This window comes from Magnolia sinica, chromosome 9, assembly GCF_029962835.1.
Source record: "Magnolia sinica isolate HGM2019 chromosome 9, MsV1, whole genome shotgun sequence".
NCBI classification, from domain to species: domain Eukaryota; kingdom Viridiplantae; phylum Streptophyta; class Magnoliopsida; order Magnoliales; family Magnoliaceae; genus Magnolia; species Magnolia sinica.
Window position 1 is genome coordinate 31028333 of NC_080581.1, and position 72089 is coordinate 31100421.

General features: G+C 38.2%; 1 protein-coding gene and 1 pseudogene across 8 annotated transcripts; one reads left to right on the forward strand and one right to left on the reverse strand.

The window, feature by feature from the left end:
- Positions 1-4842: 4842 nt before the first annotated feature.
- Positions 4843-10454, forward strand: LOC131256212 (proline-rich receptor-like protein kinase PERK4). 8 transcript variants are annotated; one of them, XM_058257227.1, is made up of 5 exons: positions 7232-7706; positions 7981-8060; positions 8329-8415; positions 8690-8760; positions 9094-9644. In XM_058257227.1, exons 2-5 carry the CDS (start codon positions 8057-8059, stop codon positions 9259-9261), a joined length of 330 nt encoding a protein of 109 aa, XP_058113210.1. In that variant the 5' UTR covers positions 7232-7706; positions 7981-8056; the 3' UTR covers positions 9262-9644. The 8 variants fall into 8 exon arrangements, 3 of the variants coding, with proteins under 3 accessions (XP_058113210.1, XP_058113209.1, XP_058113211.1); XR_009176664.1 differs by lacking the exons at positions 8690-8760; positions 9094-9644 and adding an exon at positions 10230-10454; XR_009176663.1 differs by lacking the exons at positions 8690-8760; positions 9094-9644 and adding an exon at positions 10230-10279 and having other exon boundaries at positions 8329-8419.
- A 22349-nt stretch (positions 10455-32803) lies between these two features.
- Positions 32804-33652, reverse strand: LOC131254934 (vacuolar protein sorting-associated protein 35B-like; annotated as a pseudogene).
- Between the last annotated feature and the right edge of the window lie 38437 nt (positions 33653-72089).

A 72089-nucleotide genomic window follows, 5' to 3' on the forward strand; every position in this document is an offset into this window, starting at 1 on the left:
GATTGAAAGCATGGTTTTTCATTTTTATTTTTATTTTTTATTTTTTTGATTTTATATCAATTAAGTGGAAATTATTATTATTATTATTATTATTTGCTTTAAAACTGATATTTAAATGTTTTATAATATCACATGAAAAATCCCAATATACATCCTTCATATTTTATTAAAAATCAAGATTTTAAGAAATAAGGTTAGAAAAATTTAGATTACTTTTTTTTTTGAGATTTTGATATTTAATTGACCTTTTGAAAAAGAAAATTGAGAAGTTTAAAAAAAAATTATGAATTTGGAAAAAATAGTTGAGAAGCTTAGAAAAACAATTAACAATGTTTAAGAAAAATCGAGATTTTGAAAAAAGAAATTAAGAACTTTGAATAAAGTTGATAATTTTGGAAAAAAATAAAAAAGAATTGGAAAAAAAAATGATATTTTGAAAAAGAAAATTTGAAAGGTTAAAAAATTTGTGAAAATTTTGGCAACTTTGAAAAAAAAAAAATATTTTGAAAAAGAAATTAAGATTTTGTTTTTTGATTAAAAAAATTGAAAAATTCAATAACAAAAGTGAGATTTTGAAAAAAGGAAAAAAAGAATTTGAATATAGAATTGACAAGTTCGAAAAAAAAAAACATTTTGACAAAAGAAAATGGAGAAGTTCAAAAGAACAGAAAATTTAAAAAAAAAAAAAAAGAGAGAGAGAGATTGAAAAATCAAGATTTTGATTTAAAAAAAAAAAACTAGCATTTCGAAAAGGAGAATTGAGAAGTTAGAAGAAAATTGTGATTTTGAAAAGAATAAAATATATTCAATAAAAATTGAGATTTTGAATAAAATTTGTAATTTAAAAAATCACCAAGAGTTTGACCAAAAATTGTCATTTTGGAAAAGAAAATTGAAAAGTTAAAAAATAAATTTGGCATCTTTAAATTTTTGAGAAGTTTGAATAAATTAATAAATTTGAATTTATGATGGATATAGTCCGTCGCAAATTAAGAATATTTTGGTTTATTGCATAGTGCTGCACAAAACCTAGCTTCGAACATTTAGTGACGGCTCTTGGTCCGTCGTAAATTGACTTTTGCCCTAATCTGCAAACTTCTTTTTCTTTATAATATTTGGTGGAAGATTGTGTTTTATTATAGTTTTAAGAAGTGTTTTTAAAGAGAATTTCACTGGAGTAATTGTATTTATTTGTATTTAAGATTATTTTTGTCTTAATTGATTGAAAGCATGGTTTTTCATTTTTATTTTTATTTTTTATTTTTTTGATTTTATATCAATTAAGTGGAAATTATTATTATTATTATTATTATTTGCTTTAAAACTGATATTTAAATGTTTTATAATATCACATGAAAAATCCCAATATACATCCTTCATATTTTATTAAAAATCAAGATTTTAAGAAATAAGGTTAGAAAAATTTAGATTACTTTTTTTTTTGAGATTTTGATATTTAATTGACCTTTTGAAAAAGAAAATTGAGAAGTTTAAAAAAAAATTATGAATTTGGAAAAAATAGTTGAGAAGCTTAGAAAAACAATTAACAATGTTTAAGAAAAATCGAGATTTTGAAAAAAGAAATTAAGAACTTTGAATAAAGTTGATAATTTTGGAAAAAAATAAAAAAGAATTGGAAAAAAAAATGATATTTTGAAAAAGAAAATTTGAAAGGTTAAAAAATTTGTGAAAATTTTGTCAACTTTGAAAAAAAAAATATATTTTGAAAAAGAAATTAAGATTTTGTTTTTTGATTAAAAAAATTGAAAAATTCAATAACAAAAGTGAGATTTTGAAAAAAGGAAAAAAAGAATTTGAATATAGAATTGACAAGTTCGAAAAAAAAAAACATTTTGACAAAAGAAAATGGAGAAGTTCAAAAGAACAGAAAATTTAAAAAAAAAAAAAAAAAGAGAGAGAGAGATTGAAAAATCAAGATTTTGATTTAAAAAAAAAAACTAGCATTTCGAAAAGGAGAATTGAGAAGTTAGAAGAAAATTGTGATTTTGAAAAGAAAAAAATATATTCAATAAAAATTGAGATTTTGAATAAAATTTGTAATTTAAAAAATCACCAAGAGTTTGACCAAAAATTGTCATTTTGGAAAAGAAAATTGAAAAGTTAAAAAATAAATTTGGCATCTTTAAATTTTTGAGAAGTTTGAATAAATTAATAAATTTGAAAAAAAAAAAACGATTTTGGTAAAAAAATTAATATTTTGAAAATATGTTTTTCAGAATTTGTACTATAGAAAAAAATAATTGAAAAGGTTGATAACAAAAATAAGATTTTTTTAAAAAAATTGGAAAAAAATGGACATTTTGATAGAAAATTAACATTTTGAAAAAAAAATTAAGTAAAAAAATTGATAATGATTAAAAAAAAAGGGATTTTAAAACACTAAAATTTGGACAAAAATTGAACATTTTGAAAAAGAAATTAATAAGTTTAAAAATTTTGTGATTTTGAGAAAAAAGTTCAAAGTATGGAAAAAATGACAATGTTCGAGAGAATTTGATATTTTGAAAATTTTTAAGAGCAAAAAAAAAGATTTTAAAAAGAAATTGAAAAGTTAAAAAAATTCCGATTTTGAAAAACAAATTATAATGGTTTTTTTTTTTTTTTAAAAATAACAATATTTGAGAAAATTTGAGATTTTGAAAAGAAATGAGATTAAAGAAAAAAAACTAAAATGTTGAAAAACGGATATTATAGCCCAAGTATAATAGAAGCGTAATTACAAGAATAACCGATAATGATGAGATTGATCAAAGTTTATGATCAGGCTATCCTAGAGTTGATTTGAACGGCCAGATGTGTTTGGAATGTGCTAATTAGGATAAAGAAAAAAAATTAAGCCCAATCTAATATGAAACCAATCTGATATATCCAAAACACTTTTTAAATGGGTATGATTAGTTTGTCTAGATATAAGCAGATTTTAGGAACGAATGAATGGGATTGATATACATAAAATACATCAATTTGGCTCAAACAATTATTTATCATTATTTCTATTAGTATGGTGCTCATTTGATTTGGAGCTTCACAATTTTTGGGATTACTTCCTAAAATAAGATGGTAAAACATATGGATGGTGAGGATTTACAAAAAAAAAAAAAAAAAAAAATCAAGGTGGGCCCTACATGGTTAGGTAACACCCACTAAGGGAGAGTGGATTAGGTGCGGCCCCGACGTCACCCAACACAGTGTGGTCCTAACTGTGGGGCACCTTGATGATGTGTTGTATATCCATTATGTCCCTCTATTTCTCTAGCTTATTTTTGGGCGGGGTATAAAAAATTATGACAATTTAAATCTTAGGTAGACCACACCATTGGAAAGACTGGTAATATAGTGCCTTGCCATTAAAAATTATAAGGAGCTCGTCGTAAAGTTTTATTAGTGTTTATTTGCAATCCAACTTGTTGATAATGTAAAGAAGATCCAGATGAAGGGAAATTACAAAGATCAAATTGATCAAAAACTTGTGGCCTTCAAAAGGTTTTTAATGGTTATTCATCACTGTTTTGATTGGTATGGCCCACCTGAGATTTGAAACTTTTTATGATTTGGAATCACAACTTAAAATATGATGGAAAAACATATAGATGGGGTCAATATATAGAAAATATATCAAGGTAGGCTCTGCACGGTTAGGGTAACACCCATGAATGAGTTGGAAATGGTACTATAAGGTCGACCTCATGGGAACTTCCCATGAGGTTGAGCGGTGTGGGCCTCACCATGATGTGTGTAGAACATCAACACCATGCATTTGATGTGTCACCTTTAGTTTGTGGGAAATCCCAAAAATCACTTGTATACGAAATTCAGGTGGGCCATAACATCTAAAACTATGTGAAAGACATCCCTAAAACATATAAAAACACTTGGTGGGGCCCACATGAGTTTTGTATGTGGCTGAAACATGGTCTGACCCCTCATCCAAGTGGGACACACATAATGAATGGGCTGGATCTATGAACCACATCTTGGTGGGCCTAATAAATGATTATGAATGTTTTAATGGGAGGGTAACCCCTCTCAACTATAGTATGTGGTGTGGCACACCCAAGTCATGGATTGACTTTATTTTTAAGCCTATGGCCCACCATCTGATTGATGGGACAGAACCAAAGTTCAAGTGGACCCCACCATAGAAAAGAGTGGGACAGTGGCACCCACCGTTGAAACCTTCTTATGCCCCATCATGATGTTTATTTGAAATCCAACCTGTTTATAAATTATATAGACATGGAACAAGGAAAACATAAATATTAGCTTGATTGAAAACTTTTATAGCCTAAAGAAGTAGTGGGGGATTGAACATCTACCATTGAAACCCTTTTGGGTGTCAATGAAGTTTTGGATCAATATGATGTTTATTTTCTTCTTTGTCTAGCTCTTTGTGGCCTTACAAACAAATGTCATAGAAAATAAACATTATGTGGGCCCTAAGAATGTTTTAACAGTGAAAATCATTATTCCAGCTGCTATGTCTGGCGTAGTCCAATTGAGCTTTGGTTATGATTTGTTTTTTTGGCTAATGCTCTAAAATGATAAAAATGTATAAACGGTTTGGATATAATAAATACATCATTTTGAGCCATGTAATTTTGATCTCATTTGAACCGGTCGTACAACTCGGAACTCGAGGAGAGTCGGCGCTTGTCTTCGCAATCTCTCTCTCGCCCTAATCCACACACACACACACACACTCTCTCTCTCTCTCTCTCTCTCTCTCTCTCTCTCTCTCTCTCTCTCTCCACCCACGATCTAGACTCTTGCTGAACGCCCTACCCACACACGACCCCTCTCTCTCTCTCTCTCTCTCTCTCTCTCTCTCTCTCTCTCTCTCTCTGAAGCTTGGTTGAAGGCTAGCTCAATCCTTGGATGTGAGGTATTTCTCTCTCAATCTCAATGCCGATTTAGGAATTTGGAGATTTAGAAATTTGTGGATTCCCGATTCGATGTGGACCCTCATTTAGGGATTTGGGGATTTTAGGGGTTACAGGTTTGAATGTGGACCCCAAATTGGTGTTTTTCTAATATTACAAAGGAATTTTGGAATTGGAAATTTCACCTTCTGTCTTTTATTTATTTATTTCTCCTCTTTATTGACATTTACAAACATCTAAATTTGGAATTCATGCATAGGAGCAGTTTGAATCTGATTTTTTGCTTTTCTTGTGTATGGTTGAACGATCAAGCTGCTGATTTTTCTGACATGTTGCATATGCTGGTTATGTTATGCTTAAATCAATGATGCTATAATTTAATAAGAGTTGATGGGGTTTGAACATATGCATCTGTAGGCTTGACATTATTGGAATGGTGATCCGGCCATATTAATAACCTGTGTTACTTACTGTGTCCCCACCTATTGTGTTGTACATGGTGCCCATGATCGATGACATCTTTTCATTTTTGTTGGATGTGTTTCATCTTAGTCACTATAGTTTTTTCTTTCTCCAAAATGAAATATTGAGGGCTATGTTTCATGGATGTGAAGTCTTGAACAAAATTTTGAGTCATAAGCAAACGAATTCGCTTTTTGGCTTTCTGGATAGGTTTAATCCATATATGAGTTCGAAAAACCTCTAATCAGTTGAATTCAGTATGGGATTGGATTGTATGGAAGTGATGTATGTCTCTGGTTTCTTTTTATTTAAGTTTAGGACATGGTGATTATTTAGTTACATTTTGGCATGACAAGGGTGCCTGAGCTAAATTTATACAAGTTTATGTGAGAGAACAACGATATCAAAAGCAGAGTATCTTATATGGATGTGATTTGCTAAATACTATCTATCAGCAAATAAATATAATATGTTTGCATTTACTTCCTGTTGCATTTCTGCTTATGACATTATTGCTTGTTTCGTCGAATGAAATATACATTTCTAAAATGGATCAAAGAACTTGGTGTTTTCACCATTCATCTGCATAAGCATTACATTGTTGATCTGATTCAAGAATAATTTCCATGTATTTCACCTTTGCTTCCTCTTTTTATAATTAAACATACATATAAGCTATAATCTGTATTCTTTTTTGCATCTTATCACTCCTTTACAGACAATACTGGGGGCTAGGCTTGTTTAGAGCCGGATTTTCAAAAGGAATAAGTGGGATATTTTTGCTTGAAAATTGGAAATCCTTAGTAACGTGCTAGATGTGGTTCATCTCCATGAATAAGGATGCGTTTGTGTTCATGTGTTGGCTAAAGAGTTTCGCAAATCATAGATCCCTGATGTCCCTGCTAACATTTTTCGAAGGTTTAGGACATCTCGAGTTGAATGGCATAATGGCATTATTCTATGCACATTAAATTCTTTGAAAGATTGTTTCTACTCAGCTGGAATGCATCTTGTTACTTTTTCGGGTGTGTTCTTGCATAGCTTTTCCTTCAGGGGCAACCGTCGTTTGTATGAGGATATCTACTTGCATAATTTAATAATTTCAACTAATAATTAGGATATTGTGATGCAGGACAATTAACCACTTGCTCTAAAAGCTCGAACTGTTAGAGCATAGCGAATCAATCCCTTTATCTCATAGCCCAGGCGCCACATCTCATGGGTTAGGGCCTCGGCCGAACCCCCCTCGTGGGCCCCAAATCAAATGGGTACTGCCTCACACGAGCCACCCACCTCTCACGGGTGGGGGCTGCCTCACATGAGCCACCTACCTCACATGGGCAGCCCACCCCGAGTGTGTCCTCGCATCCCACAAGCTACCTCACTCGAGCCCGGTGTGAAATGCCCCTGCATTAATCACTCCTGATGAGGAGTCTCGAACATGAGACCTCCCTCATGATGGGTACCGCCCACCCCGAGTGTGCCCCTGCATCCCACAGGCAACCCCACTTTAGCCCGGTGTGAAAATGCCCTTGCATTAATCACTCCTGGTGAGGAGTCTCGAATACAAGACCTCCCACTCTGATACCAATTTGATGTAGGACAATTAATCACTTGCTCTAAAAGCTCGAACTGCTAGAGTATGGCGAATCAATCCCTTTATCTCATAGTCCAAGCCCCACATCTCATGGGTTAGGACCTCGGCCGAATCCCCCCCACTTGGGCCCCAAATCACATGAGTACTGCCTCACACGAGTCACCCACCTCTCACGGGCCTGCCCCACACAAGCCTCCCACCCCAAGTGTGTCCCCGCATCCCACAGGCTACCCCACTTGAGCTCGGTGTGAAATGCCCCTACATTATATTGTTACTGAAAGAAATCAGTTCAGGTGCACCATCTATCCTTGTTATTTCTATATTGAATTTATAGATAAAGTATTCAGCATAAAGAAAAAAGAAATTGGACAAATATGATTGTAGGACTTCATATACTGTCTTCGTGTTTTTTTTTTTCCAGCATCGTAGACTTTATACCACCGCTAAGGAAGCGTATGGATGTTTTGAATCCCTATGTCTGCCAATTTCTGGTGGGATGGATCACTGTACTGGACAGAGTTCTTGATACTGATATTCTTGGTTTTCTTCTAGATTTTCTTGATGGCAATTGTGACATTTAACAAGCTCCTTTAAGCTATATCTTATTTTGCAACTTGAATTTACGTGCTGACTCATAGTGCATCAAATGTTCTGGTTTGTTCAACTTGTTAAGTGATTCCAGCCATGAAATATGCAACAGGCTGATTCCACACTTTCTGAATTTTTCCAGGAGAAAAAACTCTCCAGTAAGACTTCAATTCTCCATCTAAGGCAGTTCTTATATCTTATATAAGAAACTTGACGATTTTTCTTCCTTATAATGTCCCCCCCCCCCCCCCTATGGCTTAATCTAGACAAGAAAATGCTGTTAGATAGTTCTTTTTATGAGCAGAATGGTGGTAGAGATCCATATTTATTTGACCAAGCATTTTAAAAAAGAAAAGATTTCCTTTTAAATCAGTATGGTTCACTTGTCTTGTAATTTTTCTGACTTAAACAGTGCTACTCTGAACTCTGTAGATTATGGTCGCATGGCTGAAATATTGGTACAGAGGGCAGCTTCTTCCGATGAATTTACCTGTCTGTGTGCGGTCACATGGGTAGGGAGATAGGCTTAACATAAAATTCATTAAGCAATTTGTCATGTTATAGTATCTCTATTTCATTTCACTTTCCTAGTATATTGTTCTGCTTTATGTTCTATTTGGAAAGGATGAATGTTTCTTTGTTTGATGGCTAATTATTTGAAATCGACAAAGGATTATAATATGTTTAGCCACATATATGGTGGATGAATTGGGGATTTGCAACCAACGGACAGGAATTCATCCCGTCGGGCACTGATCCTGGTGTAATTCATGATTACAGGAAAGGATCTTCCCACCATGGATTTTCCTACCAGACTCAAGATTGCATTAGGATCGGCTAAAGGACTCGCCTACCTTCACGAAGATTGTAAGTAATTCACATTTCTCTGTGTATGTACGTGCATATGTATCAGAATGTTTCAATATGCCTCAATGGACCATAACCCCACCCTCCACCTTCCTACACATGCACACGTGCAACATTTGTGTGACATCCGAGCCATCCAAATGGTAGGTCCACAGCTCAGCACATAAATCATGACAGGCCACTCAAACATTATCGAACCAGATTGGACGAGTCAGCAATACATGATATTAATTCTCTACTTTCCTTTTATATTTTTCCTCTCTTTACTTGCCAGGCCACCTGAAGATTATACATCGTGATATTCAAACTGCCAACATTCTCTTGGACAACAATTTTGATGCCACGGTGAGTGCACAATTCTCACACATACCCCACTTTGTAAATTCCAGGTGGTGAGTTCAACTAGTTTATTTTTCTTCAGTGCTCTTTCATGCGCATGTATGTGTTTTTTAAAATTATTTTCTATGGGTCATTGATTTCGGCCGAACAAAGAACTCAATATTTCTTCATATTTGACAAAACCTAAGATTCCCTTCCCTTTTAGAAGGAAACAAGATGAATTTGGAGCACCTAAAAAGTCAGCCATTAGCCACTTTGTCGTTTCTGTTTTTTCAAGGAAAAAGCTCACATTATTGAGTGGATCGCTATTCCATTTTAATAGTTCTTTGTTTGTTTTAGGTTGTTGCAGCTTCATCTTCCCATGAATCAATACATTTTTTCTTCTTGTTTTTGGTGGGCAACAACAGCATGGATGGGGAAGGATATATCAGAACTTGGTTATTGCAGTCGGGTACTTTTTTTACTCCATGTTATTGGATGAACACTGAATCCTGTTGGAGGGCTTAAAATGTGATACACACGGTTCTTTTAACAGTTCTTTTAATATTGTTTCAAACCAGATTCTACCAATCTGAACCTTACAAATAAAAAATAAAAAATAAAAATCCTGCTAGTCTTTGGTATTTGCCTTTATTTTCAATCAGATTAGGGAACTCGTTTATTTTCAATTAGATTTAAAGGGAGGATGAGTTACCACCATTTTCTAAATAGTTAAAAACTAACATAGAAGTCTTGGTCCTCGAAAGAAGTTTTAGGAATGAGATAACAACATTAACAGAAATTCGCCATCATAACATTGTGAAGCTTTATGACTTCTGTTCCCATGCTCAGTGCTCATTTCTAGTGTAAGAGTACATGGAAAGGGAAGGCTTAGCAAGCATCCTAAGCAACAACGCAGGACTGGACTCTTAAGGATGAAGGTTATTGAAGGTGTGGCCCATGTTTTATCTTACGTGCACCATGATTACACCCCGTCGATTGTCCATTGAGACCTATCAAGCAACAACATTCTGTTGAATTCAGAAATTGAGGCTTGTGTCTCTTACCTTTAGAACTAATTGTATTATTGCTTAAACCAATTCCTCCAATTGGACTACACTCGCAGGCACTTACGGATACATTGCTCTAGGTTAGTTGCTAAGTACATTCTCCACACTTGAATAGTTTTCTTAATTATTAGTTTTTATTTTTCTTATGCTTTTCTATCTCAATTATTTTCTCATCCTTGGCTGTAACTTTAGAAGTTGTTCTCTTTGCTTTTCAAGAGCTAAATTGTTTGATGATACTCTAGTTTCAGTCTCAAATTGTTTAATACTGTATATTTTTTCAGATCAATGGCAATTCAATATTTATGACTGATAACTTCAAGGAATTTATGGTAAAAAGCCAAGTAAACGACCCAAATCTTGGGATTGCATTTATCACTTTATCAAATGTGTTTATATAAAACTCATGCAATGTCTCTTAATGTTCAGGACTATCATGCTAGCATTCATGATGCAACATCAATGGAAGCACAAGTTATTATCATCTTTACCATTTCTCTTTTGTTTTAATTGTGTTTTGTTTCATTTGTATGTTTGTACAAATGTTGAGAATAAAAGTATCCCTTGGATTTGTATTTTAATTGATGGGATATAATTATGATGGTCATTTGTTTAGTTTTCAGTACAGATGATATTCTTTACATTACCTTATTTCATATATAGCTGACCCAATTTTGGCTATTTACTAAATATATAGTTAAGTTTGTTATTTAGGCCAATTGAGCATCCAAACACCCAAAATGATATTTAGTTTAGTTTCATATTCAGCCAAGTCTTTTGAATTTTATGAATGGGATTCTTATTAAACAATCATGTGAATTTTCTTTTGGATGAATATCAGGTGAGACAAATTAAAAGTATGCAGAGGTTTTAGCGACGGACCAAATCCGTCATATAATTTTTGTGACGAGCAATTGCCATGCAACAGGCCAAATCCATCATTAATTTGGTTTTTTGACGGATCAGGTCTGTCGCAAACTGACGATTTTGGCAATGACCTCCGGTTATTTGATACTTGTTCAGATTGCATGACAAGCTAAATACACAGGCGCTCAAAATTGCACACGTGTCATATATTAACACAAATAAAACTTGATAGATTTTCTTTGACTGTCACTATATCAAATTTACTTTTCTTAACAATTCTAGTCTCTTATTCACAGACTTGGACTCTTGTTCATGGGATTAAGGACTTAGATTTTCTTAACAATCCTATCCTCATATCTAATTATCCACCAATTCAATTGTTAGATAATCCGATAAGCTTGATTTTTAATTCACACTGGTTACATTTACACTGGTTACCATACTTTGGACCGTTTAATTTTAGTAGTTGCATGGTATATGTAAAATAATGTCTGTTAACTTCTAACTCCCTACGGACCATGCATCATACTCTGTTAGAGTATCAAAAGAAGCTGATTTCCCTGCAGCTAGTCCACCGTAATTAGGGGTATCAATGGGCCGGGCTCAAGCCAGAAAAATCAGAGTTTTGATTAAGATTGGCCCAAATACCCGGCCCTGAACAGTTTAAAATCTGGGCCGAGACTTACCCCTGCCCAGCCCATTGCCAGTCCTAACCAATAACCATAATGTATACTTTATATATATTCCATTCCTATATTTCTCACGGATCCAAAAATGCGGCAACTAAAACACTCAAATAGATCATAACACAAGAAAGAGCAGGGTTTGGGAGTCAGCAGTAAAAATTGCAAGGATAGCAGAAGTTTTGGACCAATCTGATTTTATTTATTTAAATTTTTTTTTTTCTCCCTTCGTCCAATTCATGGCGACCTCATGAATGGGTAACAACGCAGGCTGTAGAAAGGTTTTAACAATGAGCATCTTCAGTCTCGTTGTTTCTGCAGTGTGGTCTACTTAAGATTTAGACTTGGGATCATGCCCTAAATTTGGACGAATGAACATATATGAACAGCATAGATATAATGCATTCATCACAATGGTCACCACAAAGCTTAGGGTTGCTAGGCCCCGATTCTCATAGGGTTTGGATACTACAAGGAATGAGAAGTTTCAAGTTGTACCACAAGTTACTGTTCACCCAGAAGATAACTTCTAACCTATTAAATGGCACATCCACTCTTCAAATTGGTTGGGCCCACCATAAGGATCACATTATGTAAAAATAAGTCCCATTTTCTCATCACATGGGCAAGAAAAAGTAGATAATTTCTAGCCATTAGTAAATAGCAAAATAAAAGTGGTCTCCTTGATGGGCATAAGGTAAGTTTTGATCAAGGTGATCCTTATGATGGGGCTAACATATCATATATGTTGGATGTTTCATGAACATGAAATATTAGAAATTATTTTAATCCAACTGGTCGGACTCAAAACCTTCTCCCCTTAAACAGTCTAGGCTCTGCCTGAGGATTGCCTGCAGTGCCTCTCCTATGAATCGAAGCCGCTTGGTTACTACCCCGCTCAGTCCCTTAGCTGGTAAGGGTCACGTGTTCTGAGGGCGACAGTGATGTATGGTTTTCATCCACACCGTTCATCTATTTCTTCATAACAGTTTAGGTACAAGCCCAAAAATGAGGCAGTTCCAATGCTCATGTGGACCACGGTGGGGATTAAACACCTAACTTTGAAAACTTTTGAAGGGCCACAAAAGTATTGGATAAGCTGATATTTGTGTTATCCCTTCATTCGTGTCTATGTGAGCTTATATGAATAGGTTGGATGGCAATTAACCATTACAGTGGGCCTTAGGAAGGTTTCAGTAGGCGTCATTATCATTGCCACTTCCTGCAGTGTACTTGAACCTTGGATCTAATTCATTTTCAGGCTTGTAGAGCCCACCTTTGACGCGAACCATTCATCATGTGATGTGGGTGTCCATTATGTCGGCCCAGCATGGATGTGGGCCACTCATCATTAGGGGTGACCTTTGATGTGGACCATCCTTCATGTGGGCCCCCCTTTGATGTGGGTCATCTATCTTGTGATGCCCATTGGACCGTCCATCATATGGGCTCCACCTTTAATGTGGACTGTCCATTAGTGGGCCCATCCATCATTATGGCCCACCTCAATGTGGGCCATTCATCATGCAGGGCCTAACCTCAATGTGCACTGCCTATCATGCAGAGCCCACCATTGACGTGGACCATCCATCATGTAGGCTCACCTTTGAAGTAGGTTGTCCATTATACAGGTCCGCTTTGGATGTGGTTTATTTGTCGTTAGGGATTGACCTTAATGTGGACCATCCATTATGAGGGTCCACATTAATACATGGTCATCTATCATGTGGGGCCCATCTTTGATGTGGTCTGTCCATCGTGTGGGCCTCACCTTTGACCGGGACAGCGGACCTCCCTTGATAACGACCGTGGTTGAGTGAGAAAAGTATAAAAGTTAAGAAAAGAAGAAAAAGAAACTGAAAATATAACTTTATGATTTAAAATAAGTTAAAAAGTAATTTATTTGGTTGTATCCAAATAGGCCATTAATGGCTGGATTACTAAGCCATGGGTCCACATCCTTTGCAAAAAAATCCCATTACTTGGATGGCCCTAATCATTTAATTTTAGCTGTTGAATTTTGACAACCAAACTGACCAAACTGTACATGTAGTGTGTCACACATGTACACATAGTGCTTCGATCCAAAAATCAAATAGGTCCACCTATTAAATGGCCAATCCGCCTAAGTTTTAGGCTAGGGCACATGTATTAATGGAGTGCCTAATGATTGGCATGAATCTTTCATATGCATATATTCCCTGAGGCCGTCAACAGGTTGGGTTAATTCCATAGTACCTAAACTCCGTTTAATCGGGTCCAGATTTTGTTAAGGTTGGGTCCTTTCAAGTCTTATGTCTAATTATTTAAAACCCGGACTCAAATTCCTATGGTCTAATCAGTTTTAATAGTAAAGTTATATGTATTTAGGGGCCAACTCTCACCGGCTAGATTACTATGTAACTGGCTCCGCATCCTTGCCACATCTCATTAGATTGTAACACGTTTTTACCGTTTTCAGAACATATCATGTTTACTGGGCAGAAATAGTTCAACTCGCATTCAATTAAGAATATGATTAACATTGGGTGGGCTCATCGTGATGTTTATGTGAAATTCACCCCGACCATCGGTTGAGTCCATGTGAGGCCGAAGGTGAAAAAAATCAGCTTCATCCACATTTCAGGTGAACAACACAATTAGAAAGTGTATAAAGCAATACTTACCCCTCTAAATTGTTTCCCTTGGTGTGGTTTGTCTAAATTATGGATGGGACCTGAATTTTGGGTGTTGGGTCTAGATTTTGATTTGGCATCTAATGGATGGAGTGGATTTATATAACCATCATGGTAGGCCGTGAAAAAAAAAAAAAAGATTGACATCTCTTATAGTTTTATTGGTGTGGGATTAATTCACTGGTCAACTTATTTTCTGCCCTTAGCCTAACATGAATCAAGAGTGGGCGTAGCATAAAATTCCATTATTTTATAAATAAGAAATTTTACGAAATACTACCTCAATTATGTATTACTTACATCCGTCCTTCTTCTTTTTTTATTTTTTTTATTTTTTATTTTTTATTAACAAGCTACCCTATTCGGAGGTAAGTTGGGTCTGTCGTGCCTAGAAATCAGACCATTTAAATGGAAACGTCAAGGGAAACAATATCAAGGGCGAGCATTGTCCTCTACCCTGTTGGTCTACTTGAATCATAAAAAATGCTGAATTTTAAGCCCTTTACCTAAAATGGGGTGGATTTCACAGCCCACCCTAACCGCAACTTCCCTTTGTCAGAGCTTTCTGAAAAGGATGCTGAGTGCGTCCTACCTCGCCTGGCTCTAGCCACGAACAGGCAGATGGGGTGATGTATCTGCGTATCCACACTATCCATCCCTTTTCTCATATCATTTAAAGGTACGTGCCCAAAAATGAGTAAGATCCAACCCTCAAGTAGACCACACCACAAATAACTTTTGCATTTAATGCAACCCAATCTTACTATTTAGTGTGGCCCATTTGAACGTTGGATTTGTCTATTTTTTTAAGAAAAGTGACGACATAGATAAACAGATACATCATGGTGACCCATCCTCCTAATTGTGGCTAAAGCCCTCCTAATTGTGGCCAAAGACTGGCGGGGTAGGAGACAATGTGTGTAACAGGAATGTAAAGCGGGGTAGGGGGCAATGTGTGTAACAGGAATCCGGTCTTTCACAAGGGTTTATTCCACACCGCCCCATCCATTTTTTCCGTGGAATTTTAGATGAAATAAAACAGCCAGTTCGTTAACACTTAATTTTTTCACTTAAGGCGGAATTTGGAAAGCGTTGGATGCTTAGTATTGTTAGCTCGGAACATGGACATCTCTCCCTCATTTTATGTCAAAAATTTTCCTCAGCTTAATGGTGAGTCAAGAATGCTCTTCGTGATTTTTTAAAAAATCCAAAATTGGCCTTTGCGACATAGATTTTCTCCTTTACATAATACACAATCCAACTTTTAACATGTGACAGTTATATAGGCCCACCATGATTTATGCATTAGATCCACACTGTCCATCAACTTTTTTATATCATTTTAAAGCATGATTTGAAAAATGATGCACATCCAAAGCTCAAGTCGACCACACCACAGAAAGTAGTGAGACCGGAACGACTACTGTTAAAACCTTCTTGATTTCCCCGGGGTCAACATTGATGTTTACATGCCATCAATACCGTTTCTAACGTCATTACCAGTGACATGAACTCAAACCATAAATAGTAGCCTGGTTGAAAACTTCTGTGGCCCCACGAATATTTCAATTATGGATGTCCAATCCTCACTTTTTTGGCCCATTTGAGTATCGGATCCTGTTAATTTGTTGCCCCATGACCTAAAATGATCTCACAGAATAGATGGATGGGGTAGATTTCACACAAACATCATGGTGGGCCCCACCTAGATTTCCAGCGCTGGACTTCATGCAGAAGGTTTCCCCATGAAATTTGCGTCCCATATGGGGACGCGGTTTGGCCAGTGACGTTGCCGTTAGCAAGGTGGCTAGTGGTCGATGCTATGTGGGCCCACCGTGATGTATGTATTTCACCTACATCGTCCATCCATTTTTCGTATCAGCTAACGTTTTGGTGTTTTCACTTCATACCATTGGGAATGACCTTTTAGACGGTTTGGACAGCATATACACATCAAGTGGAGCTCATAAAGGTTTCAATGGTAGGAATTTCTTTCCCCAATTTTCCATCTTGTGTGACCCACTTGAGTTTTGTATCCACTTCATTGTTAGTCGAACGTCCTAAAATGAGCTCGCAAAACAGATGGACAGAATGGATTTCTCACATACATTGCAGTGGGCCCCACCCAACATTCTTGTACAAGAACTGCCTGCCAAAGGCTTTCGCCGATATCTGCGGAGATTTTTCCCACCGTAAATGTCACATTTCACCCACTGGCTTTTCTGAATGCTCTCAAACTTAAATTTTCAAGACTAAACCATTGCATTTTTCTAGACGAAGATACCCCTGCAATATAAACCCGTTTTTTTTTTAAAAAAAAAAAAAAAAAAATCTTTCTCCTCTCCTATTATGCAAAAATCCATTTTCTGGAATCTTCTTTCCTCTTCATATAACAATACCCCTCTACCTAAAACCCATTTTCTAGAATCTTCTATCTTCTTCATACAATAATACCTAATGCAGTTTTTGTTATTCTTCAATCAATTTTATCTTTAGTCATATAATAAAAGTACAATTACACATCAAATATTGTCTTTCCATTATCGTTAACTTTCATTTGTCTTTCTAAATCAATGCATTCTCTTTTCTTTGATTGGTTTGGAGTTCCACACTACAAGTCGGTAATATTCTAGAGACTCTTTTCTTTTTAGCAATTTAACTAATTTTCAGCAAGTAGGTAACTATTTTTACTGATTAAAAAAAATACTCACTCATATGTGTGGGACATGGAGGTTGTGTATCAGATGGATCCTGATAGTTCTTTGAGAGTTGTGTTGATACGGAAATTCGATTAACCGTCATTGGACCTTCGAGTACCTACACACAAAGACAAGAAAGGAGACCCTGGCTATAATAGGGGGACCCTTCGATGTAAAAGTTAGAATCAAGCAATCTGGGTCCGGTAGTGTGGAGGGTTTACTAGAGCTTACCTTTCACTGTAGATGGGACCTTTATTTATAGGGTAAGAGTCGATTACGTGGAGAGAAACACTCCCTAAATAGTAGGTGCAGATGGCAACCGTTTCTTAAACTTTTAGTGAGATCATCGCCGATGATAAGATCAAGTGGTTGAGCTTTGAAGACACAAGTGGTCGGAGGCCAAGGTTGAGCATCTGAGCTGACCTCTGGAATCAATCCTATGGCTGACAACGATTTTCTTGGACTGGGCACTCTGTAGGCTATGTTGGTTATTTTTCCAATATAACTCAATCTGCTATCGAGTTCTTGGGTTGCAGCCATATATCTGAGCAACAGAGCCAAATTGGCTCCAAGGATGACCATCCTCTTCATCTTATTGTACATTGTAAGGACTTCCTTGTAAGATCCATGCGGCCTCGCGTATGGGATTACGACTCGGATGACCTTCAGAAGACCTTAACAGGAGCTCAACAACAGCTCGGAAATGGATGGGTCCGTGAGAGGGCTCGGAGCTCGTCCCCTTACACAAGAAGCGGAGATACTTCATCTTCTGGCGGACGAGGCCATTGGGCAAGAAAATCTCCTAGTGTTGGATCAATACTACTCTGGCCGTTGAGGAGCTCCTTGGTTATGATCGACGTTAGCCGATGACACGCGCGATGTATACTGATATCCGAGCCGACCTCATCTTTTTGATTAGTTCATTTTTTCCAATAACCGTAACCCCCTTACTTCCAAGCTTACTACGTAAGCTCCGGAAGTAAGTCGGTGTAGTGAGATCAGATCAATAACAATTTGCGCATGGGAGGTCAAGTCAGTTCGTCATTAATGTGGAAAGGGACTGTTGGCATGGAAATCGAGTAAGATCTGCAATGATGGTACGGTGTGCTCAAGGAGGCATGCGCTGGCAAGGTACCTTTTCGGTTCTGACCTATTAGGTGTGGACAGATCGATGTCGGGCACTGGTCAGCCCACGATGGAGCAGTCGATCTTGGCTGCCATCGAATGGGGTGCCCAGGACGCCCCCACCAACACAAATCCTCCAGTGGCTTCAGAGGTGGTGGACTTGGAACCTTCCCCTGCACAGGAGGTCGTTCCTACCACCGAGGCTCAGCCCCCCTCGGCTCAAGCTCAAGAGGGCAGTTCGTCTGGTCAGAAGGCGGACGAAGCCCAGTAGGGCCTAGGGTACTACATGCAGGGTCGAGATCACAGCCTTGATGAAGATGCATCCGGTCATCTTCTTGGCCGAGGTAGCCCTGACTTTTTCTAAGGTAGAGATCTTTCCTTGCATTATACTTGCTTTCACAATTTGATGTTATCTAATGTATTTTTTTGTTTACTCTTCATCTCGCCCCTGTTATCTTATCTACTCAGCGAGTGATGATTTGTGTCAGGGAGGAGAGCGAGGAGACAGATGTAAAGCTTCTCACCAAGATCGCTGAGGTCGATTAGCTTAGATCTTCCTTGGAAAAATCTGGGGAGGATTTGACGGCTCTGAAGATCCAGGTGGAGGTGGAGGAGACCAAGAAGGAGGTAGCTCGGGCGAAGGCTGAGCTGGAGGTGATGCGGCCGCACCTGGATAGGGCAAAGGCTAATGTCACCAGGTTGATGGCCGCACTAGCTGAGGTGATGGTTAGGTCAGTAATGAAGCTAGCTGAAGTTGAGGCATCCATCCCATTGGCTTGAGCAGTAGCGGTGGAGGAATTCAAGGCCTTGAAGGAGCGAGCAGGCGAAAAGGAGCTGCTTTACAACTATTGGTATGATAAATTGAAAGAGACGAGCTTATAGTCCTGGGGGGGGGGGGGAGGTGAATAGGACTATGCCAAATAAAAATTAAAGTACTGGAAGAATAAATAAATCAGAACTTAATCAGAGATCTCAATTGTAATAGTATTGATAAATTGATTCAAACAGTGTTCATAGGACAACTTTACACCAAAAACCAAGGTGTTAGGTAGGACAACCTTATATGAACTAGTAAGGATCAAGATCGCAAACTAAAACAAGTGGGAAAAAGAAAATGTAGCTATCTATTACAAGCATTCACCACATATACATAAAAAATTTATAAACATTCACCATATGTACATAATAAAAATCATTCACCACATAAACATCAGGAATTATAGTAGTTCGGTATATACACCAACTGTTCTTAAACAATCACACCTACTCTACTCCCAATAATCACAACTCACGTGATATTGGCGTTTACTATGAAACAAGGTTTTCTTAGGTTCACCTTAAAACCTATACAAATGTGTTTTCAAATGGGCTATCACAATCACAAACCCCACACACAGATTTTCTGGCTATCTCAGTCAAACCAACATATGAGATTTTCTGGCTATCTCAAATAAACCATAAAAAAAACAAAAATTGAATACTTATCTTCTTCTTAAAGATGATTAAATGATGTAGCTCATATAATCGCTTCGGTTGATGACGAATGTCATGCCCCGAACTCGGAAACCGGGCTCACAAGGTTCCCGATCGCCTTATCTGGCGTCGACAGCCTCCGTAGTATCCCATTCTCGGCTCCTAACACTCATATGCCAGATTCTGATCCTGGGATCCTACAAGAAGGATTTTAAACATATATATATATATATATATTATATATTGCATATAATAAGAAGCATAACCCAAATACAAACAACAACCTCACCACATATCCACTATAATCAAAAGCTTTGAGTACAAGCGGAAGGGAAATATAAGATAGGTATCCAAAACTCCAGAAGCTCTGCCGCACGCTCCTGCCTCAGCATCAACTACGTCCTAATGTCACCTACACGCATCTATCGTGCATAAGCTTATAGAAAGCTTAGAGGGTGGTGTACATGTGTGCGCAATGCAGGTGCCAAGTATACAATACAAGTCCATAAATCATACAGTGTCGAAAATACTGGCAAGTTTAGGAATCATACGATATCAGAGTAAACAGAAATACTGACGAGTCTGTGAGTCATACAATATCAGAATAAGCAAAAATGCTGATGAATCCATGAGTCATACAATATCAGAATAAATAGAACTGCTGACAAGTCCATAAGTCATATAATATCCGAGTATGTAATGCAGATCGTTTATGCAACACGGGGTTGTGGTAAACCAAATGCCATATGCTGGGGATGTAATGCAACATGCGGTGCAAAAGAAATGACCAAGCTAGAATGTGAAGTCGGGATGATAGTACATGGTATCGTAGACTATGGAGTCCATCACAAGGGGTTTCTATCCAAACCAGTCCCATACCTAAATTTGGATAGCCAGACTTAATGTAGTAAACTCCTGATCTCAGGTTGGTTGCTTGCCCCAACGGAAATCCCGACTATTGCAAAGGTATGCATAATGATTTGGTTGCGCACCACCAGCCCGAGTGGATAGTGGATGAATGAATGAATGAGTCAATGCTAAGTATGCAAACCCCTATGCAGTAGCCTGCCAGCACAATAGCCTGCCAACCACTAGTAGCTTGCCCAGGCCCTTAGGCCCCACCCACATCAGCGTCCTCCCACGTGTGCCCGCCTACATTTGCAATAGTGATGGGGTGTCATAATGTCAGTACCGAACATCGCTGGGATTATCATCGGGGTCAAATACACTACTTGCTGACTACCGCTCTCCTAGCCGCACAACCCAGCGAGCGTAAGAAACCTCATTACCCGCCTGTAGATAACCAGCACTAACAAGGCATGATGGTAGCGGACCCATTTACGAGCTGGTCAGACTCAGCCTAGCTATTGCCCCCCTCACTTAGGCGGGTAAGGCCACACCCTCCTAACCGACCATGATACAGTGGGAGATGCGGCCTAATGGTAAAGGCATCGACGCTCATGTTTTCCACTTGGTCTCGGCGTTGGAGCATCTCCTGGTACTAAGAAGGTTCTGGGACTTTCACCTAAGGACAACGTACATGCCCACAGTGCTAGAACCAAGCATTTTTGACGTCCCAATCTAGCCATCCATGATGTGCCTGTGGAGGCTACGACCCTGATGACGCTAGGGTGAATAATAACCATGCCATGCAAATGCAAGATGCATGAATCATACCAATCAACCACGCATCAGTCCTGCGCATATAGCGTGCTCATATGGGATATTCCCGCCTATCAGGGAGTCCCATAAACAATCATCCCAATGACACATGCTATGCTCAATCACTCCTCATAATAAGCATGCGGATAATGTGTATGGGCATGTATCATGAAGTGCACCAAGCATGAATATAATCACATACATCATGGTGGGCCTGTATAAGGCAGCCCATGCCCCGTAATAATGAATGGGTGGTGTGCACATAATCACACACATATGGTGGGCCTCACGCATTATAATTTTGGGCCTCACCCATATAATTGGCCTCACACATATAATGGTCCTCACGCATATGATAGGCCTCGTACATCACAACGGGCCTCGTACCATCACAATGGATCTCATGCAATCATAATGGGCCTCATACCGTCTCACAATGGGCCTCATACAATCACAATGTCCTTACATGGTCACAATGGGACTCATGTAATCACACAATGGGCCTCATACAATCACAATGAGCCTCATATAATCACAATGGGCCACATACAATCACAACAAGCCTCGTGCCATCACAATGGATCTCATGCAATCACAATGGACCTCATACAATCACAATGGAACTCATACAATCACAATGGCCTCACGTGGTATAAGACCCGTGTCCTAATCCGTACCATTTCATTAGCTTCCGCGGTCCTTCTGGTCAAATTTCGGCAACCTTCGCACCGTATTCGGTATTTGCGCACGATCCTAAGCCAGGTCCCGCGCACCGACGTCGGCTCGATCCGAAACTTATGTCTTGGCGATCGCGTCGTCGCCGCGGTTCCAACGCCGTGACTTGCGCGCCGAACCGATACCCAGGCAAGAAGATGCCGATCAGCGTTTATTCCGAAGAAACACCGCGCGTTGCGAATTTCGAGGGAATCTCTACACAATAAGTCCCATCAATCAATATTAAATGCAACCTTATCTCAAGTACAACAACCCATCCCTCTTTCTCCCCAAAGTCAACTCTCTCTCTCTTCACCCATCCCTCCTTTACTCACTTTTCAAACAAACCCATGCCTCATTAACTACACCCATCACTCCATCACCTCATATCACTCCCATCCTCTCATTCTCTCTCTCATTTTTCTCAAATCTCTCCAAGCAACCAAGCCTCTCACGTCCAACACTTCTCTCCCAAACCACAAGTGTGGTCCACCTTCCATCATCCATCTACACCCTCCCATCTCTCATCCCCACCATCAAGAGTCCATCATCCTCCATCAAAGTTGAAGCTGAGGGGCATTGGAGTCTAAGAGACCAAGAAGAAGGAAGATAAGGTGGGTGAATCGCGAAGTTGGTATCAGAGCATAACTCGGGAATAACCAAGAACAACATTACATGTCTGCTATGAATGATTACGTCCTAAGTTTGGATAGCCTAGCGATCTTTTATTGCAGACCCTTAACGTGTGTGCCTTCGCGAGCCTTTAAGTTGATAGGCACCTTCGCTCTTTCCTGTAGGACATGGCGCGTAGGAGAGTGACCCGATCGACTCCCGCACCACCTGAGACTTCAGCTCCACCACCTGCGGCTCCCGCATTACCACCTACGACCCCTGCTCCACCACCAGAGATTCCTACTGCCCATCCTGAGGATGCTGCACCTCCACCAGATACTAGTGCGGATCCGACCGTATCTGTGAGTGCTTCTCGATTCAGCAGATCTTTGCATCTTTGTGTGGCCGCACTCCAGGAGCGAGTAGACACCGGTTGTTTCACCGGCCCGGGCAGAGCAAGAGCGCGCGAGTGCCCTACTTGAGAGTTCCGACAGTTTGACCCTCCGCGTTTCGAGGGCGAGCCAGATCCGAGCCGCTGAGAGGTGGCGCTCCGATGTGGAGAAGATTTTGATACCATGTCATGTACGACCGAGCGGCGAGTTCGGTTGGCGGTGTTTCTTTTTCAGGGCGAGGCCACTAGTGGAACTCGGTTACCCGCGTCGCAGGACCCGACTACGTCTGGACATGGGATGATTTTGTAGACCGATTCGAGGAGCAGTACTTCCCTGACACATTCGACACCAGAGGGCACTAGAGTTCGAGACTTTGGTACAGGGGGACATGACCGTGGCTCAGTAAGCGGCTCGTTTCGTGGTGCTATCGAGGTTTGCGCCTTATATGGTTGATGATGAGAGGCGGAAGGCCCGCCGTTTCGAGAGCGGCTTACGTTACGGTCTTCGAGGCCGTGTGATTGGGCACGAGCTTCCGACCTTTGTGTAGTGCGGAGGGCTCGGATCTACGAGACGGAGTGGCGGCGCGCGGCCGATAGAGATCGGAGGAGGGTCGAGAGGCGAGACCCCTTCCGGCGGCTCGGCGGCGGCGACCACGAGAGGTATAAGAGCCACCCACTGCTAGAGCACCGGCGGCCCTAGCGGCACCTCAGCGCCACCCGGCGGCCGTTTGCAAGGACTTGTTTTGGATGTGGTGGGTCGAGGCATCACTGTCGAGTGCCCTCGCCCTCATCTGCGGCAGTCGAGAGGATCACAGCAGCCTCACCTACATCCGCCGAGAGCACCACGGCGACCTCGGCCACGGCGGCGACCTCGGCGGCCTCGGCCAGGCGGCGACCTCACCGGCGGCGACCACGGCCACCTCGGCCGCCGAGACCCAGCGGCGAGAGCGGCGGTATAGGCCGCCGCGAGCGGCAGCGGCACCGAGGGGACCACGAGAGGGACAGGCACCTCCCGGCCCGGCTCGAGCTAGGTTCTACGCGGCTCGGCGAGACCCGCGATCATCGGAGGAGTCGTCGAGGTATACTTCCCGTCTCTTCATCCATCGCACGAGTATTATTTGATTCGCGCTTCTCACTCATTCATGTCCGAGGGTTTCTGCCGATCGACTGGATTGAGAGTCTACTAGTGAGGGATTGGCCGTATCGACGCCCTTGGGGAGGACCACGGTATTGGGCCGTTCTGTCCATCTTGCCGGTTCTTGTCGGTGATATCTTTTTGCCGGCTGACTTGTTTGCTGCCGATGTCAGATTTTGGCGTTATCTTGGGCATGGATTGGCTTCGAGTACCACGCTATCTTGGGCATTACTGCGAGGACAGTCACGTTCCGCATACCAGGCTTGCCACAGTTTCAATTCATCGCCGAGCCTAGAGGAGAGCCGTTGTCTTGCTTGATGTCTGTGCGGTCGAGGAGCCTATGGCCATTTGTATTGATCGGTTGCCGGTTGTTGTGATTTTCCCGACGTATTCCAAGAGATTCCGGGATTGCCTCCTCGCCGTCATATCGAGTTCCGGATCGATCTTGTGCCGTACCGCACCTATCTCGAAGGCCCCGTTGCCGTATGGCACCGATGGAGTTGCGTGAGCTGCGGTGGCGATTGGACGAGTTGCGTGAGTTGGGATTTATTCGTCCGAGCAATTCGCCTTGGGAGCACCGGTACTCTTCGTTAGGAAGAAGGATGGCTCGTTGAGGCTCTGCGTAGATTACCGCGAGCTCAACCGGTCACGATTAAGAACAAGTACCCGCTCTCAAGGATAGGCGATTTATTTGATCAGTTGAGGGTGCACGGTTCTTTTCGAAGATTGACTGCGTTCCAGTTATCATCAGATTAGTGTCCGAGAGGAGGACATCCGAAGACACATTCGGGATGCGTTATGGTCATTTTGAGTTTCGAGTCATGTCGTTTCAGGTGACCAATGCACCCGCGGTCTTCATGCAGTTGATGAACGAGGTCTTTCGTCCATATCTCGATCAGTTTGTTGTGGTCTTCATTGATGACATTCTGATATATTCGAGGACCCGTGAGGACCATATGCAGCATCTGGAGATCGCCTTGCAGACCCTCCGTGCCCACCAGCTATATGTGAAGCTGGAGAAGTGTGAGTTCTGGCAGGAGAAGGTGAGATTCCTCGGTCACGTGGTGACGAGGGAGGGTGTCGCAGTGGACCCCTCGAAGGTTGAGGCAGTGCGTCAGTGGGGTCAGCCCACGACTGCGTCCGAGATCCGCAGTTTCCTTGGTTTAGCGGGATATTATCGGCGTTTCATTGAGGGCTTCTCCCGTATTGCAGCCCCGTTGACCAGGTTGACTCGGAAGGGCGCAGAGTTTATTTGGAGTGATGCCTGTGAGCGAGCATTTATGGAGCTGAAGGACCGTCTGACGTCCACTCCTGTCCTCACTCTTCCCTCTGGGAGTGATGGATTCGTGGTATTTACCGATGCTTCGCGTATTGGATTGGGTGCTGTCCTGATGCAGCACGGTAGACCTGTAGCATTTGCGTCTCGTCAGCTCAAGGTCCATGAGCTGAACTACCCCACGAGAGTTGGCAGCAGTCGTCTTCGCACTGAAGGTGTGGAGACACTATCTCTATGGGGTTAGGTTCGAGCTCTTCTCTGACCACAAGAGCTTGAAGTACCTATTTTCTCAGTCTGAGCTGAACATGAGACAGAGACGCTGGATGGATCTTTTGAAGGATTATGATTTTGACCTCCAGTACCACCCAGGCAAGGTGAATGTGGTGGCGGATGCCCTTAGCCGTCAGCCACGAGGCCTGGTGGCACATATGATGATTCAGGAGTGGAAGATGCTCGAGGATATAGCAGAGTACGACTTTGATTTTGGTCTGCAGTCTTCTATCGTTCAGTTATCATGCCCATCGATTCAACCCTCTCTTGTCGCAAGGGTGATCGAGGCTCGGGACAGATGAGTCGTTACAGGATTACCGAGTAGATGCGGCATCTGAGAGTCAGACAAGCAGATTGGTTCCGATGGTGGACTTCGCTTTAGAGGCCGATTGTGTGTCCGGAATATTTCTGAGTTGCGCAGAGATCTTATGACCGAGGCGCATCGATCGCGGTTTTCTATCCACCCTGGCTCGACGAAGATGTACCGTGATATGAGGCGCTAGAGGCGAGGATGAAGCGCCAGATTGTCGGTTTGTGGCCGAGTGTGACACATGCCGGCGTGTCAAGGCCGATCATCGAGACCCCCTGGTCTATTGCGGCCATTAGTGTCCGATGTGGAAGTGGGAGCACGTATCCACGATTTTATTATGGGTTTGCCGAGGACTCGGCACGGTCATGACGCTATCGGTTGTCGTAGACCGTCTGGCGAAGTCGGCACATTTTCTTGCGATTCGTGCGACTTGGCCCTTGGACCGGCTTGCGAGGTTGTTCATTGAGGAGATTGTGAGGCGCACGGCGTACCGGTCTCGATCGTTTCGACCGAGACCCGAGGTTCACGTCTCGATTACGGAGGAGCTTTGAGAGCTATGGGCACGATTTGCGATTCGATGCGCATATCATCCATGAGGCCGATGGCCAGACCGAAAGGGTCAACCAGATCCTTGAGGATATGCTTCGGGCCTGCGTGATTGACTTCGGTGGTAGCTGGGATGAGCATCTGCGATTGGCTGAGTTCGCATACAACAACAGCTATCAGGCGACCATTGGCATGGCTCCTTTTGAGGCATTATATGGCAGACCGTGCAGATCTCCGAGTTGTTGGACCGAGGTTGGAGAGCGGCATCTCCTAGGTCCCGAGCTTGTGCAGGAGACATCAGAGGTTATTGATACCATCAGGCAGAGGATGCGCACAGCTCAGAGCAGGCAGAAGAGTGTTGCTGATCGCCGGCGTCGTCCCTTGGAGTTTGATGTAGGGGACCATGTGTATCTCAAGGTCTCGCCCATGAAGGGCATAGTTAGATTTGGAGCTAAGGGCAAGCTTGCCCCGAGATTCATAGGACCTTTCGAGATCACTGAGCGCATTGGCGCTGTGGCCTATCGGCTTGCCTTACCATCTCAGTTGTCTGGCGTCCACAACGTTTTTCATGTCTCTATGTTGAGGAAGTGTGGGTCAGACATAGTTCCTGTTATTGACTGGCAGCCGTTGGAGGTTCGTGAGGACGCTTCTTACATTGAGCAGCCAGTTTGTATCCTTGATCGGAAGGAGCAGGTCCTTCGAACCAAGGTCATCCCCTTGGTGAAGGTTCAGTGGGGTCACCATTCTGTGGATGAGGCATCTTGGGAGCGCGAGGCTGAGATTCGAGAGCGCTATCCTCATCTTTTTGATGATTGATTGTATGTTATATGTTACATGTTGTCTCTGATATCTATTTGACGATGCTTTGCTTCCTCTTCTCTTATGATTTATTTTTCTTGTGTTTATTGTTTAAATTTCGAGGACAAAATTTTTATTTGGTGGGGAGAGCTGTAAGACCCGTGTCCTAATCCGTACCATTTCATTAGCTTCCGCGGTCCTTCTGGTCAAATTCCGGCAACCTTCGCACCGTATTCGGTATTTGCGCACGATCCTAAGCCAGGTCCCGCGCACCGACGTCGGCTCGATCCGAAACTTATGTCTTGGCGATCGCGTCGTCGCCGCGGTTCCAACGCCGTGACTTGCGCGCCGAACCGATACCCAGGCAAGAAGATGCCGATCAGCGTTTATTCCGAAGAAACACCGCGCGTTGCGAATTTCGAGGGAATCTCTACACAATAAGTCCCATCAATCAATATTAAATGCAACCTTATCTCAAGTACAACAACCCATCCCTCTTTCTCCCCAAAGTCAACTCTCTCTCTCTTCACCCATCCCTCCTTTACTCACTTTTCAAACAAACCCATGCCTCATTAACTACACCCATCACTCCATCACCTCATATCACTCCCATCCTCTCATTCTCTCTCTCATTTTTCTCAAATCTCTCCAAGCAACCAAGCCTCTCACGTCCAACACTTCTCTCCCAAACCACAAGTGTGGTCCACCTTCCATCATCCATCTACACCCTCCCATCTCTCATCCCCACCATCAAGAGTCCATCATCCTCCATCAAAGTTGAAGCTGAGGGGCATTGGAGTCTAAGAGACCAAGAAGAAGGAAGATAAGGTGGGTGAATCGCCATTATTTTAAATTTTAGGGCCCACTTGTTGGTGGGACCCATTTGGATGTATGTGATTTATTCAAGAGGGCCCATAGTGGCGGGGTTCCTCTATCTCACCGCATATCTCTCTTTCTATCTCTCTCTCTCTCTTCCTTTGTGATGGTGTGGATCCCACCAATATGTGCTACATCTACCCCGTCCATCTACACTAGACGGTGTGGCCCACTCTATTGCAGGTAATGATCCACACCATCCATTGTTTGGATGGACCCAATGTATTTATATATATATAAATATATGTATATATGTTATATTTTATATAATATATATAATATAATATGTATTATATATATAATATAATGTATATATATTATTTATATATGCATATATGTTGGTGGGCCACATCTACGTGGGACCCACCCCAATGATACATTTGTTTATGCCGTCCAGCGTCCCTGGACGCTGGACGTTGGCAAGTGGCAAGGGTGTGTGCTAATAAAAAAAAAAAAGGGGGGGAAAAGGTAACCTTTGGGGTGGACCATTCACATAGGCCCCACCTTGATTCAAGTATCTAATCAAATCCGTCTATCTTCTTCCTTGGATTAATTTAGACGTTGACCTAAATTTTTGAATCAATCCGGTTCTCAAGCGGGCCATGCCGTAAGAAACAGACGTATCACCATTGAAATCCACTTTGACCCTTCCATCCGCTAACAACACATTTCATATTGGTCTCGTTTCGTCGACCTTGAGTCGTAGAATCCGGTGGCTGGGACGGATCGGACTGAAGTGGACCCTACCATAGAAAATCTGTAAAAAAATTGGATTTTCAAAAAAAAAAAAAAAAAAGAAAAGAAGGGAGGCAGCAGCGCTGACGCTGCTGCTGCTATGCCGTACGGCTGCTGACGGACGGACGAGCTGGGGCTCACGGCCCCAGCTGTGGGCCCCACTTTGATGTGTTTCGTTGATCAACACCGTCCATTTGATGGGTCCCCTCAGCCCACACGTCCACTCCAAAAATTATCCATAAACGGAACTCAGGCGGGCCATACCATCTAAAATCATGTGAAGACATGCCTAAAACATATAAACTCGTTGGTGGGGCCTACCTGAGTTTAGGATGCAAGTGAAACTTGAGTTGGACCCATAAAATTGTGGGACACGCACAATGAATGGGCTGGATTGTGAATCACATCTTGGTGGGCCCCAAAACAAAAATAAAAATAAAAATATAATAATAAATTTTTTTTAAAAAGGCAGCAGCGCTGCTGCTGCTGAGTGACGAGCGGACGGTTTAGCTGGGAGTCACGGCGCCAGCTGTGGGCCCCACCTTGATGCATATCTCCTATCCAAACCGTACATTTGATGGGTCCCCACATTTTATCCGTCCATGCCAAAATTCAGCTGTATATGGAACTCCGGTGGGCCACATCATTTAAAATCATGTGAAGACATGCCTAAAACATATGAAATCGCTTGGTGGGGCCTACCTGAGTTTTGGATGTCACTGAAACTTGGTATGGACCGTCCGTCAGGTGGGACTCACACAATGATTGGGCTGGATTTGTGAAACACATTTCAGTGGGCCCCACATCCGCCCCAAGGTCCAATGACCTTATGACAGGTTGGACGCCGAATATCGCCACGGTGGGCTCCCTGCCTACGTGAACCCATCCACGGGTTAGGATGGAAATAAACATCATCGGTGGGCCTTTGGTCCACACCACCCTATCAACGGGGTGTGTGGAAAATAAACAATACAGTGGGCCCTATCCAGGCCCACGTGACTTTATGAATAGATTGGATGAAAATAAACATTATGTTGGGCCTTAATTTAGGTGAAAAATAAACATTATGTTGGGCCTTAATTTGGGTGAAAAATAAATATTATGTTGGACCTTAAGTTGGGTGGAAAATAAACGTTATATTGGGCCTTAAGCTGGGTAGAAAATGAGCATTTTGGTGGGCCCCACTTAGGTAAGTATTGTAAACCGCACCCTCTATTAGTGTGGGCTCCATCATAATGTATGTGTTTCATCCAACTGTTTAACTGTTTTGAAGATAATTTAAGGCCCATTTTATGAGGCCCATTGGGATGTATGCAGGCCCATGTGACTAGGACCATGTGGATGCATTTGTGGCCCGTCATTGAGGCCTACCTTGATATATGTATACGAGACCCATGCATGAGGCCCATTTGATGTATTAGAGGCCCAATGGGATGTACATGAGGCCCATTTCATGGTTTATGTGTTGACCCTCATAGCGATAGTGCCTTGGGAGCAATGTTGGTTTGATGTCCACATTGAATGGATAATGTTGGTTAAATGTCCGCATTATAACTATCCCTAAGGCCCACTGATAGGCCCAAAATTATGGTAAGTAGGCCGTCTATGCTCATCTCCATTATACCTAGAACCCATCTCTTATTACATGTTTAATATAGATGCATGATTCATGATCATTCGCACCATATGTATGCCTGATGTGAGGAATGACCGATCATAGCATTTACCTGTGGATAGACTGTTTATGAGCTCCCTGATAGGCGGAGTTACCCCATATAAGTGCATGGTACACGCAGGACTGTTGCATGACTGATAGTATGACTCATGCACTTGTATTTGTGTGATTATAGTTACTGTATGCCCTAGCGACATCAGGGCCATAGCCTCCGTAGACACATCGTGGATGGCAGGATTGGATACTGAAAATATTTGGTTCCAGCATACGGGCACCATAGATGTCCCTGGGTGAAAATCCCTAAACCCGATAGTACCAGAGGATGACTCCAACGTTGAGACCGAGTGGATACACGAGCGCGCGAGGGCAGTATACCAGGAGGTCGCGTCTCCCACTGTGTCGTGGTCGGTTGGAAAGGGGTGTGGCCTTACTCACCCGAGGGTAGGGGGCAATACTAGGCTGAGTTTGACCAGCTCGCGAATGGGTCCGCTATCGACGTGCCGGATAGGTATTGGCAGACTATTGGTCAGGCGGATAGTGAGGTTTCTTACGCTTATTTGGACTGTGCGGTGGGAGACGGACAGTGCCATTTGGAGTGTATTGAACCCCGGTGATTATCCAGAATGAGAACTGTACTGATACATGTTGAGGATTGGCATGCTTAAGTTGCATCTTGCATCGCATGGCCGTGTTATGGCCGATAGCATTCATATCTTGCACCGCATAGCCTTGGTACGGCTGATTGCATTCATGTGCTCATCATCATGATTCCGCATCACTCTGACCTTACATTTTGAGCACGTCTATATTGCGCACACACTTACACCACCCTCTAAGCTTTCCATAAGCTTATGCACGATTGATGCGTGCAGGTGACGTCAGGACGCAGTCGCAGCCATAGTCTCGTTGTAGTTGGAGCGTGCAGCCGAGCTTCTGGAGTTCTGTTTCTTTTGTTACATTGTATTTTATTTTCTTTCAGTCGCATTGTACTTAAAAAGTTTTTGATCATAGTGGATTTTGTGGTGGTGTTCTTGTGGTTATTGTTTGTGGGTTATGCTTTTGTTATGCTCATTATGAATCAGACTGATGACTTAAAATCCTCCTTGTAGTATTCCAGGATCGGAACCTGGTGAATGGGTGCCGGGATCCGAAAATGGGGTTCTACGGAGGCTGTCGGCGCCGGATTCGGCGATCGGGAATTTTGTGAGCCCGGTTTTCCGAGTTCGGGGCGTGACACGTGGTCACAATGGGCCTCATGTAATCACACAATAGGCCTCATACAATCACAACAGGCCTTGTACCATCACAATGGATCTCATGTAATCATGATGGGCCTCATACAATCTCACAATGGGCCTCTGCTACCAAAAAAAAGGGCAAAGGATTCAGATCACATTAGTTTTTTACTACGGATATAAACCTTAGCTATGGTTGCTACGATTTTAATCCGTAGCTAAAAAGTTGATACACCATTAATAATTAATAGTGTTGTAAGGGGCTCTATGAGGCCTAAAAAAAACTATATATTCTATTTAAGTTGTCTATATATTTGTAAATATTACTTTAGAGGATGAAAAAAATCAGCTAGATCAAAGGCTCAAGTGGACCACACGGTAGGAAACATTGATATTAAATTACAGTTGTTTCTTATGGTGTGGTCCACTTGGGCCTTCAATATACCTGAAATTTGGTGTCATAAACTAAAATAATTTATTTAAATTATGGATCGGAATGGATTAACGAAATACATCATGGTGGGCCCCACAGAGCCCCTGATCGGACCGTCTACGTTCGCCCGTGAGAAGACCCCCAAATTTGGACGCGCGCTTAAAACAGAGCCGCACCCAAAGAGGGGTATTTCACTCTCTGTCTCTCTGTCTCTGTCTCTCTGTCTCTGTCTCTGTCTCTCTCTCTCTCTCTCTCTCTCTCTCTCTTCTTTCCTTAATCCTCCCTCTCCCTCCCGATTTCTGCTCCATCTCTCTCATTCTCCTCCCTCTCTCTCTCCAATGCATCAGCCGTGAACACCCTCTTCTCTCTCTCTCTCTCTCTCTCTCTCCATTGCAGCAGCCGTGAATCTCCTGCCCGAAGAAACACATGCCGTGAAGCTCCTCTCCATAGGTTTGATATCTTCTTCTATTTGTATCTCTTTTCCTGTCTTTCAGATTTGATATACGCTAACTATTTGATGAAATGGCATGCTATCTGTTTGTTGAAATGACATTCATGGCAGGAGATATTTTTTTTAATAAAACACCCTAGATATGTATAACATTATTGCCACAAATTGTTGAAACTTAATGGTATTTCTACACCCCCTCCAATGTGAAACTGAAAAATTACTCGATGGATGTGGAATTACTAAGACATGTTTCATCGACATGGTTGCATCAGTTAAAATTACTAAAAAAATCCACACAACTTCATCATGTAAATGTCCTGGTGATGATCTGATCAAATTAAGGCCCACTCACATCAGGTGCATCACACCTTGATGGGCTCGTATTTTTCACCCATCGCGCTGCCTTTCTACTTCTGGAACTGAATATAACGCAACGTGCTAGCAAAGAAAGCATCCACAGATGGGTCTGGTGTCATGTTATCGCTTTGCATCTCGGTCGTGATCAGTTCAATCAAGCCTTGGATTACTGAGCCTGTAATCTGAGGATTCACTTTCTCGAAGAAATAAAGGTACTTGTTCAATATTTCTACAAATAGTGTGATCGGCCCACCAGTACCCCGCGTTATGCTGGCCATCTGTTGGGCTGCATTCACGATCCTTAGTGCATGCTTTAAGCAAAGCAGGACCCTTTCTCCATCCTTGATGTCGTCCTGATCATCAACCTAGAAGAGATGTGAACATGCATAAATTGCTCTACAATGATCAGGCTTCTTTAAAAGCTTTGCAGGGTACCCTGTGGCCTTATGTGTAAGTGAATCTCTGTTCTCAACACCAAATATATTCATCCTCTAAAGAGTCCCTATTATTAGATGTATGGTAGTCACCTGAGTTTTTGAATCCGCAATTTCTTCTTCATATAGTATAAAAGCTTGTGTGAAGAACTCCTATGCGACAGGCTCGAGATCATAATCATTAGCAGCCTCAACACACTGCAAGTACAATCTTAGAGCCAGTTCTGGTGATGGAACAAATGACAAGGCCTCAATAGTCTGATTCAAAAATTGAAAAATCTTCTTTCGTGTCACAGGAACCTCTTCCCTAGCAACATCTCCATCCTGTCCTTGCAATCGTCTGACCAACTTAAGAGCTGAAAATATTAGGGGAGGAACAATGAAAAGAAGACGTGTCAAAATGGCATGTATGTCCAACATATGAGCCTAGTGTCAGGTCTGGCACTACATATACATGAACATGCCTTGTACCTAAATCCAGGATGGTCCTTTCATTGGGTGGGCCAATGTTGGGCATAACCTGTTAGTTATTTTCTTTCTTAACTGCTATTTTCTCTGATGAATGTGGCCCACCTGATGAATGGCTTCCATTGACTCACGTGCCACCACACATCTTTATGGCTAAACCAACCTAACGATTGGACCCGATGTAACCCATGAGTTTCATATTGGCATGTCCACTGCTACTCACCATTGTAGTCTCTTAATTAAGATTAACTGTAATCCTGATTTTGGCAAATCCCATGTCCTCAGCTTCGAATTCGCCATGTTAGGGTGGTAGTTCCCTCTACAATTGCAATTTGTTTCGTTTTACTTTTTCCAACAATTTCTGTAATTACATATATGTGGAGGAAAGAATCCCTTCAATCGGTTGGAATCCAACATGGAGGATGTGGTGCTTAGCATATATATTTAGTAAGATATCATACCGACCCTAGAAAAACTTGGGAGTTTTGAAAGTGGACCACTAATGTTGAATTGGGAAAAACTCTTCTCTAAATAAGTAATCTTTGCATGATTTTTGAAAATTCTACGGAGAGTAGTAATTCCAAAATTGATGAATTACTTGCAAGTAATACTAGTAAGTGCAAAGATGGGGTGGTAAGCTTACATTTGCAAGTGGTTTCACACTTGCTGCAGTCGATGAAGCAGCCCTTACTCTTCTTTGCGTACTTGGGCTTTGATCCAAGCACCTTAGAGCAGTAGAAAATCAGGTTGGGTCAGGTACTTCATCATGCATCCTTATCCTTGTGGGGCACCCCTAGTGAATGTCTTGGATGGCATATACACATGATACTAAGCTCCATTGACACTATGATATGTTTTTGAGGTGGGGGCATCCTCCCTCATTGTTCCGTGTTGTGGCTCAGTTGAGTTTTTGTTTGGCCTGCTTTTTTATTTTTATTTTTTGAAAATCAGTTTCTTTGTATTGAAATCCATAAGTGAAACATGAGAAAGTGAATGGACCATGACCAAATATATTTGGGTTTGGAAGATCCTAGCCTCCAATCAAAGTCTAAGAAGATTTGAAGACAATATGGTACATTGTTTGTAGGGCTGAAAAGATGGACCACTGATAGTTACATTATGCCATATTGACATTTTATAAAATGCTTTTTTTTTTTTTTTTGTGGAAACATTGACATCCAAACAACATTAGGAGGTCATTTTGGATTGGGGACATACAGATAATTTTGGCATTTCAATAACCATGCATTGCAAATTGCTGAGAATTATCCTTACAGTGTTTGGTTGGTCCCAACCCTCAATATAGGCAATCCATCAAATGGGTCCATCCTTGATTGCCCTTCTCTATAAAAAAAATCACTTTTGATTAAATGATCTTAACTATCCAATCAATGGCTAAGGAAATTGATGGTTTATATTGTTCATACTACAAATAGTCCATTAATATAAACATTCCACGATGTAGGTCCTGAGCTTGATTGTCAATTCATTTTTCCATATCATCGCGGGTCATTAGCCCAAAAATGAATGGGCGTTCAATAATCATTGTTTCATCTTATGTAATCCACATAAGATTTGGATCTTCCTTTTTTCGGTCTCATGCCCTAACATGATGTAGACAAATGGATGAATGGCATGGATGAAACACATACATCATGTGGTGACCCACACAGCACCGTCAGTAGGCAATCCAGGTCCCTCATGATATGCCCATGAAAAGTTAAAGCTATTCAAAGACTAAACTCCAATGATAGTCATAGATGCCGAGATAGGTAGAGGTGATGTTTACTTAAGAGCCCATATAAGCAAGGACAAAGTTATCCAGTATCCTGACCTTGTTGTAAGTGCATCCCCTTCTACCACTAACTAGTACCTTTATGAGATGTCAATGTATAACTTTGAATTATTTTACATTCATTTGTATTTTATCACAGGAAAAATTAAATGAGCTTTATTCTAGCAATCCTGCTTCTAAGATTACCGACATTGACGATGCCCTTACATAGGTAATAATAAAATTTAAAAATTACAGTGAGATTCATGGTAATTATGAATTTTCTAATTACTTGATTTGCAATATTTTACAGTTGGTTGGTTCTGACAGTAGAGGGCGAATGCGGGATCTAGGTTGCTCATTAACCAAGACAGGACTGAAGATGTCAGCCCCTGCCCATTCAAAGGTAGAGAATTTGATAAAAGAAAGAGAGAGCCTATTGCAGGAGATATCTGATATAAAGAAATCATTGGCCGAGATGAAGGCCTGGATGGAGATGTAGTAACATGCACAATCTACTCAAAACCTCTCATCACCAACAATAGCTAGATCTGCTTAGGCATCGTCGGTATGCAAGTGTAAATTTGCTATTGTATTGAACTTACAATTATTTTTATAAACGATAACAATACTAATGCCATTTTATATGTGTACATGTAGCCAGATATTATATATATCAGTAAGAGATGCGACTTGCTCGGTTGGAGAAATCATGATGTAGTTGCTCGTGGTCAAGTACACGAAGTTAATCCAAATGCAGTTGTCCATTGCGAACCATTGAAGGAGGGAGCTTTTGTTATTATCCTAACTGAGATTATACATCCTAACACTCGTTTGTGGAAAGAAGATGGGTTCGCATCTACACTTGGAGAGGCCGGTCACAGATCATTTGTGTAATGGGGGAAGGAATCTTTGAGATTTTGATAATTTGAACAAATTTAGTACTCTATAATTGAACTTGGTGTGGATGATTTTTTTTAGTTACTTTATATGACGTTTTGCTTGTTTTTTTCCTTAATTTTGAACTAATTTGGTACTTTATAGTTCAACATATTGATAGTCTGCATGTTTTTTTTAGTTACTCTATATGTTGTTTGGTTTGGTTTTTGTAATTTTGAATGAATTTTATGCTCTATATTTAAACATATTAGACTCCATTTGGTTGTCATAAACCAAATGGATCTTAAGCCCCTTTTTAACTCTGCCAATGCAACTCCTTACATTACCGGTCCCAAGCTCGGGTAAAGGAGGGAGAATGGGCATCAAGGTGAGTTGTGTACTTTTCATTCATTTTCTGAGAGGGATTTTTAAAATGTTTGATGGTTAATTTTGAAAAGGCCGAGCTATATGTCCAATGGGGGGGGGGGGGTGAATAGGACTATGCCAAATTTAAAAACTTATAGCGAAATTAAATAATAAGATAGCCAAATGAATTGTAAATAAATAAAGGAAGCAATAACCTCAAATTTCTAGTATTGAGTGGTTGATACAAATGTTGTTCTAAAGACAACATTACACCATAAAAACCAAGGGTTTATGGCAGGACAACCTTACTAGAACAATTTGTGTATCAAAAACTCAAACTGAAGAGGAATAAAAAGGAAATAGCAAGAAAGGAAATCTAAGCTATTACAACATTCCCCACAATGCTGAAATGTAAAGATTACAACATTCTCCACAAATGTAAAAAAGAAAATTACACCATCCACAAGAAGATATAAACATTCAAACCACAAGACAAAGAATTATAGTGGTTCGCTTGTGTGTACACCAACTATTAAACAACAGCAACACAACTACTCCACTCCTCATATCCTCACACAGTGGATATTAGCGTTCACTATGAAAATAGGTTTTTCCAGGTTCACCTAAAAACCTCACAATTGTGTCTTTCAAGTGGGCTTACACAATTCAAAAAACCCTACACTCTAAGTTTTCTGGATCACCTCAGACAAACCAAAATAGAGAGATTTTTCTGACTAAATCTCAATGAAAACCAAAAACAAAGGAATTTACAAAAAATGTAAAATACCTGGATATTCTCTTTGATGCAGCCCGAAAGAACCATGTCGAAGTAGAAGTTTAACCTTGAAGTTCAATGTCCAAACTCACTTATGAAATGGTTCTAAGTTCTAAATTGATTTTAGATTTAAAGTACCTTAGGCTAGCTTGATTTGATTTTGATTCCAAGAAATGTGAACACTTCAATCCCTTTTTTCAAATCAAATTGGAATGCAGAAATTCAAAATTAAATGCAAAGAAAGCTAATAAAAGAGAATATTAAATGAGCACAATATAGCTTAAAGTAATGATTAACTTATCTCTCAGAGTGACATATTGATTTAGCTTGAATTTAATTAAATACTCTAAAATTCATCGTCTATTTATAAGTGAAGAAATCGCGTTCATGACAAGTCTTGAGGTTTCCACGACTGGTCCTAGAATCAATAGATTTTTGAAATTCGGGCGCGATAACTGAAAGACGTTCCACGACTGGTCGTAGGCCATCCACGACTGGTCGAGGGACCTCCACGACTGGTCGTGACTTGTCTAGGACTGGTCGTGTGGAGCCTAATTTAGTCGCTGGAGTTTGAGTCGTAGCTGCAGGACTGGTCGAGAACGAGTCGTGCAATGTTCACACGACCGGACGAGCAGTATCTAGGACTAGTCGTGGCTTAATCAAAAAATTTCAAAAATTTGCAACAACCTTAGAACTGGTCATGGAATTTCTTGGACTAGTCGAGCCAGTGCTAGGACTAGTCAAACAGAGTCCAGGACTAGTTGAGAAACAGTTTATTCACTTATAAAATGAGCAATTGAATTATGTATTCAAAATGACCTACCCTAAGGTCAATCTAAGGTCATCCAAACCTTGTTAGTGAAGAATGAACATTGACTCTTCTTTTTCTTCAGTTGATAGTCACTCTTTGAAGTTTACGAAGCTTGACATCTTATCATGGGATGAAGTTTGAACTTGAGACTTTTAAAGCTTGAAATTAACTACCACTGAAGTTTGAACTGGAGATTTAAAGACTAGGAACGTTTGTCTTGACTTGTAAGAAGCTTTGAAAATCTTGAACACTTAAAGCTTGTGAGCTTGAATTCTTTCTTGATGTTGTACATGAATATGAACAAGTACACTTGCCTTTGAAGTTCTTGAACTAAAGACCCTTGTTTTTGAGAGATGCACAGACTTCATTATGTAGATGAGCTACACAAGACAGATTCCAAGAGAGGTTTTGGCACTACAAAATTTGACAATATAGGAGCTAGAAACCTTAACACTTAGAATCTCCACCTTTGTCAAATTTGTGACAAAACACACTCCACAATAATATAAACAATATATGCACAAAGAATCATGCACCAGTGATAAAAAGAAACCATTTATAACCCAGTTAAAGAATCATGCACCAGTTATCAATCATCATACAAACCACCAACAATACTCCCCCTTACTTTAACTCCCCTTCACCAAAATAGAATCATCCACAATTAATTCATCCATAATCTACAATTCATATATAATCCACATGCCATATACCAATATACCATAATCACCATATATTAAGCATGCCAAAATTCTCCCCCTTTTTGTCACAATATGACAAAGGAAGGAAACAAGTAATGGAAGTGGAAGTAGAAGTAGATAAAGAAGGAAGATTAAGAAGAATATTGAGGAATAAAAGATCAAGACAGACAAAATATCAAACCATAAGCAAGTTATGTTGAACCATAAGGAACCGAGTTGAACCAAGTACAACTAAATTAAATCAAGTTCAAGTACTATCTTAAAAGATAAAATAAATCAAGTATCATTAGAGTTATTACAAACTAAAATAAGAAAATACTAATTAGATCCTGAAGAGGGAGTAGGAATAGATGGATCAATTTGGTGCAAATCCTTGTTAATGCGCCTCATATATTTATGCATATAAGCAAATTGTGAATCCTGGGTTACACGAATTTGAGCTACTTGTTCCTCAAGAGTATGCAACCTCTCAGCAAAATCAGAAGGCTGATAGTTAGGGTTAGCCTCAGAATCTGATTCAATCTCATCAAAGATATCATCCATGTTAATATCATCTGGAGGTAAATTGCCTTCTTCTTCATTCACAGCTTTAGCTCCACCAACACCCTCATTGATTTGTCCATCAGCTAACCTCAAATTTATTTTGTTGATATTGGAGTTGTTGAAAATAAGGTGTTGAATAGGAGCCTCTCCAATAGCCATAGCTACTAACATAGGAGTGGCTGACATAGTCATAAGATATGCAAAAGGGATATCACTGTGTCCAGGAAGGAGATGAAATTGTATAATGGAATGACAGATTAAAGAAGGAAGATAAACAGATGTTACAGAGATGATAAATACAGTATCCGAACTGTGAAAGAGGTGAGTTTGGTTTTGTCACCAGAACGAGGATAAAGATTTGAAATAAATATCCTGTGAAGGACCCTGTATCTGGGTAACAAGTACTTTGAAGTAAGCGCATTCCCATTTTGACTCCATTGCGCATCTATATTACACAATGCTTTAGTAAGCACACGTTTTTCTGATTTAGATGGTTTATCAACTAGAGAGCTAATTAGAATACCTTCATCATTGAAAGGTATGTCCATTAAAGCAGAGATCATATGTCGGTCTATTTCAAGTGGACCTTCTCTAGTTACAATACTAAATGTTAAATTCTCAGGTGAAAAATCAGAAATACATGCAAACATAGCCTGCGCAATAGACTGGTATGCCGGCCCACCCCAATGTAGAATGTTAGCCCAACTTACAAATTGGAGAAGAGGAAGGAGTCCAAATGGAGCAATATATTCAACATGTACAAGTTGCTCAATAATAACATTGCGCAAGCGTAAATCCCGCACATAGGAAGGATCATCTTCGGGTGACCGAAGGTGGCGCCTTGTTAAAGGTGTTGATCTAGAAGTTGAAGGACCATGAGAGTTTTTCTTTCTACCTCTAGCATCCATTTGTAACTAGGAATATAAGAAATTAAGAGGTTGTAAAAGATGTAGAGTGGGTCTTCTCAAAATAAGGTTTTGGAGAAGAAAATCCCAAAAATCTCAAAGAAACAAGAAATAAATCACTCCAAGTATGAAAATGAAGTGATATAGACTTGAATCTACAAGAAAAATGGAATTAATGCACTAACCTTGAAGATCTAGGAAGGTAGGTACGACCGGTCGAGCTTATACTCATTAGAGAAGAAGCACAAATGAGGAAGAAAAGAGTTTTTTTCCCAAATAAAGTACCAGCTCGTGCTACACGACTGGTCGAGGACATGCTCAACTGGTCGTGCCACGACTGGTCGAGTAAGTACTTGACTGGTCGTACACAGCTAAAAATATGCATTTTTCTCATAATTTTAAAATTTAACTAAATAATTTAACAAATATACACATTATGATACATACATGCATGAATAATCAATTCAAATTATATATACCAAGATCAAATTTTAATTTATTAAACCTTCTTTTATCGAGCGATTTAGTGAAAATGTCAGCAAGTTGAGTCTTGGTCAGAATGTATTTCAAAGAAATTATCTTTTCTTCCACTAATTCTCGAATGTAGTGATATCTAATGCCAATGTGCATGGTTCATGAATGCTGGATTGGGTTTTTAGATATATGAATTGCACTGAAATTATCACAATATAAAACCATAGAATCCTGTGCAATTCTGTAATCGCTTAACATTCTTTTCATCCATACAAGCTGAGTACATGCATTTCCAGCTGCAATGTATTCAGCTTCAGCAGTTGAAAGTGATACGGAACTTCGTTTCTTACTTTGCCAAGAAACTAAACAGCTCCCAACATAGAAACAACCACTACTAGTTAATTTTCTATCATCCACATTACCAGCCCAATCAACATCAGTGTAACCAGCTAATTGAACACTAGTATCATGTGGATACTAAAGACCCAGACTAGCTGAACTTGTGACATATCACATAATTCGCTTAACAGTAGTTAAATGTGACTCTTTAGGGTCAGATTCATATCTAGCATAAATCCCTACGCTAAATGCAATATCAGGACGACTCGTAGTTAAATACAACAAACTATCTATCATATTGCGATACAATTTAGGATCCACTTTCTTACCTGTAGAGTCCTTTGAGAGTTTTAAGGTCGTACTTATAGGAGTATCAAATTTTTTTCCCTTCTCAAATCTGAGCTTTTTAACTAAGTTCAGAGCATATTTGATTTGGGAAATAAAGAAACCATCAGGTTGCTGTTTAACTTGCAACCCAAAAAAATAATTCAATTCCCCAACCATGCTCATTTCAAACTTAGATTTCATAAGATCTGCAAACTCAACAGTCATGTTAGTATAGGTAGATCTATAAATATTATCGTTAACATATATTTGCACTATTCGAATGTAATCATTATGTTTCTTTACAAATAATGTCTTATCAACACTTCCCATTATAAAGTTGTGACTTAGCAAAAACTTAGTCAACTTTTCATACTATGCCTTGGGAGCTTGTTTTAAACTGCAGGGAGCCTTTTTTAGGTAATAGACATGATCAATATTCTTAGGGTCTTCAAAACCCATTAGTTGTTCAACATACACTTCTTCATACAAATCACCATTTAAAAAAGCACTCTTTACATCCATTTAAAATATTTTGAACTTTCTAAAGCACACAATGGATATAAATAGTCTGATTGATTTAAGACGAGCTACTGGGGCAAAGGTCTCATCATAATCTATTCCTTCAATTTAAGTATACCCTTGAACAACTAGTCTAGCCTTGTTTCGAATTATATTACCAGGTTTATCAGACTTATTTTTAAAAATCCATTTAGTTCTGATAATGTGTTTATCATTAGGTCTAGGAACTAAGTACCAAACATCATTTCTAACAAATTGATTAAGCTCTTATTGTATCGCAATTATCCAGTTTTCGTCAGTAAGAGCTTCTTTTACATTAGCCAGTTCTATCTGAGATGTAAAACACGCATAATTACACATATCTTCAAGTTGTCAATGAGTGCATAAACCAGTTAGAGGGTTTTCAAGAATTTAGTTAGTTGGATGGTCTTTCACAGCTCTCAGTTTAGAGTTGTTTTGACTTGATGAAGAATTTGATTTATCAATTAGAAGTACTTCATCATTATCTGACTTGAGACATGTGTATTAAAGTGATCATCAATAACTACATTAATTGATTCTTGAATCACACCGGTCCTCTTATTAAGAACCCGATATGCTCGACTATTCAGAGCATATCCTAAAAATATCACTTTATTACTTTTTGTGTCAAAGTTACCCAGATTTTCTCGGTCACATAAAATATAGCACTTGCTGCCAAAAACTCGAAAGTATTTGACAGTAGGCTTTTTATCAAACCACATTTCGTAAGCCGTTTTACCATTTGATTTTCTAGTATAGACATGGTTAATTATATAACATACAGTGTTTACAGATTCGGCCCAAAGATTTTTAGGAAGCTTCATACTATTTAACATTACATTTGCCATTTCTTGAAGTACTCTATTTTTTCTTTCTACTATTCCATTTTTTTGTGGTTTTTGGGTGCAGAGAATTCATGTGATATTCCCTAGTCACTGCAAAGCTTCTCAAAATCGCTATTCTCAAATTTTGATCCATGATCACTATGGATCTTATAGACTTGAGTCTCTTTTTTGGTTTGGATACGTCTAAGTACTCTTTTAACTTCATCGAGAGTTTCTGATTTGTCTCTTAAGAATACTACCCAAGTATATCTGGTAAAGTCATCAACGATTACCAGATATAACTTTTGCCACCTCAACTCTCTGCTCTTGTTGGTCCAATAAGATCCATATGGAGGAGTTCGAGCGGTTTAGATGTGGCATTGGAGTCCACCTTTTTTTCAGAGCTCCTAGTTTGCTTGCCAATCTGGCATTCACCACATATTTTATCTATTTTTTATATTTTGGGTAGACCTTTTACTGACTCTCTTTTGCTCAATCTATATAAGTTGTGGTAGTGTACATTTCCAAGGCATTTATGCCATAACTCAGTCTCATCGGTATGGACCATGTAGCACGATAGATTAGATGAGCTAGAATCACTTAAGATGTAGTAGTTTTCAGAAGTTCTATGACCAGTTAATATTACTGAACTGTTTTTATTTAATATTTCACACCCTAGGTTAGAAAATTTTACACTATGATTTTTATTGCATATTTGAGAAATACTTAATAAATTATGTTTTAAACCTTCTACATATAAGACATTCTCAAAAAAAGGGAGGTTAGAAAGTTGAACCGTACCTTAGCCAATAATCCTGCAGTTGCTACCACCACCAAATCTGACTGAACCATCAGTCATGTCTTTAAGATTGGTGAACAAACATTTGTCACCAGTCATGTGTCAGGAGCATCCACTGTCTAGGTACCACTTCGAATGGCTAGAAGCTTTGAAAGCCATGTGGACAACCAAGCAAGTAACCTTAGGAACCCATTTCATTACAGTTTTAGATTTAGGAGTATAGTTGGTCTTCTTGTTTTTGTAGTTAATATAAGACCGACCCATTGAGTTAGATTTTAAGAGCTCCTTAAGTAATTCAATAATTTTCTTAGCTAAAGGATTACGATTTTGGTTTTTATAATTGATATGGTTGCTTTTAGGTTTTAAGGATTGAAATGTTTTAACATTTTTGGAAAAATTTTGATTTGAACTTTTTCCTTTTGAATTTGAAGACTCTCCTTTCACAAACTTAGGAGGAGTATTCTGATGTTTGGGAGGAATATTTTTGTTATAGCCCAAACTGGATCGGTTGCCACATTTTCTTGATCCAGATAAAAGTTTTTCTAACTTAGGATCACCTTGGGAATACCTCCAAGTATCTTTCAAACTCAAAAGTGAAGAGACTTCAAGTTTTAGTTTTTCATTTTTAGATTTAAGATTTTCAATAAGGGAAGTTTTGAAATCTAAATGGCACTTAGATTTTTCAAAACAATCTGAGATGTGGGATTTTTTTAAAATAAGAGTATCAAAATTTTCTTTAAGTTTCAAAAACTTTTCTTTTTGAAGTTTTAGTTTTACCCCAAATTTACAACTTTCCTTGTATAGGGCATTGTAAGCATCTTGAAGATCTTCTTCATTTTCATGATCACTATTCAGATTTTCCTTACTAGTTAAATCATCATTATTTAAAAAAGTGAACTTAGCTAGAGTCATAAGGGCTTTGACTTCATTGCCCGACTCAGTTTCAGAATCTTCTGATTCAGAAGAAGCTTCAGTGCCAGAAGATTCATCCCAAGTAGACAAAATACCCTTCTTTTTGGGTTTATCCTTTTTAAGACACTTGTTTGCTAAATGCCCATATTCATGGCAGTTGTAACATTGACTATCTTTTAAAGATTTCCAAGTTTTAGATTTAGATCTTTTCTTATCATTAGATTTTTGAAAATCAACCCTCTTTTTTACTTTTGAAAATTTTATAAAATTTTTTAGCTAAAAGGGCCATATCATCTTTAGAATTTTCTAAATCAGAATTTTCTTTAGAAATATATTTAGAAGATTTAAGGGCGATGGATTTACCTTTAGGAGCTTTAAAGTTTAACTCATAGGTTTATAAAGAACCAACTAATTCTTCTACCCTCATATTATGCGTATCACATAGTTCCTGGATCGCGGTCACCTTTGAATTGAACTGTTTAGGTAGTGAGCGTAGTATCTTTGCACACACTTTACTTTTTGGAATTTTATCGCCAAGACCCCACATAGAGTTGACAATGTCATTCAATCTAGTATAAAAGTCCATGAAAGTTTCACTTTCCTCCATACGAATTTTCTCAAATTTCGTCATGAGGATTTGAACTTTAGATTTCTTGACAATTGTTGTTCCCTTATTTGTCATTTCTAAAATATCCCAAGATTACTTTGCAGTATCATAGGATATAATTCTTTCGAATTCATCCGGTGATGGTGCACAAGTGATTGCATTTAGTGCTTTTGCATTGACACTACTCTCACTTTTCTGAAGTGTGGTCTAAGAGAAAAAAGGTGTGACTCTCATAGTTTTGAATCCATCGATACCAGTTACTTTAGTGGTAGGAGGGGTCCAATCAGTCCCCGTGGCTTGCTACCACTACGTGAAAAATGGAAAAAAAGGACAGATTTATAAATGATTCTGAACCGTCTCTAAAATTGCTTGGTTTAAAGACGCTTTAGAGATGGCCGTAAATCGTCTCTAAAATTTTAGATAGCTCCTGACCGTCCTTAATATTGTCTTAAAAATTTGAACGTCCACAAATCATTTAAGACGGTCATTGACCGTCTTATATGGGTCATCTGAGACGGTCATTGGCTGTCTGCATTAGAGACAGTCCTTGACCGTCTTATATGCGGTCATCTAAGATGGTCATTGGCCGTCTGCATTAGAGACGGTCATTGGCCGTCATTTACTTGCAATCTGAGACTGTCAAAGACTGTCTCTATTAGAGACGGTCCTTAGCCGTCTTACAGCCCTGTCAAAGACTGTCTTTATTAGAGACTGTCAAAGACCGTCTCTATTAGAAATGGTCAAGGACCGTCTCTATTAGAGATGGCCTTAGATCGTCTCTATTAGAGACGGTCCTAAACCGTCTTATAGCCTTGTCAAAGACTGTCTGTACTAGAGATTGTCAAGGACCGTCTCTATTACCGTCTCTAATGCTCAATTAAGCTACTCGATAAAATAATGAATTTTGAAAAAAAAATATTTAAGAAACTTAGAAAAATAATTAAAAATGTTTAAGAAAAATTTAAATTTTGAAAAAAAAATTGTTGATAATTTTGAATAAAAAAGATCTAGATTTTGTATTTTGACAAGAAAAATTGAAAAGTTATATATAACAAAAGTGAGATTAAAAAAAAATGATATTTTAAAAAAGAAAATTTAAGAAATTAAAAAAAATTGTGAAAAAATTGACAAATTGTAAAAAAAAAATATATATATTTTAAAAAAGAAAACTAAATTTTGTATTTTGACAAGAAAAATTGAAAAGTTAGATAACAAAAGTGAGATTTCGATAAGAAAATGACATTTTGAAAAAGAAAATTTTAAAAAATAAACAAAATTGTGAAAAAATTATCAAATTGTAAAAAAATATATTTAAAAAAAAAAGAAAACTAGATATAGTATTTTGACAAGAAAAATTGAAAAGTTATATAACAAAAGTGAGATTTTGATTATGTGTTGTATATCCTTGCCGCCCATATGTTTCTCCAACCCATTTTTTGGCCTGGTATAAAAAATTGTGTAGATTTAAATCTTAAGTGGACCACACCACTGGATAGAATGATAATATAGTACCTCGCCATTAAAAATTATAAAGAGCCCATCATAAGGTTTTAGTAATGTTTATTTGCAATCCAACTTGTTGATAATGTAAAGAAGATCTAGATGAAGGTAAACTACAAAGATCAAATTGATCCAAAACTTTTGTGGCCTTCAAAAGGTTTTTAATGGTTATTCATCATATTATTTTGATTGGTATGGCCCACATAAGATTATTTAGTTCTTATGATTTAAAATCACATCCTAAAATATGATGGAAAAATATATGGACGGTGTCGATATACATAAAATATATCAAGGTGGGCCCTACACGGTTAGAGTAACACCCATGAAGGAGTTACCTAAAATAGTGAAATGGTACTATAAGGTCACCTCATGGGAACTTCTCATGAGGTTAATCTGTGTGCGCCCTACCATGATGTGTAGAACATCAACACCATGCATTTGATGTGTCCCCTTTAAGTCTAAAAATCTGTCATATACGAAACTCAGGTAGGCCATAGCATCTAAAACTATGTGAAGACATCCCAAAAACATATAAAAGCATTTGATGGGGTCCACATGAGTTTTGGATGTGTATGAAACTTGGTCTGACTCCTCATCCAAGTGGGACACACATAATGAATGGGTTGGATCTATGAACCACATCTAGGTGGGCCCAATAAATGATTATGAATGTTTTAATGGGAGGGTAACCCTTTCAACTATAGTATGTGGTGTGGCCCACCCAAGTCATGGTTTAACTTTATTTTTAAGCTCGTGGCCCACCATGGAATGGTGCATCTGATTGACGGGGTAGATGCAAAGTTCAAGTGGACTCACCATAGAAAAGAGTGGGATAGTCACACCCACTATTGAAACCTTCTTAGGGCCCGCTGCAATGTTTATTTGAGCTCCAATCTATTTATAAGTTAATACAGACATGGATGCGGTTGAAACTTGGTCTGATATCCCTCATCCAAGTGGGACACACATAATGAGTGGGTTGGATATGTGAATCACATTCAGGCAGGCTCATTATATGATTATGAATATTTTAAGGAAACCCTTCTCTACTACATTTAGGTGAGTTACTCATTACTTTTACTAGAGTAAACTCTGTGGGGTCCACTATTATTTTCTTATTTTATCCATTCCATTCATCCATGTTAACAGATAATTTGAGGTCTAAAGAACAAAAAGGAAGCATATCCAAAGCTCAAGTCGACCACACCATAGGAAATAGCTAGTGTGATTGAACCTCTACCATTTAAAATTTCTTGGAGGCCATAGAAGTTTTGGATCAAGCTGATGTTTGTGTTTTCTATTCATTCATATAATTTTGATATTATGAACAACCTTTAACCATTTTTGGACAATCTGATCAGTCCAGATTGAAAAGTAAATAACTTTAGATGTTTAAATCAAAATTCACTAAAATTGTTGATCAATCTTGTTTGCCCAATATCTCTCTCATATGTAGCATGATCGGGGCGAGTAACTAGTCAATTTGAGGGTAATGATCAGTAAAATAGAGTGAATGGACTAGACATGTAAAATGGGCCAAATATTCTGGTCAAAATTGTGACCCAACTTATTGACCTCGTGAGAACCTGTTATTTATTTATTTTATCCACTCCGTTAATCTATGTTAACGGATAATTTTAGGGCATGATCTGAAAAATGAAGAAAATTAAAATCTCAAGTGGACCATAGCACAAGAAACAATTTGATTGAACATCTACCATTGAAAATTTTTTGGAGGCCAAAGAAGTTTGGATCAAGCTGATGTTTGTGCTTTCTCGTCATCCATGTCTTTGTGATCATATTAACAGGTTGGATGACAAATAAAAATTACTTTAGACCCTAAGAAGGTTTCAACAGTGGAAATCACTATTCCACACTGTTTCCTATGTAATGGTCCAATTGAGCTTTTGATCTACTTCAATTTTGGGATCAACCCCTAAAATTAGCATTAAAAAGGTAATAATTTATATATAATTAAAAGGTAATATCTAAATGATTTAAAATATCTAAATTATATATATATAATTAAAAGGTAACATTTAAATGATTTAAAATATCTAAATTTATATATATATATATATATATATATATATATAAAATTAGGTAATATTTAAATGATTTAAAATATTATATGAAAAAGAATATTGAAAAGTTTAGAAATTTTAACTATGTTTGAGAAAAATTTTGAAAACAAAATGATCTTTTGAAGAAAAAAAATTGAAAATTTGAAATTTTTGAGAAAAAAAATTAAAATATGAGAAATTTTTTGAGATTTTAAAAAAAAAATTTTAAATTTGTATTTTAAATTTTTTTTTGAAATATTTTATAATAAAAATGATATTTTTAAGGTCGTGGCCCACCATAGAATGGTGCATCTGACTGACAGGGTAGATCCAAAGTTCAACTGGACCCACCATAAAAAAGAGTGGGATAGTGACACCCACTATTGAAACCTTCGTAGGGCCCGCCGCGATGTTTATTTGATATCCAACCTATTTATAAGTTAATATAGACATGGAATAAGGTGGGACATAACATAGTTTTGATGTGTCCCCTTTAGCTTATTAGATATCTAAAAAATCATCCGTATACGAAACTCAGGTGGGCCATACCATTTAAAACTATGTGAAGACATCTAAAAAAATATAAAAGCACTTGGTGGGGCCCGCATGAGTTTTGAATGCAGCTGAAACTGGGTCTAACCCCTCATCCAAGTGGAACACACATAATGAGCTTGATTCGAAGCTTCCCCAGCTCCCAAGAAGTTTTTAATGGTGGAAGTGCAAAGCCCAATTTGTAGTCCACTCAAGCCTTGTTCCTGCCTAATGTTTTGTATGATACCTTATAATGATCTGAGAAAAAAGATTAGGTTATAGGGCTCTATAGGGCCTACAAAAATATATGTTTTATATTGAAGCCGTCCATCTATTTTGAAATATTATTATAGGGCTCTATAGGGGCTCTATAGGGCCTACAAAAATATATGTTTTATATCTAAGCCGTCCATCTATTTTGAAATATTATTATAGGTCATGAAACTAAAAATCAGGTATATTGAAGGCTAAAGTGGACCACACGGTAGGAAACATGGAGATTAAATCACATGTGCTTCCTATGGTGTGGTCCTTTTGGGCCTTCAATCTACTTTATTTTTGGTATCATGTACTAAAATTATTTATTAAAATTAATGGATGGAATAGATAAACAAAATACATCATGGTGGGTCCCATAAAGCTTTGGATAGGACATCCATGTCTGTCTTACCCCATCCACGGCCAAAATTGGGAAACGGATTGGCTACTCTCTCAGCCACCAGCCCCGTGGCTAGTGGTCGGTGCTCTGTGGGCCCCACCATGATGTATGTGTTTCATCCATTCTGTTCATCCATTTTTAAAGATTATTTTATCACTTGATCCTAAAAATGAGATGGATATAAATCTAAGGTGGACCACACCATATGCAAATAATAGTGATTGGATATCCACCATTAAAATCCTCCTAAGGCCCACTGTACTGTTTATTTGACTTCCAACATGTTGATTAGGTCATACAAGCCCAGATGAAGGGAAAAAAATAAAAATCAGCTTGATCCAAAACTTTTATGGCCCCCAAAATATTTTTAATGGTTGATGCTCATTCAACATTGTTTCTTGTAATGTGGTCCACTTGAGATTGGGATATACCCCATTTTTGGTCTCATACCATAAAATGATCTGTAAAAAGAGATGGACGGCATGGATGCAACACATACATCATGGTGGGTCCCACAGAGCACCGACCTCGTACATTTCCTAAAATTGGGCGCACGCTTAAAATAGAGCCGCGCCCAAAAATGCCTCCATTTCTCTCTCTCTCTCTCTCTCTCTCTCACCATTCCCTAACCCTGTCTCTCTCCCAATCTTGCTCCAACTCTCTCATCTTCCTCCCTCTCTCTATTCGTTCCCCAATCTCTCTCTCTGTTCCCCAATCCATCCCTCCCTCTTCGTCTCTTGCGGTCCGTTGTCGAATGCCCTACCCACGCACGCCCTCTCTCTCTCTCTCTGAAGCTCGGTTGAAGGTCATTCATGACAGTGAGGTATCTCTCTCTCTCTCTCAATCTCTCTCAATCTCAATATCGATTTAGGGATTTAGGGATTTAGGGATTTGGGGATTTGGGAATTTAGGGATTTAGGGATTTAGGGATTTGGGGATTTAGGGATTTAGGGATTTAGGGTTTAAGGTGGGCCCTACTGAGTTTACTCAGTACAATAAGGGCCTATTTGGCCAGGCAGATTGGATGGGATTGGATAGTATTAGAGTGGATTGCACGAATTTCAAGGTAATGCTAGTTGCGTTAGTGGATTGGTGCAAGATCTATGGGATTGTTATATCTTATCTGTTTGGCACGCTCTCTCTCTCTCTCTCCCTGCCATGGTAGTGCTGTTGGTTATTAAACTTGTCATAAGCTGTTACGATTAGGCTTTGATTTTGTTTTAGAGACTTGGTTTTGCTCAGATCAGATTATGCTTTTTTAAAATCTTTTTAAAGTCAAGATAGGAGAGTTTTCAACATCATCAGTGTTTTTTTTTTCTCTCTCTCTGCTTGTTTGTTTGTTGATGAAGGTGACATTTTGATTGGTGGGCTGTGAGATTCGAATTGTACGGTGCAAAGATGGTGTAAGGTAGTGAGATCATGGTATCTTCCTTTATCTGATTAACAAATGGTTCCTGAATGTTTGAGGTATTATAGAATGCTCAAGCTAAGTTCCTAAATGTTTGAGGCCTCATTATACAATGCTCAAGCTAAGTTCCTGAATGTTTGAGGCCTCATTATACAATGCTCAAGCTGAGTTTGTATAGTATGTTCAGGTGAGTCAGTTTATACAAGTTGCGTCCATGGTTCAGTAATCCAAACATTTCATAGATGGGCCACATATGGAAGGATCCTGAGATTGGAAGATCCTAGCTATAGAATATTTGGCCTTTTTCAGGTTTAATGTAAACAATTGCTGAGTTTTCTTTCTCAAGCGACTATTTGTCAGATTAGCCCCATCTGTACAAACTGAAAAGCAGAAATGGCTGAGCATTGTATGAAAGGCCAAATGGCTTAGATATATATAATTTTTAGCATTTATATAGTAGAATCAACAAAAACTAATGTATATGCTCGAAATTGATGGAGCAAACCCGGATGTGCGTCGGAGCTATCCGGATGTTCTCTTATTTTTATATATCTTCAAAAAAGATGTATAAATAACATTATTATTCCAAGTTGTCACGAAAAAAAAAAATCCTTAACTGCCACAAATATGGATCTAAATCTCTACCTTTCTTTGCTTTTCTTATGCTAATCTCTTTCTTATGTGATATATCCTATTAAAAATACCTAAAGGCATGGATCTCCCAAAATAGAAGACTACTAATGACTTGCACATGACTAATTGCAGCATATCTTGTCAAAAAGCTTTTGTCACCAAGCATTTAGTGGTAGGTAGTATAGATTATTTAATATAGGCTTGACGACCAATGGTTTAACTGAGGATATGCTCCTTGATAGATTGGAATGGCATGAACGGGATTCATGTAGCTGACCCCAGTTTGTTGGGATAAGGTTTAGATTATGAAGATGACTATGATGATAGATTATGTTGGAGATTTTGTTTGAGTTTCAGTACATTTGAGGATGGAAAAGTTTCAAGTTCTTTTATCGGTAGTTCCACATATTGTATATCAGTTGGGTTAGTTTAAAAAGACATGGTGATAACCCTCCTGCCTCTGAGTTGATAGTTTTGGAATTCAAAAGAGTTGTATGCATTTGGGTTCTAGTTAAAATTGCCAAGGCCACAATACAATTATCAGTCACCTTTGTTTCATGAACTAAGTCTCCAACATGCCTTACAGGTGTCAACTCGTAGATACATCTTGATTTTTAAGTTGGTATTGCAAAGGGTGAGCTAATGCAATACTGCGGGTTCCAAATACCTTAAGTAAAGATCTCTCTCTCTCTCTCTCTCTCTCTCTCTCTCTCTCTCTTTTAACCTCATTTGGGTTCCTGATAAAATTACAATGGTCAGGCTAAAATGGTCAATCCACCTTATTCTTATGAACCAATCTCCTACACGGCAGAGTGAGATTCTACTGCTTTTCTTACCAATCTTTTTTTTTCATGTCCGCTCTTTTATGTGTATCTTTCACCTGTCTCAATTTTCTTGGATAGATGATGAATGTATTTGTGAATGTAAATGAAAATAAAGAATTTATAATATATAACCTATTCTCAAATCCTAAAACCTATAACCTAAACCTAAACCTTAACCTAAACCTAAACTTATAACCTAATGCTATAACCTATAACTTAAACCTAAACCTAAAACCCAAATGTAAACCCAATCTCGAATCCGAACCTGATTTCCTAAACCTAAACCTTAATGTATTCTCAAATCCCTAAACCTAAACCTACACCTAATCTCAACTCCCTAACCTAAAACCTAAACTCAATTCCCTAAACCTTAACCTATAACCTAACCTAAACCTGAACCTATAACCTACACTTATAACCTAAACCTAAACATATAACTTAAACCTATAACCTTAACCTAAACATAAAACCTAAACCTATTCTTATAACTTAAACCTATACTTATAACCTAAACATATTCTCAAATCCCAAAACCTGTAACCTAAACCTTAACCCGAACCCGAACCTGATTTCCTAAACCTAAACCTACACCTATTCTCAATTCCCTAAACCTTAACCTATAACCTACACTTATAACCTAAACCTATAACCTTAACCCAAACTTAAAACCTAACCTAAACCTTAACCTATAACCTATAACCTAAACCTAAACCTAAACCTTAACCTTTAACCTAAACTTATAACCTTTACCTAAACTTATAACCTTAACCTAAACCTATTCTCAAATCCCAACTATAAATGATTTAAGATGACGTTCAGTGATACTTTGTTAAATATGAAATTTATGACCTTTAGTAACTTAGTTAATTAAAAAGAACTACATAGTGGCTTGATCCTAATCTGAATTTTTGGGAACGTAGGTAGCCGTTCGTAATGTACTAGAATATCGGTGTAGCCACAAATCTTTTTTCTCCTTTGAATTGTAACAAACTGTATCAGTTGCATTTTTCTCTGTCATACAGGTTGTGGCTATCAAAGATATAATATCACCTCCTTATAGGGAAACATTTAATGATGTGTACATGTAAATTCATTTTTTCTTATACCTTATATTGTTTCCTAGTTATATTTGTATTGGTTTCAGAGTATAGGTAGCAATAGAAAGTGCTGGTTGATTGTGGCTTATAAACAAAGAGATGAGTAACCAACAATACGAATATGAGAGGCCTTCCTCAGGTATCCAGATGCTTTTAAATATAATTATGTTGTTTTTAAATGTACTAGCTTGAAATTGATGGAGAAGACTCGGATGTGCGTCGGAGCTATCTGGATGTTGAGTGGGGGTCTCTGGAAGGTGGGAACGGCTGTTATGACCAGGATGAAGCTGTCCATTTCCTATGGACATCATTGGAGTGGCCTGGCTATTTGGACAGGCCATATTTATGTATTTACTCGAAATTGATGGAGTAGACCCGGATATGTGTCGGAGCTATCCGGATGTTGAGTGCGGGTCCTTGGAAGATGGGAACCGCTGTTATGACCATGATGAAGCTGTCCATTTCCTATAGATAGCATTGGAAGGGCCAGGCTAATTGGAGCAGGCCGTGTTTATATCTGTATTTGCAGGGACCATACCCTTAACCTATAACCTAAACCTATTCTTAAATCCCAAAACCTATAACTACAACCTAAACCTATAACCTAAACTCAATTCCCTAAACTTTAACCTACAACCTAACCTAAACCTATACTTATAACCTAAACCTATTCTCAAATTCCAAAACCTATAACCTAAACCTTAACCTAAACTTATAACCTATAACCTATAACATGAACCTATAACCTATTCTTACATCCCAAAACCTATAACTGTAACCTAAGCCTAAACCTATAACCTTAACCTAAACCTAAACCTATAACCTTAACCTTAACATATAACCTTAACCTAAACCTAAACCTATAACCTATAACCTAAACCTAAACCTAAAACCTAATATATTCTTAAATCCCTAAACCTAAACCCACACCTAATCCTAATCTCAACTCCTAACCTAAACCTAAACCCAAACTTGAAAACCCAAACCTAAACCTGATCCCGAACTAGGATCCAATTTCCTAAACCTAAACCTTAATCTATTCTCAATTCCCTAAACCTGTAGCTTATAACCAAAACCTAAACCTATAACCTATAACCTAAACTTAAAACCTAAATTTATTCTTAAATCCCTAAACCTAAGCCTACACCAAATCCTAATTTCAACTCCCTAACCTAAACCTAAACCTAAACTTGAAAACCCAAACCTAAACCTGATCCCGAACCCGAACCCGATTTTCTAAACAAAAACCTTAACCTATTCTCAATGCCCTAAACCTATAGCTTCTAACCTAAACCAAAACCTAACCCAAAACCAAAACCTATAACCGATAACCCATAACCTAAACTTAAAACCTAAATGTATTCTTAAATCCCTAAACCTAAACCTACACCTAATCCTAATCTCAACTCCCTAACCTAAACCTAAACCTAAACTTGAAAACCTAAACCTAAACCCGATCCCGAACCCGAAACTGATTTCCTAAACCTAAACCTTAACCTATTCCCAATACTCTAAACCTATAGGTTGTAACCTAAACCGAAACCTAACCCTAAACCTAAACCTAAATTGAAACCTATAACCTATAACCTATAACCTAAACCCTAAACCTAAATGTATTCTTAAATCCCTAAACCTAAACCTACAGCTAATCTTAATCTCAACTCCCTAACCTAAACCTAAACCTAAACTTGAAAGCCCAAACCTAAACCCGATCCCGAACCCGAACCCGATTTCCTAAACCTAAACCTTAACCTATTCTCAATTCCCTAAAGCTATAGCTTATAACCTAAACCTAACCCTAAACCTAAACCTAAACCTATAACCTATAACCTATAACCTAAACCTAAAACCTAAGCATATTCCTAAATCCCTACACCTAAACCTGCACCTAATCCTAATCTCAACTCCCTAACCTAATCCTTAACCTGATACCGAACCCAAACTCGATTTCCTAAACCTAAACCTTAACCTATTCTCAATTCCCTAAACCTATAGCTTGTACCCTAAACCTAAACCTTAACCTAAACCTAAACCTAAACCTATAACCTAAAATCTAAACTTAAACCTAAAACCTAATGTATTCTCAAATCCCTAAACCTAAACCAACACCTAATCCAAATCTCAACTCCCTAACCTAAACCTAAACCTAAACTTGAAAACCCAAACCTAAACTCGATCCCGAACCCGGATCCGATTTCCTAAACCTAAACCTTAACCTATTCTCAATTCCCTAAACCTATAGCTTATAACCTAAACCTAAACCTAAACCTAAACCTATAACCTATAACCTAAACCTAAAACCTAAATGTATTCTTAAATCCCTAAACCTAAACCTACAACTAATCTTAATCTAAACTCCCTAACCTAAACCTAAACCTAAACTTGAAAACCCAAACCTAAACCCCATCTCGAACCCGAACCCGATTTCCTAAACCTAAACCTTAACCTATTCTCAATGCCCTAAACCTATAGCTTGTAACCTAAACCAAAACCTAACCCTAAACTTAAACCTAAACCTATAACCTATAACCTATAACCTAAACCTAAAACCTAAATATATTCTTAAATCCCTAAACCTAAACCTACACCGAATCCTAATCTCAACTCCCTAACCTAAACCTAAATCTAAACTTGAAAACCCAAACCCAAATCCGATCCCGAACCCGAACCCGATTTCCTAAACCTAAACCTTAACCTATTCTTAATGCTCTAAACCTATAGCTTGTAACCTAAACGGAAACCTAACCCTAAACCAAAACTTAAACCTAAACCTATAACCTATAACCAATAACCTAAACCTAAAACCTAAATGTATTCTTAAATCCCTAAATTTAAACCTACACCTAATCCTAATCTTAACTCGCTAACCTAAACCTAAACCTAAACTTGAAAACCCACACCTAAACCCAATCCCGAACCCGAACCCAATTTCCTAAACCTAAACCTTAACCTAAACTTAAACCTAAACCTAAAACCTATAACCTAAACCTAAACCTAAAATCTAATGTATTCTCAAATCCCTAAACCTAAACCTACACCTAATCCTAATCTCAACTCCCTAACTTAAACCTAAACGTAAACTTGAAAACCCAAACCTAAACCTACACCTAATCCTAATCTCAACTCCCTAACCTAAACCTGATCTCGAACCCGAACCCGATTTCCAAAACCTAAACCTTAACCTATTCTCAATTCCCTAAACCTATAGCTTATAACCTAAACCGAAACCTAAACTTAAACCTATAACCTATAACCTAAACATAAACCTAAACCTAAAACCTAAAAGTATTCTCAAATCCCTAAACTTAAAGCTACACCTAATCCAAATCTCAACTACCTAACCTAAACCTAAACCTAAACTTGAAAACCCACACCCAAACCTGATCCGGAACCCGAACCCGATTTCCTAAACCTAAACCTTAACCTATTCTCAATTCCCTAAACCTATAGCTTATAACCTAAACCTAAACCTATAACCTAAAACCTAAACCTAAAACCTAAATGTATTCTTAAATCCCTAAACCTACACCTAATCCTAATCTCAATTCCCTAACCTAAACCTAAACCTAAACTTGAAAACCCAAACCTAAACCCGATCCCGAACCCGAACCCGATTTCCTAAACCTAAACCTTAACCTATTCTCAATGCCCTAAACATATAGCTTGTAACCTAAACCAAAACCAAAACCAAAACCTAAACCTAAACCTATAACCTATAACCTATAACCGAAACATAAAACCTAAATTTATTCTTAAATCCCTAAACCTAAACCTACACCTAATCCTAATCTCAACTCCCTAACCTAAACCTAAATCTAAACTTGAAAACCTAAACCTGATCCTAAACCCGAACCCTATTTCCTAAACCAAAACCTTAACCTATTCTCAATGCTCTAAACCTATAGCTTGTAACCTAAACCCAAACCTAACCCTAAACCAAAACCTAAACCTAAACCTATAACCTATAACCTATAACCTAAACCTAAAACCTAAATGTATTCTTAAATCCCTAAACATAAACCTACTCCTAATCCTAATCTCAACTCCCTAACCTAAACCTAAACCTAAACTTGAAAACCCAAACCTAAACCCGATCCCGAACCCGAACCAGATTTTCGAAACCTAAACCTTAACCTATTCTCAATTCCCTAAACCTATAGCTTGTAACCTAAACCTAAACCTAAACCTATAACCTATAACCTAAACCTAAACCTAAAACCTAATGTATTCACAAATCCCTAAACCTAAACCTACACCTAATCCTAATCTCAACTCCCTAACCTAAACCTAAATGTAAACTTGAAAACCCAAACCTAAACCTACACCTAATCCTAATCTCAACTCCCTAACCTAAATTTGATCCCGAACCCAAACCCGAATTCCAAAACCTAAACCTTAACCTATTCTCAATTCCCTAAACCTATATCTTGTAACCTAAACTGAAACCTAAACCTAAACCTAAACCTATAACCTTTAACCTAAACCTAAACCTAATCCTAAAACCTAAATGTATTCTCAAATCCCTAAACTTATACCTACACCAAATCCTAATCTCAAATCCCTAACCTAAACCTAAATCTAAACTTGAAAACCCAAACCTAAACCCGATCCCGAACCCGAACCCGATTTCCTAAACCTAAACCTTAACCTATTCTCAATTCCCTAAACCTATAGCTTATAACCTAAACCTAACCCTAAACCTAAACCTAAACCTATAACCTATAACCTATAACCTAAACCTAAAACCTAAATGTATTCTTAAATCACTAAACCTAAACCTACACCTAATCCTAATCTGAACTCCCAAACCTAAACCTAAACCCAATCGCGAACCCGAAACCGATTTCCTAAACCTAAACCTTAACCTATTCTCAATTCCCTAAACCTATAGCTTGTAACCTAAACATAAACCTTAACCTAAACCTAAACCTAAACCTACAACCTAGAACCTATAACCTATAACCTGAACCTAAACCTAAAACCTAATGTATTCTCAAATCCCAAAACCAAAACCTACACGTAATCCTAATCTCAACTCCCTAACCTAAACCTAAACCTAAAGTTGAAAATCTAAACCTAAACCCAATCCTGAACCCGAACCCGAATTCCTAAACCTAAACCTTAACCTATTCTCAATTCCCTAAACCTATAGCTTATAACCTAAACCTAAACCTAAACCAAAACCTTAACCTAAACCTATAACCTTTAACTTAAACCTAAACTTAAAACCTAAATTGTATTCTCAAATTCATAAACCTAAACCTACACCTAATCCTAATCTCAATTCCCTAACCAAAACCCAAACTTGAACACCCAAACGTAAACCCGATCCCGAACCCGAACCCGGTTTCCTAAACCTAAACCTCAACCTATTCTCAATTCCCTAAACCGATAGCTTGTAACTTAAACCTAAACCTTAACCTAAACCTAATCCTAACCCTATAACCTATAACCTAAACCTAAACCTAAAACCTAATGTATTCTGAAATCCCTAAACCTAAACCTACACCTAATCCTAAACTCAACTCCCTAACCTAAACCTAAACCTAAAGTTGAAAACCCAAACCTAAACCCGATCCCGAACCCGAATCCGATTTCCTAAACCTAAACCTTAACCTATTCTCAATTCCCTAAACCTATAGCTTATAACCTAAACCTTAACCTATAACCTTTAACCTAAACATAAACCTAAAACTAAAATTATATTCTCAAACCATAAACCTAAACCTACACCTAATCCTAATCTCAACACCCAAAGCTAAACCTAAACTTGAAAACCAAAACCTAAACCTGATCTCGAACCTGAACCCGATTTCCTAAACCAAAACCTTAACCTGTTCTCAATTCCCTAAACCTATATCATATAACATAAACCTAAACATATAACCTATAACCTAAACCTAAACCTAAAACCTAATGTATTCTCAAATCCCTAAACCTAAACCTACACCTAATCCTAATTTAAACTCCCCAACCGAAACCTAAACCTAAACTTGAAAACCCAAACCTAAATCCGATCCCGAACTCAAACCCGATTTCCTAAACCTAAATCTTAACCTATTCTCAATTCCCTAAACCTATAGCTTATAACCTAAACCTAAACCTAAACCTTAACCTAAACCTAAACCTAACCCAATAACCTTTAACGTAAACCTAATCAAAAATCTAAATGAATTCCCAAATCCCTAAACCTAAAAATACACCTAAACCTAATCTCAACTCCCTAACCTAAACTTAAACCTAAACTTGAAAACCAAACCTAAACCCGATCCCGAACCCAAACCCAATTTCCTAAACCTAAACATTAACCTATTCTCAATTCTATAAACTTATAGCTTGTAACCTAAACCCAAACCTAAACCTAAACCATAACCTAAACCAAAACCTATAACCTATACCTTAACCTAAACCTAAAACCTAAGTGTATTCTCAAATCCCTAAACCTAAACCTACGCCTAATCCTAATCTCAACTCGCTAACCTGAACCTAAACCTAAACTTGAAAACCCAAACCTAAACCTGATCCTGAACCCGAACCCGATTTCCTAAACCTAAACCTTAACCTATTCTCAATTCCCTAAACCTATAGCCTGTAACCTAAACCGAAACCTAACCCTAAGCCTATAACCTATAACCTAAACCTAAACCTAAACCTAAAACCTAAATGTATTCTCAAATCCCTAAACCTAAACCTACACCTAATCCTAATGTCAATTCCTAACCTCAACCTAAACCTAAACTTGAAAACCCAAACCTAAACCCGATATCGAACCCGAACCCGATTTCCTAAACCTAAACCTTAACCTATTCTCAATTCCCTAAACCTATAGCATATAACCTAAACCTAACCTTAAACCTAAACCTAAACCTATAACCTATAACATATAACCTAAACCTAAAAGTTAAATGTTTTCTTAAATCCCTAAACCTAAACCTACACCTAATCCTAATCTCAACTCCCTGACCTAATCCAAAACCCGATCCCGAACCTGAACCCGTTTTCCTAAACCTAAACCTTAACCTATTCTCAATTCCCTAAACCTATAGCTTGTAACCTAAACCTAAACCTTAACGTAAACCTGAACATAAACATATAACCTATAACCTAAACGTAAACCTAAACCTAAAAACTAATGTATTCTCAAATCCCTAAACCTAAACATACACATAATCCAAATCTCAATTCCCTAACCTAAACCTAAACCGAAACTTGAAAGCCCAAACCTGAACCCAATCCCGACCCCGAACCCGATTTCCTAAACCTAAACCTTAACCTATTCTCAATTCCCTAAACCTATAGCTTATAACCTAAACCTAAACCTAAACCTAAACCTGTAACCTATAACCAAAACCTAAAACTAAAACCTAAATGTATTCTCAAATCTCTAAACGTAAACCGACACCTAATCCTAAACTCAACTCCCTAACCTAAACCTAAACCTAAACTTGAAAACCCTGACCTAAACCTGATCTTGAACCTGAACCCGATTTCCTAAACCTAAACTTTAACCTATTCTCAATTCCCTAAACCTATAGCTTGTAACCTAAACCGAAACCTTAACCTAAACCTATAACCTATAACCAAAACCTAAACCTAAACCTAAAACTTAAATGTATTCTAAAATCCCAAAACCTAAACCTACACCTAATCCTAATCTTAACTCCCTAACCTAAACCTAAACCTGAACCTAAACTTGAAAACTCAAACCTAAGCCCGATCCCGAACCCGAACTTGATTTCCTAAACCTAAACTTTAACTTATTCTCAATTCCCAAAACCTATAGCTTATAACCTAAACCTAACCCTAAACTTAAATCTAAACCAATAACCTATAACATATAACCTAAACCTAAAACCTAAATGTATTCTTAAATCCCTAAACCTAAACCTACACCTAATCCTAATCTCAACTCCCTAACCTAAACCTAAACCCGATCCCGAACCCGAACCCGATTTCCTAAACCTAAACCTTAACCTATTCTCAATTCCCTAAACCTATAGCTTGTAATCTAAACCTAAACCTTAACCTAAACCTAAACCTAAACCCATAACCTATAATCTAAACCTAAACCTAAAACTTAATGTATTCTCAAATCTCTAAACCTAAACCTATACCTAATCCTAATCTCAACTCCCTAACCAAAACCTAAACCTAAACTTGAAAACTCAAACCTAAACCCAATCACGAACCCGAACCCAATTTCCTAAACATAAACCTTAACCTATTCTCAATTCCCTAAACCCATAGCTTATAACCTAAACCTAAACCGAAACCTCAACCTAAACCTAAACCTGTAACCTATAACCTAAACCTAAACCTAAAACCTAAATGTATTCTCAAATCCCTAAACCTAAACCTACACCTAATCCTTATCTCAACTCCCTAACCTAAACCTAAACATAAACTTGAAAACCAAAACCTAAACCCGATCCTGAACCCGAACGCGATTTCCTAAACCTAAACCTTAACCTATTCTCAATTCCCTAAACCTATTGCGTATAACTTAAACCGAAACCTAAACCTATACCTTAACCTAAACCTAAACCTAAACCTATAACCTATAATCTAAACATAAACCTAAAACCTAAAGGTATTCTTAAATCCCTAAACCTAAACCTACACCTCATCCTAATCTCAACTCCCTAACCTAAACCGAAACCTAAACTTGAAAACTCAAACCTAAACCCGATCCCGAACCCGAACCCAATTTCCTAAACCTAAACCTTAATGTATTCTCAAATCCCTAAACCTAAACCTACACCTTATCCTAATCTCTACTCCCTAACCTAAACCAAAACCTAAACTTGAAAACCCAAACCTAAACCCGATCCCGAACCCGAACCCGATTTCCTAAACGCAAATCTTAGCCTATTCTCAATTCCCTAAACCTATTGCTTATAACCTAAACTGAAACCTAAACCTATAACTTAACCTAAACCTAAACCTATAACCTATAACCTAAACCTAAACCTAAAACCTAAATGTATTCACAAATCCCTAAACCTAAACCTACACCTAATCCTAATCTCAACTCAACAACCTAAACCTAAACCTAAACTTGAAAACCAAAACCTAAACCCGATCCCGAACCCAAACCCAATCTCCTAAACCTAAACCTTAAGCTATTCTCAATTTCCTAAACCTATAGCTTATAACCTAAACCTAAGCTTAAACCTAAACTTTAACCTAAACCTAAACCTAAACCTAAACCTAAACCTAAGCCTGTAACCTATAACCTAAACCTAAACCTAAAACCTAAATGTATTCTTAAATCCCTAAACCTAAACCTACACCTAATCCTAATCTCAACTCCCTAACCTAAACATAAACCTAAACTTGAAAACCAAAACCTAAACCCCATCCCGAACCCGAACCCGATTTTCTAAACCTAAACCTTAACATATTCTCAATTCCCTAAACCAATTGCTTATAACCTAAATCGAAACCTAAACATATACCTAAACCTAAACCTAAACCTACCTATAACCTAAACCTAAACCTAAAACCTAAATATATTCTCAAATCCCTAAACCTAAACCTACACCTTATCCTAATCTCAACTCCTTAACCTAAACCTAAACCTAAACTTGAAAACTCAAACCTAAACCCGATCCCGAACCCGAACCCGATTTCCTAAACCAAAACCTTAATGTATTCTCAAATCCCTAAACCTAAACCTACACCTAATCCTAATCTCAACTCCCTAACCTAAACCTAAACCTAAACTTGAAAACCCAAACCTAAACCCGATCCCGAACTCGTAGCCGATTTCCTAAAGCTAAATCTTAACTTATTCCCAATTCTCTAAACCTATAGCTTATAACCTAAACCTAAACCTAAACCAATAACCTATAACCTAAACCTAAACCTAAAACCTAAATGTATTCTCAAATCACTAAACATAAACCTACACCTAATCCTAATCTCAACTCCCTAACCTAAGCCTACACTTGAAAACCCAATCCTAAACCCGATCTCAAACCTGAACCTGATTTCCTAATCCTAAACCTTAACCTATTCTCAATTCCCTAAACCTATAGCCTATAATCTAAACCTGAACCTAAACCTAAACTTAAACCTATATAACATATAACTTAAACCTAAACCTAAAACCTAATGTATTCTCAAATCCCTAAACCTAAACCTACACCTAATCTGAATCTCAACTCCCTAACCTAAACCTAAACCTACACTTGAAAACCCAAACCTAAACCCGATCTCGAACCCGAACCCGATTTCCTAAACCTAAACCTTAACCTATTCTCAATTCCCTAAATTTATAGTTTATAACCTAAACCTAAACCTTAACCTAAACCAATAACCTATAACCTATAACCTAAACCTAAACCTAAAACTTAAATGTATTCTCGAATCCCTGAACCTAAACCTACACCTAATCCTAATCTCAACTCCCTAACCTAAACCTAAACCTAAACTTGAAAACTCAAACCTAAACCCGATCTCGAACCCGAATCCGATTTCCTAAACCTAAACATTAACCTATTCTCAATTCCCTAAATCTATAGCTTATAACCTAAACCTAAACCTAAACCTATTACCTATAACCTAAACCTAAACCTAAAACCTAAATGTATTCTCAAATCCCTAAGCCTAAACCTACACCTAATCCTAATCTTAACTCCCTAAACTAAACCTAAACCTAAACTTGAAAGCCTAAACCTAAACCTGATCCCGAACCCGAACCCGATTTCCTAAACCTAAACATTAACCTATTCTCAATTCCCTAAACCTTAACCTATAACCTAACCTAAACTAAACCTATTACTTGCACTTATAACCTAAACCTATAACCTAAACCTAAACCTACAATCGAAATGTATTCTCAAATCCTTAAACCTAAACCTACACCTATTCCTAATCTCAACTCCCTAACCTAAACTTAAACCTAAACTTAAACTATAAAACCCAAACCTAAACCTGATCCCGAACCTGGACCTGATTTCATAAACCTAAACCTTAACCTTAACTTATTCTCAATTCCCTAAAGCTATAACCTATATACTATAACCTATAACTAAAACCTAAACCTTAACCTAAACCTATAACCTAAACCTAAACCTTAACCTAAACCTAAACCAAAACCTATAACCTAAACCTTAACCTATAACCTATAACCTATAACCTAAACTTATAACCTATAACCTAAAACCTAATCCTAAACCTAAACCTAAACTGTAACCTAAAACCTAAAACCTAAACCTAAACCTAAAACCTAAATGTATTCTCAAATCCTTAAACCTAGACATACAGCTAATCCGAATCTCAGCTCCCTAACCTAAACCTAAACCTAAACTTGAAAATCCAAACCTAAACCCGATCCCGAACCTAAACCCAATTCCTGTAATAATGTAGCCCAATCACATGGCAAGAAAGAAGAATGTATCCCTTTTAACACATGCCCCTTTTTACAAAGCTTTAATTTTTTTTGTTGCTTCTATTAACTTGAATTGTTGCCCAATCATATGGCAATAAACAAGAATGTATCCCTTTTAACACATGCCCCTTTTTACAGAGCTTTAATTTTTATTGTTGTTTCTATTAACTTGAATTGAAACACTTTTTTGCATTATTTGCTTGCATTAGTTTTATTTTAATGATCAATTTTATTTTAAAAAAGTGCTCACTTTTTTGGAAGAAGTTTATGCAATTCTTCATGATTCTGAATTATAATGTTTTGTTGGTTTAATAATTTTTTTTTCAGATGAAAGATACAAAAAGAAAATTGTTGCTGATTTTTTTCCTTTTTTTATTTATGATGTTAAACTTGTATGTATTTATGCGCGGATGAATGTAATGTGGATAAGATTGTTTGTGTTTGGATGGATGTAGTTTATGTTTGGATGAATGTAGTTTATGTTGGATTTACGTAGTTTGGGTTTAGATGGATATGAATGTGAATATGATGAAATATATTATATAACAGGTGTATATCAGGAAGAATACGATGACATATATTGTAACAGGTGTATATTGATCCTCTCAAATTTGAAAATGTGCGTTGAAAGCTCATAAGGGACGGTCTATGACAGTCCTTTTTAAGGACGGTCTGTGGCCGTCCTTTGAAGGCTCATAAGAGACGGTCCACGACAGTCCTTTTTAAGGACGGTCGATGACCATCCTTTTAAAGGACGGTCGATGACCATCCTTTTAAAGTACGATCCATAACCGTCCTTTGAAGGGCCATAAGAGACGGTCCATGACAGTCCTTTTTAAGGACGGTCCATGGCCATCCTTTGAAGGCTCATTAGAGATGGTCTATGACAGTCCTTTTTAAGGACGGTTAATGGCCGTCCTTTGAAGGCTGATAAGAAACAGTCCATGACAGTCCTTTTTAAGGACGGTCAACGACCGTCCTTTTTTTGTCAATAAGAATGACGGTTTTCGACCGTCCTTTAAGTAATACGACACGTCAAAATATGACAGCCCATGCGACGGTCCATGACTGTCCTTTTTGGTCATTTGAGACGGTTTTAGACCGTCCTTTTTTCATAGTTTTGGCGTAGTGTACACACTCTCGTCCATGGATTTTAAGAAAATTCTCATCTTGGCTTTCCAAGAAGCATAATTGGAGCCATCAAATGGTGGAGGCCTAGCGACTGATAGGCCATCAAAATTTAAAATCTTACAACGCTCAGATCGATTAACTCAGGAAATTAATCCAAAAGAAATAACAATTAAAATGAGCTGTTAGGCTTTGATACCACTTGAAGGGGGGGTGAATAAGACTGCCAATTTAAAAAATAACAGTGGAATTAAACAATAAGATAACCAAATGAATTGTAAATAAATAAAGGAAGTAACAACCTTAAAATTCTAGTATTGAGAGGTTGATACAAATGTTGTTCTAAGGACAACCTTACACCATAAAAACCAAGGGTTTATGGCAGGACAACCTTATTAGAATGATTTGTGTATCAAAAACACAAACTGAAGAGGAATAAAAAGGAAATAGCAAGAAAGGAAATCTAAGCTATTACAAAATTCCTCACAATGCTGAAATGTAAAGATTACAACATTCTCCACAAATGTAAAAAGGGAAATTACAACCATCCACAAAAAGATATAAACATTCAAACCACAAGACACAAAGAATTATAGTTGTTCGCTTGTGTGTACACCAACTGTTAAACAACAGCCACACAACTACTCCACTCCTAATATCCTCACACAGTGGATAGTAGTGTTCACTATGAAAATAGGTTTTTCTAGGTTCACCTAAAAACCTCACAATTGTGTCTTTTAAGGAGTCTTACACAATTCAAAAAATCCCACACTCTGAGTTTTCTGGATCACCTCAGACGAACCAAAATAGAGAGATTTTGTTGGCTCAATCTCAATAAAAACCAAAAACAAAGGAATTTACAAAAACTGTAAAATACCTGGATATTCTCTTTGATGCAGCCTGGAAGAACCATGTCGGAGTAGAAGTTCAATGTTGAAGTTCAATATCCAAACTCACTTATGAAATGGTTCTAAGTTCTAAATTGATTTTAGATTTAAAGTACCTTTGGCTAGCTTGATTTGATTTTGATTCCAAGAAATGGGAATACTTCAATCCCTTTTTTCAAATCAAATTGGAATGCAGAAATTCAAAATCAAATGCAAAGAAAGCTAATAAAAGAAAATATTAAATGAGCACAATATAGATTAAAATAATGACTAACTTATCTCTCAAAGTGACATATTTATTTAGCTTGAATTTAATTAAATACTCTGAAATTTGTCGTCTATTTATAAGTGAAGAAATCGCGTTCACGACTGGTCCTGAGGTTTCCAGGAATGGTCCTGGAACCAACGGATTTTTAAAATTTGGGCGTGATAACTGAAAGACGTTCCACGACTGGTCGTAGGCCATCCATGACTGGTCGAGGGACCTCCACGACTGGTCGTGACCTATTCACGGCTAGTCGTGTGGAGCCTGATTTAGTTGCTGGAGTTTGAGTCGTAACTGTAGGACTGGTCGAGAACGAGTCGTGAACTGTTCACACGACCGGTCGAGCAGTCTCTACGACTGGTCGTGGCTTAATCAAAAAATTTTAAAAATTTGCAACAACCTTAGGACTGGTCATGAAATTTCTTGGACTGGTTGAGCCAGTGCCAGGACTAGTCGAACAGAGTCCAGGACTAGTCGAGAAACAGTCTATTCACTTATAAAATGAGCAATTGAATTATGTATTCAAAATGACCTACCCTAAGGTCAATCTAAGGTCATCCAAACCTTGTTAGTGAAGAATGAACATTGACTCTTCTTTTTCTTCAGTTGGTAGTCACTCTTTGAAGTTTACGAAGCTTGATATCTTGTCATAGGATGAAGCTTGAACTTGAGACTTCTGAAGCTTGAAATTGACTATCACTGAAGTTTGAACTCGAGATTCAAAGACTAGGAACACTTGTCTTGACTTGTAAGAAGCTTTGAAAATCTTGAACACTTGAAGCTTGAGAGCTTGAATTCTTTCTTGATGTTGTACAAGAACATGAACAAGTACACTTGCCTTTGAAGTTCTTGAACTAAAGACCTTTGTTCTTGAGAGATGCACAGACTTCATTATGTAGATGAGCTACACAAGACATAGATTCCAAGAGAGGTTTTGACACTACAAAATTTGATAATATAGGAGCTAGAAACCTTAGCACTTACAAATTTCAATAGTTTTCTCGCTTCTTCTACTATCATTTGAGGACCTCAAAGGCCCAACTGACTTGAGATTTTTATATGCAGGCTGATGTATTTTTATCCCCACAGATAAATGTTGCCACTATAAGGTTCAATATTGAAATGGTAAAGTTTTTAACTATTTATTTTATCTTTCTTTTTTCATGTTCTTCATAAATAATTTGATGTCTTAGATTTGTACATATGTCATCTCATGAGTCTTACTTTTTGTAACTTTCTTACCCCTATAGTGATTATCAGAAGCAGTGGGCCATCATTGAAAGATTGCCCTTGTAGTGAGTCCAATCAATGTATAGATAATATATGGTTTTAGTTCATGGTAAATGGTACCTTTTATTGTGGATCACCCCTGGACCAAAGACCTGGTACCTTTTGTTGTTGTAAGTTCCTAATTGGTTTGTTTCTGTATTTGTGTCGGAGTTATCCGGACCGGGGGTCCCTAGAAGGTGGTAACCGTTGTTATGACCATGATGAAGATGTCCATTTTCTATGGACAACAATATAGGTGGCCTGGCCATTTGGACAGGCCCGTGTTTATGTATTGTCTCAAAATTGATGAAGTAGATCCGGATATGCATCGGAGCTATCCGAATGTTAAGCGGGGGTCCCTGGAAGGTGGGAACTGCTGTTATGACCATGATGAAGCTGTCCATTTCTTATGGACCACAATATGGGTGGCCTGGCCATTTGGACGAGCATGTGTTTATGTATTATCTCGAAATTGATGAAGTAGATCTGGATGTGCGTCAGAGCTATCAGGATGTTGAGCGGGGGTCCCTGGAAGGTGGGAACTGCTGATATTTATTTTTTTCCTTCATCACTATTTGTGTGATCTTGTGAATAGGTTGGATGATAAATAAACATCACTACAAGTCCTAGAAAGGTTTTAATGATGGAAATCATTGCACTCACTGTTTCTTGTGGTATGGTCCACCTGAGTTTTGGATATGATTCAATTTTGGTTTCAACCCCGTAAATGATCTGGAAAAGCAGATAGACGTGTAGATAAATTACATATATTTATAGTGGGTACAATGATTTCCTAACCCTAAACCTAAATCCAAACCCAAACCCGAACCCAAATTCCTAAACCTAAACCTATAACTTATAAACTAAACCTAAACCTATAACCTATAACCTATAACCCTAAACCTTAAACCCCAAACCTAAACCTAAACCCGAACCCGAACCCGAACCCCAATTCCTAAACCTATAACCTATAACCTAAACTTCTAACCTAAACCTAAACCTATAACCTATAACCTAAACTTCTAACCTAAACCTAAACCTATAACCTATAACCTCAATCTAAACCTATAACCTAAACCTATAACCTATAACCTAAACCTAAACCTAAACCTATAACCTATAACCAACTTATAACCTACACCTAAACCTAAACCTATAACCTTAACCTAAACCTAAACCTATAACCTATAAACTAAACCTATAACTTATAACCTAAACCTACACCTATTCTCAAATCCCTAAACCTAAACCTAAATCTAAACTTAAACCTAAACCTATAACCTAAACCTATAACCTATAACCTCAATCTAAACCTATAACCTATATCCAATACCTAAACCTAAACCTAAACCTAAACCCAAACCTATAACCTATAACTTATAACCTACCTATAACCTACACCTAAACCTAAACCTATAACCTTAACCTAAACCTAAACCTAAAAATTTTAACACTCCCTAAATGTAGGGGATAGTAATAGAAGTTGTAATTTGAATTCCCTATACGTCTCTTTGGTTAGAAATAACATTTCACATAAATTTCAACAATTAGAACTAATTAGAGATGAAGTTGGTATAGTTTCTGTTTGAACTGGTGAATATCCGATTTAAGTGTCATTTAATGTTTATTAAGCCACATTTCTGTTGTGATTTTGATTTTAATTCTGATTGTGATTATTTTGGTGTTCTTAGTTACTGTGTATACGGAGTGATCAGTGCAATGAATTGTACATGTGGGTCCCACCATTTGGCAATCCGACTGACCTGTTCATGTGGCGGGCCATGTTGTCGATGGGAAATGCGATAAAAGTTTCGCCCGTTAGATTATTCTAATTATTTGATTGGGCCACATTTGATGTGAACTATAGGTTGCTTCATGTGGGGAAATTTGGGCATGGCCCATCTCATAATGTGGCTCACCATTTCAACCATTGGCTCAATGAACGGTGGCCGCACTCGTAAGAATACTAGATTTAACAAAAATGATGCCATTACTTCCTAATATCATCTATACTGATTGAGGGGTTTGTATATTAATTTGCTTTTGTGTTGTTTTTGTTCTTTTGATCTTTGAATTTTGTTATCTGTTTCCTAAATTGGGTTCTTGTTTTTCATAATATTCTTTTCAAAACTTTTAGTTTATTATTTTTATAGAATACAATTGGTTGGAGATTTAGTTTCATTGCTCCTCCTATTGTATTTTGATTTCTTCCTATATAATATTACACAAACCAATAGTCCATCAAACCACATTACTCATGTTGGATTTTTCCATAGTTTAGAAGATTAGCAGGTACATTTTTTATTTCTTCCTATATAAGTGTTTTTTTTTTTTGTCTTTCTTTTTTTTGAGATGTGTACAAAGGCATGCTTGTTTGATTGTAAATGTTGTTTTATATAGGGCTGACAAGCTAAAGAAGTCACTGGAGGATGAAATTCATTTTCTTAAGGGAAGGGTTTCAGAACTTGAAAGTGATCTTGTGTCAAAGTCTACAGAAGTTAAATTTATAGTTTCAGGGATAGAGGAAGCTTTATCTTCTGCATTTGCTGAAATTGACCATCTGAAGAAGAAAATTCTGTAAAAACATGAGCATTATTGCATTATATGAAGGTTGTTTACTGTGTTGGAGTGTATTTGTTTCTTTCACATGAGGGCACGCCTTAGTTGTAATTCTTATGATAGGTTGAGCAAAGTGAAGTATTGTTTATTTAGAAATGTAAATGTGGGATGCATTGTATGATTTAATTGCTATTTGTAATAAATGCATCATTTTTTTTTTCTGATTGCATTTTATGTACTATTTCTATCAGCATTAAGCTTAGATGAGTTATCAATCATAGTAGGTTCTTGCAATGGAAACAGGCATCATTATTACAATTTTTTAGAAAATAGCTACGAATTTTGGTCGTAGCTATTGTTCTTAAAACCGTAGCTATTGCTAACTACAACATATTGCTATAGATTTCATTCCACTTTTAACTATTGATATTATTCATAGCCATTGGTACATTTCGCTACAGAAATTATAACTACTGCTTTTTTCCGTAGCTAGTGATATCTACTATTACGGATCTAATCTGTAGCTATAGGTATATTTCGCTACAGAAAGTATAGCTACGGCCTTTATCCGTAGGTAGTGATATCTATTGCTA

What these genes read in the sequence shown, in the direction of transcription:
- LOC131256212 (XM_058257226.1), top strand. Translation starts at nt 7,652, where the DNA reads ATGCAACAGGCTGATTCCACACTTTCTGAATTTTTCCAGGAGAAAAAA. An exon ending in CGCCTACCTTCACGAAGATT is followed by an intron (nt 8,416 to 8,689) that starts GTAAGTAATTCA and finishes TTTACTTGCCAG; the next exon opens with GCCACCTGAAGATTATACAT. An exon ending in ACAACAATTTTGATGCCACG is followed by an intron (nt 8,761 to 9,093) that starts GTGAGTGCACAA and finishes TGTTTGTTTTAG; the next exon opens with GTTGTTGCAGCTTCATCTTC.